A 71,433-nucleotide genomic window follows, 5' to 3' on the forward strand; every position below is an offset into this window, starting at 1 on the left:
TGCCTACCAGCCTCTGTAGTAATAAAAGGGGATAGAGCATAACTTGATGCCATGCATCTCTGAGCCAACTTTTCATCTAGAATTCACAAGCAAGCTTGAAAATGCTAAGTAAGCAGTACATATGCTTTCAGGCTATAATATGTTCTATTAAAGGAATAAAGGATTGTCGAGATAAAATGGCCTTTTTAAATTGGTCTCCAGTAGTTTTAGCTGTATCAAAATTTAAATCTGCCTTCTTAATTACATTGTATCAAATGATTCATTAGCATCATGTCAAGTTCCTGTCAGAATGAGCTCTGACTTTTTTCTATCTATTAGCACTTACATAGCATAGCAAAGGTTGCAAACATTAATAGATCCAGTATGATTATTAACAATAGACACATAATTGGCTAGATTACAGTTCTCATAATTTCAGTTCAATCAAAGGACAATAAAATGTTCCCATGGTGGGTGAAGTATGAATAACTTCACAATTCTGAACCTTTTCTCTTTCTCTCTCTTAAAGTCCAATGCATTGCTGCTTTTAATTTCCAAAGATAAGTTTGAGACACTACAGCTCTTGAGTACCAAATACCAGCAGCAAAGCTTTTGTCCAACTCCTCGTCTCAAACTGCAGAGGGGCTTTAGCCACACATCACCTCCATTATAGTGCTCAATTGTTCTAACGAGTCCTTTTCCCCCCAGAGGAGAAGGCTCTGAGGCAACAGCAAAATGAGTTTCAACTAGCAAAAATGAGTTCTATGTCCCAAGACACAGTGTGGATAAACTGCTAGACATTGAGTCCCTGGCTGGATCCAGGATAAAAACTCACAGAGGTCTGGGAAGACTATGTAGCAGGTTTGTTGAGAAACTGGAAATCTCCAACCGTAGTCTCCTTCCCTTCTCAGACTGCAGAACGATGACACCAGAGGGTCAGGAGCACAGCTTCAGCAGATGTCATTAGAATTCATTTGGGCGGTGGAGGCTCCAACAGTCACAGTATCATCAGGTCTGGCATTCTTCTGCTCTAAGCACCTCATCAGATGTTCTGAGAGCCATCAAGCCTCGTTTTCTTCCCGTGAGAAGATATAAACATGCCCTCAACCCAATATTAAAACAGGATAGGGTTCTTTCCATAATCTGGTGCAAGGGTCTTTCCATTAGGCATCCACATTCAGAAAATTTAAAATGAAGTGTACATCTCTTTTTTATTACTTTTAGTTTGAAATCTGTTTCTTAGCTTATTTGTTAGGTCCACTTGATTGGAAAATCTTTTCCCAACCCTTTACTCTGAGGTAATGTTTGTCTTAGTAGTTGAGGTGTGTTTCTTGTATAAAGCAGAAGGATGGATTTGTTTTCATATCCAATCTGATAGCCTGTGTTTTTGTAGGCAAATTGATATTAAGGAATATTAATGACCAGTGATTGCTAGTACCTGGTTTCTTCTTTTGTTTTGTTTTGTTTTTGTTGCTAGTGGTGGCATTGTGTGTGTGTGTTTCTCTTAGGGATTTGCTGGTGTGGGATTATCTATTGCTTGTATTTTTGTGGATGTAGCTAACTTCCTTGGGCTGGAGTTTTCCTTCTAGTATTTTCTGTAGGGCTGGATTTGTGGAAAGGTATTGTTTAAATCTGTTTGTTTTTTTTTTTTTTTTTTTTTCATGGAATATCTTGTTTTCTCCTTCTATGGTGATTGAAAGTTTACTGGGTATAGTAGTCTGGGCTGGCATCTGTGTCTCTTAGTGTCTGCATAATATCTGACTAGGACTTTCTGTCTTTCATTGTTTCCATTGAGAAGTTGGATGTAATTCTGATATGTTTGTCTTTATATGTTACTTGGCCTTTTTCCTTTTCCGCTCTTAATATTCTTTCTTTATTCTGTATGTTTAGTGTTTGATTATTATGTGGTAAGGGAACTTTGTCTTTTGGTCCAGATTATTCTAAGGGACTTGTTGATCTCTTCCAATTTTTTGTTTGTCTTTCCCTCCATTTCTTTAAGGGGACTTTTCATTCCTTCTTTGAGGGCCTCAATCATCTTCATAAAGTTATTTTTAATGTTGTTTTGTTCTGCTTCACCTGTGTTGGGATGCCCAGGTCTTGATGCTGTAGAGCCACTGGTTTCTGGCGGTGCTGTATTACTCTTTGTGTTGTTGAGTATATTCTTACCTTGCCTGCCCCTCTCTTCTTCCAAACGGTACAGGTGGTACCCATGCTTCCGGGGGTCCCTCTTCCTCCAGTTAGTGTAGTGGTTCTGTTGAATGCTCTTTCAGATGCTGGCAGGGCTGAGTCTTTAGTGATCATCCCTCCAGTTGTAGATGGGCCCAAGGCTCAGATGGCCACTCCTTCCACTGCAGATGGGTCCAGTGGTCACTCCTCCGGGTGTCGGCGGTGCCGTGTCTCCATCTCTCTTCTGTGTGCAGCTGGGGGTGAGGGTGAGGGTCCAGTTCTGGTGTTCCCTGGCATGGGTGGGTAGCTAGAGCCCATGGAGCAACTGGCTCCCACTGTCTCTCTCAGTTGGAGATTTTATTGAAGATAATTCAAAGCTTAAGGATAGGAGTTAAAAGAAAGAGGAATGCTCAGAACAAAGTTCAGCACACCCAAGGGGGGTTATGTGCTTCCCAAGTGAGGGTATGGAAAAGTAAGACACACCCAGATGTGAATACAGGTTCCTCAGGAGAGAACAAGCAATAGATTGTGCTGGCATCTGTCCTGTATACGTTTTAGCAATTCTGAAGTTACATTCCAAAACATAGCTAAGAACCATGCCCCCCCCCCCCGCCTTCCTCCCTCCTTCCCTCCCTCCCTCCTCCTGGTAAGAGAACTACAGGTGGCTCTGGAATGCTTTGGATGGACTTATAGTGAGTGAAGGCAGAACGAGAAGCCACTGGGGTTGCACAAGGTTTTAGCACATGTCTATCCAATAAATGAGGTTTCTAGGGAGACTTCTAAGGAAAGTGCTGATATGCAGCTGGGAAGGAAGTGGGAAGGAAGCCACCTTTCACACAGAACAGCCTCAGGACCATCCTTGGAGAGCTAAGAGTGAGGGGAGGCAAGAAACTGTCCCTCCCATCAAAACCTGTTGCTTTCTCAGTCTCAAAAGCAGGCCTCAGTTCCTTCCACCCCTACAGACATCAGCATTCACCTTGGACGAAGCAGAGACCCAACCCGATCTGAGCAGTGTTTTTATAAAGTCATGAAAAGAGGCTTTATTGGAAAGGGCTTAGGCGGGAGGCAGGCATGGAGCCTGCAACATGACTGGTGGTTTCCTGTGGGCTCCTGGCAAGCAGTGATCATTAGCAGATCCTGTTCTGAGTTGAGGGTTGGCTCCACAAGATGGAGTTTATGAAACTTATACACAGAACTCTCTTGCAAAGAACAGTATTATAGGCTGGATTACTTGGTTCTGTGTAGCAAGGGGGCTGGCTCCTTCTCTGACTTGGGGTTTGTTTTTGTTTTTGGAGTTTTCAGAGGCCCATGTAGGGCCTCTGGGACCTCACACCAGGACTTCTGATCCTTTTAAAAGCCTACTTTTGCAAAAAACAAAAAACAAAAACAAAATTAAAAATGCATCACTACGTGGACACTTTCTAAAAGCTCAGGATACAACACTGGTTATGTATAAAAGGATATTTAGAGAAACTGCATGTAGAGATCTGGTTATAGCTCAGTTGATGGAGTACTTGCCTAATATGCATCAAATCCTGGGTTCAAATCCCAACACCACATCGTAAACTGGGTGTAGGGGTATACACCCATAATTCCAACATTTGAGAGGTGGAAGCAGAAAGATTTGAAATTCAAGATCATCTTCAGCTACACAGTGAGTTGGAAGCCAGGCACACCCAGGCATGAGAGCACACGCGCACATGCACACACACACACACACACACACACACACACACACACACACACACACACGGGGTTGGAGGGGAGAAAGAGAGGGAAAGTGGAAATCATATACAGTGTTGTTATCAAGATATAGCCAAAGGGCTGGAGAGATGGCTCAGTGGTTAAGAATACCCACTTAGTGACTCCTAACCATCTGTAACTCCAGTTGTAACTCCAGTGATCTGATACCCTCTTCTGACATCCAAGGGCACCAGGCATGAACCTGGTGCACATACATACATGCAGGCAAAACATTCATGTACATAAAATGAATTAGATCTAAAAAGTAAAAAGAAAGAAGCAGGCAGAGTTACCATGCTGGTTAAGTCCTTTTGTCTTTCTCTGTGTGCGGGTAGGTGCATCCATGTGTGGTCATGGGCATGCATGTTCTCACATAGGAAAAGATAGAGGTAGACAAAGTTTCAGGGCAGGGAATGGAGACAAAATTGGAGGGGAAGGGGTGCTTTAACTCAAACCTCAGCCAAAATTCTACTTTTGTATCTTCTTCTCTTTGGCTCTGTAACCTCAGCTGACTTCCTCAGTCCCCCTCCCACTGATATAAGACAGGTCATAGACCCTACCTGCGGGGACTATTTCACTAGGCAAAGTTAAATGCAAAGTGTTTAATACGCTGCCTCTCACACAACTGGATAGCAGCTGAACAAATGGGAGTGTGTACTTCAGAGTTATTCCGTTACAAACACAGGGTACCACACTGACTGAATCCTGTGTCTTGTTACCTTAAATACTTATTTCTATAGATGTAGGGGAAATGGCCTTCTGTGATGGGTTGATGAGGGTCCCCATAGGCTGGTATGTCAGAGGCTTGAACCCCACTGTTGGGAGGTGATGAACCACCCAAAGGTGGAACGTAGAGGGAGGCACCTAGCTCACCTGGGGGCATGCCCTCAAACTGTGGGACTGTGATCTCTCCCGCCTGTTTCTGATGCTTCCTGGCTCAGGCAAGTAGCAAGTATGTTCTCCTGACATAGTGGTCTACCCTCTCCAGACCACTCCAAAGCCGAGAGTCAAAGTCAATTTTTCTCATTATAAGCTGAAGCGATGGCTCAGCCGTTAAAGGTTAGGCTCACACCAAATAATAATAATAATAATAATAATAATAATAATAATAATAATAATAACAATAAATTGCTTCAGTTATTTCAGGATAGCTATCAACAAGATCAACTAAAACAACTTCTATTCCCAATGAACTAAATTTCAAATGTAAAACTTCACAAATACTCTGATTTCTAGAAAGAAAGGGGTTCTCCTGTATCCTAAGCTGGCCTCAAAGGTGTCATACAGCCAGCCAAGGATGACCTTGAGCTCCTGATCTTTCTGCCTCTGCCTCCACAGTGCCACTGTGCCGGGTTTATGTAGTGTTGGGCATTGATTGGTACATGTTAGGCACACGGAGCCATATCCCCAGCCCTCGGTTATATTTTTAATGACATCAGTTGTCAACGCTATGTGCATGCATAGCTTTGACCAGTTCCTTCATGGCAACATGGCACCTCACAAGTCCAACAAGCAGATGATAGAGGCTACAACTCCTTGGCCTCCAGAAAACCTGCTCTTTACACCTGTGTCCTATCCACACTATTCAAACCTATATGACGTGGAGAAGTAACTTCTCTTCCCTGACCTCAGCTGCCTTGTCTGTTAAATGGAGACAAACCAGTACTACACACACACACACACACACACACACACACACACACACACACACGCCTCTGCAGGAGACTGCCATGGCCACTATACAAAGCAATGGATCCTGTAGATGGAAAGTTCTCAGGAAAAGGTAAAGTTAGTTACCAAGTTAGGGGCAGAATCTTTTCCCCCCATAGAATTTTCCTTACTCATTTACTTTTAAACAAGGTTTCACTTTGTAGCTCAAGCTAGTCTTGAACTTACAATCCTCCTTCTGCCAACCTCTGGAAAGTAATAGAACAAGTAGGGATGGAACCCAGAGCCTCATCTGTTAGGCAAGCACTCTGCCACACAGCTACACCTATCCCTAGTCTGAGACCTAAAGCTCTGTATATTTTTATGTTAATATTTTTTATCTAAATTTGAAACAAGCTTGTTTTATATATCAATCCCAGTTCCCTCTCCCTTCCCTCCTGCCCTGTCCACCCCTAGCCTCTATCCCATCCCCTTTCTGCTCCCCAGGGCGGGTGAGGCCTTCCATGGGGGATCTTCAAAGTCTGTCATATCATTTGGAGCAGGGCCTAGGCCCTCCCCCAAATGTCTAGGCTGAGAGAGTATTCATCTATGTGGAATGGGCTCCCAAAGTCCATTCATATACTAGGGATAAATACTGATCCATTACCAGAGGCCCCATAGAATGCCCAGTCCTCCTCACTAACACCCATGTTCAGGGGATCTGGGTTGGTTTCTGTGCTGGTTTCCCAGCTGTCAGACTGGAGTCCATGAGCTCCCCCTTGTTCAGGTCAGCAGTTTCTATGAGTTTCTCCAGCCTGGTCTTGACCCCTTTGCTCATCACTCCTCCCTCTCTGCAACTGGATCCCAGGAGTTTGGCTCAGTGTTTAGCTTTGGGTGTCTGCTTCTGCTTCCATCAGCTACTGGATGAATGCTCTAGGATGGCATATAAGGTAGTCATCAATCTCATTATCGGCAAAGGGCATTTAAGGTAGCCTCTCCACTATTGCTTAGATTGTTAGTTGGGTTCATCCTTGTAATCTCTGGACATTTCCCTAGTGCCAGATTTCTCTTTAAAACTTTGTATTTTAAATACATGCACTCTGGCCAGCATTATAGCTGACAGGATAAAGGAGCTTGCTGCCAAACTGGACGATCTGAGTTCAGTCCCCAGAACTGGCATGGTAAAGGAGAGAACCTACTCACACAAGTTGTCCTCTGACCTCCACGCATGCCATGACACACATGCTCACGAGCAGGCATGCACATGTTTGCACACACAAAAGCAGCAGAGTTTAAATACATATGTAAACATACATATACTCTTACATTGACCTGCTCTCTGATTTGTTTTTTGGTGTTTTGTTTTCTTTTGGCTGTTGTGTTTTGGTTTTAGTTTGTTGGTTGGTCGGTTTGGTGTGTGTGTGTGTGTGTGTGTGTAACTAATTAGTCTGATATAAAATAACACAGGAACAGAAGGGGTCAAACAGTCTTTACAAAGATGGAGTTGGAATAAACGGAGTCACAGCTGGTGACAGCATCTCTAAGCTTGGTACCCACCGGCAGCCAGCAAGTGGCCCAGTGCCAGGGAGGGTGTGCAAAGCCAGGAGCCTTCTGTGTGCACCCCAGAAGGCAGGGACAAAGCTTTGCCTGTGGCCTAAAAGCACTCTTAGTAAGTGCTGGTGACATAGAAGTCCCTAGTAAGACCAATTGTCAGGGGGCAACAAGCTAAGGCCTGGATCTCTAATAGACCCTGAGGATTTAACCCTATGTTGCCACTCACATGCCTGAGGCCATGGTGAAACTGTTGTGGATCTTAGTGTCCTCGTCCATTGGGAATAAATGACACATGACCTTTGAGAAATTAGAATGGCACATGGGTTACAACAGATGCTTTTGAAATGTCTCGGCTAGTTTGGGAAGTTTTAAGATTTCTTTTATCATTTTTAAATTTTGTTATATTTGATATTTATTTTTCGTGTGTGCCCATTGACACACACATGGGGGCCAGAGGGTACCTTTCGGGAGTTCGTTCTCTCCATCTACCCTGTGCGTCTCAGAGGTATTCAATTCAGGTCATCAGGCTCGGCGGAGCAGGCACCTTTTCCCACTGAGCAATCTTGCCAGCCTTATTTTATTCTTTCCCTTATTCTAAGGGGGTGGAGGGAGGAGAGAGAGACTGATAGACACAGAGAGAGAGAGTGTGTGTGTGTGAGAGAGAGAGAGAGAGAGAAAAATGAGAGAGGTGGGGAGAGGGAGGAGAGAGACAGAGAGAGCGAGAGCTGGAGTTACAGATACCCATGACCCCCCTGACCACCACCCCTCCCACCACCTCCCTGTCCCTGCCACATCTCCAGCCTTGACTCTGGCCTGTGTGTTCATCTGACCCTGCAGCAAGAACCCTGTCTGCCCCTGTGTCCGCTCCCACAGAACTAGCAAAAACCCTTCTCCATTGCCAGCCTGGGATCTGAGCAACAAAATGAAAGTCTCTGCCTGTGCTAAGACTGGAATGGGGTGCAGTATGTGACTGCATGGAAAATAACCCCTGAGGGTTAGGGGACCATGTGGGCTCAGAGGAGCCGGTCTACCTGCTTCTTACCATTCTAGTCCTAGCAACCAGGCCTGGCCAAAGAGAAAGGGGCCCTGCTGACAGATGGTCTGTATTAGAAGGGGAGGTGTTTTATAGGGGGTTGGAATAGTCTGGGCCTCTGCAGACTGCTTTCCTGTTATACGGAAGGACCCACTTGCCCCTCCCCACAGAGGTTTCCACCCATCCAAAGTTTGCAGCCCCTTCTGTTTCTTTTGGCTGGGCAAGCTGCCCGGGCTGGTTGCCTTATACAGCTCAGGGTGCCCCCCCCCAGGCTTCCATCCATTGGAGAGACCCTCCAGAGCACAAACCTTTAGGTAGAGTCTCCAACTTTTCAGCCTGGAACTCACTATGGAGCCCAGGCTGGCCTCAAACTTATGATCCTCCTGCCTCTGCCCAATAAGTTAGAGGTGTGTACTGTGTATCTGCTCTCTCTCTCTCTCTCTCTCTCTCTCTCTCTCTCTCTCTCTCTCTCTCTGTGTGTGTGTGTGTGTGTGTGTGTGTGTGTGCACTGAACATTTGAAATCCTGTCCTAGAGCTGGAGGACTGGGTCGGGTTGGGGGTGGGGCACTCAGTGGTAGAGCCCTTGCCCTGGTTTCCATTCCTAGTGCTGCAAGAAATAAAAGAGCTGGAAGTGGGTCAAGGGGCAGAATGGCACCATGATGGATACTGGTGTCGGCTTCTGTGGTTCTGCTGCACCGTCATCCGTCCCTTAGGAGGGTAGAGAACATCTCTAGGTCCCCATGCTGGTGCTCCAGCTGTCCCCCAGCAGCATGGAGCCAGCCATCCCCGGAACTGGGTGAAGTTTGAGGCATGCCTTTCTATATTGTGGCTCTGAAGGCCCATTTGCAATGGTAGCGAGGAGAGAAAAACTCTCAGCCTTCACTGCTTGGGACTGGGCAGAAAACAAAACAGGCTCGGTGGTCAAGAAGCCACTGGCTGCCTCGGAATGATTTAAAACTAGCTCAGGCAGTCCACTGTGTGTGGATGTGCTCGCTTGCACGTGCGTATGCTTGGGAGTGTGCATCCCAGTGCACACATATGCAGTGGCCTGAAAAGGACCATATTCCTCCCGTTGGCCTCGGCCTCACTCCCTTGAGATGTCTCTCACGGAATCCGGAGCTTGCTGTTTTTCAGCTAGGCTAGCTGGCGAGCTGGCAAGCCCCAAGGATCCACTCACCAGTCTCCCCTGCTCCCTTCCACCCCTACCCTGGAATTATCGGAGCACATTGCTACATCCAACTTTTTACATGGGTACTGGGGACCCAAGCTCAGGTCCTCATGTCTGCATGGCGTCTTGGGGTTTATTTTGCTGTGATGGAATAACACAACCAAAAGCAGCCTGGGTAGGAAAGGGCTTATTTTGTTTACACTTCTACATCGCAGGCCATCATCAAAGGAAGTCTGGGTGGGAACCTGGAGGCAGGAGTGGACACAGAGGCCCTGGGTGCGGGTGGAGAGGGTACTACTTGTTAGCTTGCTTTCCATGGCTTGCTTGGTCTACAATGAACTGGAGCCTCCCACAACAATTACCAATTAAGGAAGTGTGCTACAGGCTTGCCTACAGCCGGATCTTCTAGAGACAATTTGTCAATTAAGGTTCTCTCCTCTGGGATGACGCTAGCTTGTGTCAAGTTGATATAAAAACTAGCCAGCACATACAGCAAGTGTTCTTATTCACTGGAACATCTCCCCAGTCCCTAGATAGTCTACCTTTAACCTCAAGGCCAGCAACCTCTCTTCACTGTCTCTAATCACAAACCAGGGAAACTGGACGAAGCTCAGACACCAGGATCCAGCAGGCCCTACAGGAGGGCTGTTCCTTGTACCTCCCTAGCTGTGCCCAGCCCCAGCAGGGCTGACTCATGGAAAAGTTAGTTTTGTAGGCAGCCGCTCACCTCTCCCATCAAGCCCACAAAGGCTCCTTTCAGGTTGTCAGGAGGGGAGTGGATAAAAAAAAAGTGTGGGGCCCTCCGCCCAAGGCTCAGAGGTGAAATTTCAAGCTGTGATGTGGAGTTAGATTCTGCACCTCCTGCCCCAAGAAAACAGGATGGAAGGGTACCAAGAGAGAAAGACAGGGGGCAAAATATCCTACATCACAAACTTCTTATTGAAGCCAGGCCAGCCTAGGCTACTGTGCCAACATGGCCCTCTCTTCTTGGGAACTGGGGGATGAGGGGACTGAGACAGTGACAGCTCCCCTCTGGAAAGCTGGTGCTGGAGGAAGCCTGAGGGTCACAGGGACACCAGACCACAAAATCCATATCCTGAAAGTGAACCCCACTTCAGGCCAGCTTCTGGATCTGACATCCCCTTTTGGAATTGCCTGGAAGGGCGTTTGTTTTTGTCCCCCTCTGTCTCCAGCTCAGAATCAACGGGGTGAGATACTTGCATACGTTGGGCCTAACCTCCTCCACCTCCCTGGACCGTTCATGAAATTAAGGTGTGTATAGGACACTTGTGAAGGTCTACTGGGGTTCGCAATGTCTTTCCGCCTATCCCTTGCCCTCTGTCCCAAACACACACCTATGGGACATGGACGAAAGCCCCCCTGGTCACTCAGCTAGTGCAGCATCTGAACTGAATAGGATATAAGGCTGGACATCTGGATGTTAGTGACCTCTGCTATAAAACAGGGAGCAAAGGGGCTGTGATCTTTACAAGTCTTTAGCTTTACAAGGCTTGGGGTGTTGACATTACATGGAGAGAAAGGCCTAAGCCCAAAGAATTAGCCCCACCATGGTGCTGGAAATTGGAGTAGTTTGGAGGTGTAGTGTCCCGTATTGGCCACTAGGCGGCTCCAAGGATAATAGATGAGGGCAGAAGCTTTGCAGCCTGTTGGGGTCTCCCCAGACAGTCTTATACTTGGGGCCTCGCCAACTGCTGGGCACCAAGAGTCTGGTTCTCTGCTGCCGGGATGTCTTTCCTGTTGGAAGACGGGGAGACATGGTCATTGTGCTGGGATGGGATCTAATGAAGGCAATGGCCAACCCTTCCCGCAGGCCTTTAAAAAGAAGAATGGAGCCTGCAGGGAGTCTCTTCACTGAAGTCCTTGGCCAAGCTCGTCCTCCACCTCTCTCCTGCCTTCTTGCCAGAGTGGGGTGGGGTGGGAAGAGAAATTAGGTCTGGACTGAATCCCTCCCTCCTGCACTTCCTGGCTGGGTAACCTGGGAAAAGGGATGACAAAGTCCTCCAGGCGAGGTCAGCCTGAGGGTGGAATGTCAGAACAGACAGGCAGGCAGGAGAGTGGCTTCCTTTCGTCCCGTCCCTTTGGCTCCACCAGAAACTGGGAGTTCTCAGGCCCAGTGTCTCCCCAGAACCATAGTAGCTGGCAAATGAGGAGGAGCCCCCTCCCGTCCCCTCCTCCCCTCCCCAAATCAGCACTTCTCTAAAGGACTTGCTCACACCCTGGACGGCCGGCAGGGCGGGGAGTATAAAAGCAGTTGGTTCCCTGTGCAACCAGGGCCTGCTGGATCGGTCTTCAGTGCTGAGGCCCAGGACTCCCAGCCTGAACACGTCCAGGTCTGGAAAAGGCTGCCCCGGATTACAGGGCAGGCTCTCTGGCTGTCTCTCCTTCTCCCGCCCAAGGATGTGCAGAGGGGGCGGGCGGCAAGTCTCATCAGCGCTTTTAACTGGGCCTGCTCGTCATGACTCACCTCCTAGACTTCCCGCAACAGGCAACCCTAAATAGCTGGGACCCACCCTCCCAACAGGGAGACGTTCTTGCTAGGGGTGGGTAAGAGGTTACAAGGTGGGTACCCAACAAGGCAGCGGGGGCGGGGGGGCACTCATACAGCTGGGAGAACTGCGTTACTGCATGAACTGAACAGTGGCACAGGTTGAAGACGTGTTGTTTACAGGCTTTTCTTACTAAGGAAATTGCTGTCAGTCAAGGTAATTCTAGCCCAGATAAGCAATAAATATGCTCTCAGCTAATCTTATGGGGATTTTACTGGCACCTGGGATCAGAGGTTACTTTATCCTGCCTCCCTTTTCTCTCAAAGCAAAATCCTGCTCCCAGAGGTCCCCCTATCTCCACAAAGTGGAGGCTCCACGTTCGTACAACTTGGAATGTACACTCCACGAAGGAAAATGAGGACCAGGCAATGATGAAGCCTGACTTCCTGGCCCTACCTGGAGGCAGGGGGATGACCAAGTGACCTGAAATAAACCCTTTGCGACCCACTAGCATCAAGACGTGCGCGAGTTCCCCCTCGACTTGCCCCGCACTCGCTCAGGGGTGGTCACCTGGCCCGGCCTGAGAGGAATCTCTGATGGAGCTAGCCTGCTTGCCTGAGAAGGTTCCAGCGTGTTCGAATTCCAGGGGGAGCCCTCGGGGGACTAGGGCGGCAAGTCCCGGCTTGCAGAAATGAGAAGCCAGTCCCAGGAGAGTGCGAGTCGCAGCGCGACCGGGTGCGCGCCCAGGCGCGTGCCCCGCCACGGCGCAGGGGGAGGGGAAGTCGCTGCAGCCACTCAGAGGCATGGTAGTGAAGCCTCCCAACAACTTTAACTGTCAATCAGACTTAATGGGGTATTAAAAAAAAAAAGGGAGGGGGCGCCCTTTCGGTGGGTCCACGCCGCAGCTGCCCTGCGAACGAAGGAATACGGCGGTGCAGACGAGGGCGTCCTATCCACGCGTGCTCCTCAAGCCGGCCCCGTCCAAGTTGGAAAGGACAAAAAGAAGGCAATAAATGCTAAACAGGAGAGAAGGAGAGAGAGAGGAAGCCAGATCGAGCGGCAACTCCCAGCCCCGGCTGCAAGAGAAGGAGGCGGGAGCGGGAGAGAACGGGCGCGCGCGAGGGCGAGCCGTGCACGGGAAGAAACTGACACCCGGACCCCCCACTTCTCTTGCACGGTGCTGGCAATCAGATCGCGTTTAAGCAATTTCCTGAGCCCAAGAATAGCAATGAGTTGGGAGACTTTGGCGGACTGAAATTGGGAGCTGCAATCACTCCCCAGGTTTTGTGTGTGTGTGTGGTGTTTTTTATTTGTTTGTTTTTGTTTTGTTTTGATTTTTCCTTTTCTGGAGGGGGCGCTATAATTGGGAAACAGCTTTTTGTTTGTTTTTTTTTTTTTTAATCTTGCACTTTGAAACCGCGGACTGTAGTAGTGTGCGCTCTTGTGGTTGGTGCCCCCCCCCCAGCCTTGCTTAAACTCCTCTGTCGATCTGTAAACATTACCTGTGAGTCGCCCAGCCGAAACGGCTGTTGTGGCAAGAAACTTCTTGTTAGAACTTCCCAACCCGGCCTCCCCTCTATCCCTCTCACGGTCCCAATCTTCTGAGACGCTTCCACCCCCCTCCCCCGCCTCTGCCGGAGCAGTTTATACCACCACCACCACCCCCTTTTTCTCGCCCAGAGCTTTGCATCTGGAAAGAGAAGTTCAAGAGTGGCCAGGTGGGAAGCCTCTTTTTTTTCTCCTTATTTATTTATTATTATTTGCGAGTATTTTCTTTCTTTTTCTTTTTCTTTTTTTTTTTTTTTTTAATTCCTGTTTTGCTTAGTCCGGGGAGTTTCGTCCACAGCCTCCTACCTCCTCCCCCTGCGCCCGGCTCTGCCGCGCGGAGGATGGTGTGGAAATGGCTGGGAGCGCTGGTCGTGTTCCCCCTGCAAATAATCTATCTGGTGACCAAAGCAGCCGTGGGACTGGTGTTGCCCCCCAAGCTTCGGGACCTGTCCCGGGAGTCAGTCCTCATCACCGGCGGTGGGAGAGGCATCGGGCGCCACCTCGCTCGGGAGTTCGCAGAGCGTGGCGCCAGGAAGGTACGCGACGTGGGGGCGGGGTGGCACTGCGACACCTGGAAGTGGGCGCCGGGGTGAGGGGACTCTGGCGCGCGCGCGCGTGCCGGGGAGGGAGGGTATTGGGAGGGGAGGGTTCTCCCACCTGCTGCGGCTGCGGAAACCAGCGCCAACAAGCTGAGAGTCTCGGGCCATCCTTTGCTTCACCAGGGACTGCTAAACTAGCCGGTTTCAACCTTTGTAAATTTCCCGGGCACCGGAGTCTTTTGGGCAAGTCCTGGGATTGGCATCTGGCTGCATTTACCCCCCACCTACCCCTAGATTTAGGACACCCACCTACCCCTCCTCGTGACCTCATCTCTAAGGTGTTATGCCCCCACCCTCCCTCCTCTTAGCCGGCACCCCGCTGAGCGCGGGGTGTGCGCGCCCCTGGGTAGAGCTGGAAGCCCTGACTGCTAGGTTGCGCTTGGTATTTTGCTTGGCAACTCGCTGCCTAGTCCAAACCTGGGCGCCTGCAGCTCAGCAGGGACGTGAGAGGGGGTGCTCGGTTCGGGTTTGAAGAAGGAGTTGACTTGGATGGTCTAGCCCGGCAGAAAGACTGGGAGGCCCAGGTGTTTAAAATCCGGAAGGAGGAGTGCGGGGGCAACCAGCGCTGATAAAGAGCCCTTGTCCTCACCTTGACCCTTCGCCCACCTCAGCAAAGGGGACCCCCACCGGATTAGGGGGTGGCACTATGTCTCACTGTCCATTGCCTCTCGCTATGTGGGTGGCTGCAGCTCCCCTTGCTCCAGATTTTGGAGACGTGCAGGAGAGTATTGGCGAGCCAGCTGTCACCCAATTGAAACTGCAGACCAGGCTGACCCACCCAGCGGCAAGAGCAATGGAGAGGGATTTGAGACCGGCAGGCCGGGCTGTCTCCAGCCGGCCCGCGAAGACGAAGAACAAACTAGGGAATTAGTTTGAAATTTAAACTGTTGCTAAGGAGGGGGTAGGAGGACCGGGCAAGCCAGCTGATCTGACATGGAGCTGCATACCTTGGGGATTAGAGGAAATAAGCTCTGTGGAAAGCCAAACCGTCATGTAATTCCAGGTTGCTTTTGTTTTGTTAAATACTGCCCTGAGATTTACAATTCCTTCAGTGGCTGGGACTGAACTTTGGAGTCTGAACTATCAGCCAAAGCTGATTGCCCATTAACTCTTCCCTGGCCGGGCTGTCTTAGCACAGCTGGGGCAGGGGGCGCCCAGCTGTCCGGGGCTCCTGAATCTCCTTGGGTGGTTTGGACAGCTGCTTAACCTTGCCTTTAGAAGGGGGCGTTTTTTTAACCCCTGGACTCTCTGAAGTAAAAGTTGCTCTCAGCAGTTTCTCTTGGGGAGGGTGTGTCCTCATGGAAGGCAGAGAAGGGGACCCTTGTGGAAGGGATACTTGGTGACAGTTTCTTATGCTTGACACTAGTTGGCTGTCTGTGTCCCAGTCCATCTCAATCTCCCAGCTGGCCCTGGTCCTGCCGTTCTTTCCCGGTCCTTGTGCTTGACTGCAGTAGGTTTATGAGGAAGGCTTTGTTAATCTGGAAAAACTTGACTGACTGTAAACAATCCTAAAGTGAAGGAGAAGACACGGGATGGGGGTGGGGGTGTCTAACTGTGCAGAGTGGATCCGGCAGGTTCATACTCTGGAAGGCACAACCCCACCTGCCTTGGAAAGGACAAACTTTTCCAAGAAACAAGCCTAGGCTGGTGAGCAATAGGCCTTTAATTGGTGGCAGGGTCACCCGAAACGAAATCCAGGGAGGCCTGGGAAACTCCCGGTGCCATTCACTTGGCTGGCAGGATAACCCCCTCCCCCAGGGAACCCTGGAATGGTAACTATCTGAAGTTAGCAGGGCCACTGCACTTAGGAAGTTTTCTCCAGCTATCCCCGTGGGGACGTGGACTTCTACCCTCTTCCCTGAGTACATCTGGGGCCGGGTGCATGGACCTTGGGACAATCCCCAGAGCCAGGAGTATTTAAGGCCCAGTGGGCTTGACAACAAAAGAGCTGAGCCTCTGGGGGTTGGGAATTTGCAGTTGAGTTGTTTGGGGACAGCTGTGAACTGGGTACTGGGGTAGCCCAGGAGTATGGGAGAAGCTAGGGAAGGCCAATTTTGTACAGTGAGGTAGCCACCGCCACCAGCATCAGCATTGGTGAAAAGAGAGGCTGTCACTGAGAGCACTCCCTGCCTGAATCTCTGGAGAGATTCCCCCAGTGCAAAGGACAGGAGGCTCAGAGCCTTTTGCAAACAGCAAGCGTGTCCAGGAGGGGGCGGGGCAACCCAGTTTCCCATAATGACCTTGAGTTGAGTAGGACCTGCAATATTTGTAGACCTTGGGGAGCTTTAGTCTACAAAGCTGATCTAAGTAAAGTGCTTCCTTTTTAAAAAAGATTTAGTGTGTGTGTATTTGTGTGTGTGCTCATGCGAACACATACACACACAGGTGCCTGTAAAAGCCAGATCCTCTAGAGCTTGACGTGGGTGCTCAGTACTGAGCCCTGGACCTCTTCAAGATCACCAAATGCTCTTAACCACTGAGCCATCTCTCTAGCCACTAACTGTTTGTCTTCAAGGAACAGAGATGTCAAGAGTCAAAAGTTCTTTATCAGGAAGCAGCTCTCCCTACCTACAGGGAACCAAGATGAGCAGAGAAAGAAACAGTAACCACTGCGGAATCAGGGGCAAGTCCATTATTGGTTCTTCCCCTGAGCTAACCTATTCAAATTTTGTGCCCCTGTAATTGCTCCCCACAAAACAGTCAAAGCTCAGGCTCATCCTCAAGTTTGTTGGGGTTTTAGTTAACATGTGCTCTTGATGGAAGCAAGAAAAAGTTTGTGAGGGGATTGTATTTGGGCACCCCAGATATTTGGTTCCGTTAGAGGCAAATGTCCACACCATGAGTGGAGACGTACAGAGGCAGGGACACTGAGCCCAGTGTCCCCACTGAGGACCCATTTCAGGAAGGCAGTAAGAAGTAGGTTGGAGTTGCATCTGCCTCAGTATTTGTGTATTTACAGAGCATGTGGACATGAAGCAACTAGCCAGGGCCTGGCCCTTCAGGTCCATTCTGTTTCCACGCCCCTCTCCTCTCTGTACCATCCTCCCCAATCGCAGTGGCTGAGCTGGCCCAAGCGAACTTGATTACAGACCCAGTTCTAAGCTGGCCTACAGCATCAGGCCCGGCTCTGGGCTGGTAGCTGGGGTAGAGGCTAGGTAGACATATACCACAGATTCCTGAAGACTCCCCGTCACAGCTAAATATTACAGCAAAGGTGTGAATTAGTGGTGGTAGCTTCCAGTGGCCTTTGTCGCCAGGTAGCTTAATGGCAGGTGACTTGTTGACCTTGTCACTGACCCTCAGCCTTTCTTGCTAGTCATCGGGTCTCACTAGGTGAAGAAAGTTTGGGAAGAAACACTGTGCCCCCCACTTCTAGGACACTGCACACCCACCTCCAAACTCCTTCAACGGCCCCCAGCTTGCTGCTGACCATACGCTTTGAAAAAGCAGGCTCAGCTGTACTTAGAAGAAGGTGTCCTTCTACCTAGGAAAGGGGTCTGGTTGTCACAATCCCTGTAAGGCATTCCTAAAGCCATGTTGCTACCATCGAAAACCTGCACAGTTCTCCCTTACCATTGGGGATTGTCAGGCTAGACATGAGCCATGTCTCAGCAGTTAAGAGCACTGATTGCTCTTCCAAAGGCCCTGGGTTCAATTCCCAGCATCCACATGGCAGCTCACAACTGTCTGTAACTGCAGTTTCAGGGGTCTGATGCCCTCTTCTGGCGTCTGAGGGCACTGCTGCATTGATAAGCATACAGAGAAAACACCCACACACACATAAGCAAATCTCAAAGGGGGGGAGGCTTCTGCCAACTCAACACAGGAGAAGACAGTTCTCCCAGCATGCCCTCACCAGGACCTTGGGCAGTCATGGCTTGCCACTGTTCAGGTTTCTCATGGTAGTGTAGGGACTATAGCCAGGCGCCCTCACCATCTTTTCTCAACTCTAATCTTAAACTGTGAGTCTCTGAGTGCATGCTGACAACTGCTTTGGCTCCTGGCTCCTAGTGGTACTTGGAACTGTCAGCCTGGCTGTGGTCATCATCTGTGTTGACTGGTGACATGAATGACTGAAGTCACACGCATTATCATGGCCATAAGCGTGACCGTCACTGTGCACAACAGTCAGCTCACACAGGGCTGTAACACTGTAGGAGAGGGAAGCATTACATGTGGCCGTGGCAACATCTGTGACATGGTAACATACATGACCATGGGGCCTTTTTGTGTCATTGTTTGAGTGGCCTTGATGGTAGCTTGTGTACCAAATGAAGATGCGGTTGGGACCAGAGCCCTTTACTAGAAGCCAGCTTTGAACTCCCCGATTCCCAGTTTCACAACAGAGTTTCCATTTCTGGGCCAGCTAATCTCAGCCCCACCCAACTGTCTCCCTCGGGGTCATATAGGGGTCAGGCAAAAGTTGTTAAATCCTGGAGCCTGGTCTACAGAGGGCTGGGGGGGGGTGGGTGGCAGGGAAGGGTGTCTGGTGAGCACCGGTCAACAGGATGCAGGCAGGATGTGGATAAACCCACTTATTCAAAGAACCCTGTTGGGGTGTATTTAAATACAATGGGTGGGATGCTTGCCAAAGGGTCAGGCCAGAAGCCATCAGTTCATTTTAAGCCAGGCTTCGCGACCCATGCTTATTATTCCAGCACTTGCCTCTGCTACATAGCAGAGTCTTGTTTTGTTTTGTCTTGTTGGCTTTTAGGGTTTACTTATTTAGTGTGTGTGTGTTCCTGAATGTATGTAAGTGCACCTGCACCGTCTATGTGCTGGTACTCAGAGGCCAGAAGAGGAGGACATTGCATCCCCTGAAGCTGAAATCCCAAGTGTTTGAACTTTCCAGTGTGGGTGCTGGGAACAGAAACCCAGTGCTAGTGCTCTTAACTGCCGAGTCATCTCCCCAGACCCCATAGCAGGTTTGAGACCTTCCTTGGCTACCTGAAACTATTAACCCCCCCCCCAAGAAAAGGAATGGCCATCTGGTACAGTACCTCAGAGATGCTGTTAAAGGACTGCTACTGGGTTTTCAGCCTGGGTCCTGGCAGTCCTAGAAAGCCACAGTTGGTTATTCACCTTTTCTCAGTATGCCAATTAAATAAACAAGTTCTAGCAAGCCCATCTTTGGGGTACTGATATGGGGTTGACCTTTTAAGTAAAGGAGCAAGGATATACATAAGTAAGTCCTGGTCACAAAAAAGGGGGCATAAATACCACCTCTCTTTAGGTCACAAGATGAATCCTCACTTCCTCCTGCCAAATCTGAGGGCACTGAGTTAGAGTGTCATACCAAGAAAGGGCCTTTGAGCCCACAGGGTGGGGGGAAATCTTGGGACACTTCTGGAAGGAGGTGATTGCCAAAGAGAATGCAGTAAAGCCCCACCTCACCCTAGATGGTGCATTGTAGGGTTCTAGCAGAATCTTTGTGTCTAGGATAAACATTAGAATGAAACAGTTGTTTCCCCTGTATCTAGGGTAAACATCAGAATGAATAGTTGTTTTCTAGAAGTGCTTAGACCTTGGAGGAATCACTATGGAAAACACTGATTGTTTTCTGTCATCTATAGAGCTGTTTTTCTGAAGGAGCTTTATAGCCTTTGCATGGCTTTGGTCACAAGACTACCCTGGCACACTGGAACTCTTATATTATCGGGTTAGCATTGGAGACCCCCATGGAAGAAGCCACATCATGGACTCTGTTCCACTTTCTATGCAGGAGTGTCGCCCATGATCCACTTGCAACTGTGGGTGGAGGTGGGGCGGTGCAGGGGGAGTCCCAGGTGAGGACTCTGCTGCCCTCCCCTGATCCACCTGCTGGGGAATGTCATCGGCTTCCTTACTATTACCATAGACCTGGCTACCACTGTATTCTACTTTAGTTGCCACGGCTACTGGGCTAAGGTATTTCCCCCTCCAAGATGGAATCGTGTTATACACAGAGAAAAATACACCGCACAACAGGCACCCAGCCCAGGAGAGCATGACTGGCCATACCAGCCTCAAAGCCAAGGCCTGACCCAGGGGCAGGCAGGGTCACCTGTCAAGTCTCCTGAGTGTTGGTAGTGGCTCACTAGCCAGGGCACCCAGTGCTGAGCAGCCAGGGCTGCTGGGAATCAGTTCCCGATAATAGCGCTCTCGGTGGGGGACCTCCAAGGAACTTGCTGTGTGACCCCGGGCAAATAACCATATCTCTCTGGGCATTGGTTCCCTCATTAGAAAAATGAATGTGTAAAGATTCTATGAAAAACTCATATAAAGCTCTAGCTGCTTGTGAAAGCTTTTCCCAAAAGTAAGTGCCCATCCATGGGGGCAGTAGAAGCCAGGGAGGGGGAAGAGGACACTCACAGCCCCAGCCCTGAACTTTGTTCATACTGGAATACAGGTGGCACCAACCACAAGGGATATGATCTGCCTAAGCCTGGGCCTGAACTTTGGCCTGAGACTCCTCCAGGACAGGGCCACAGAAGCTATGGGCCAATCTTTACCTTTGACCTTGATCCTGGCCCATTTGGGCCATAAACCATGCTGTTGCCATGAGTGATGATAACAATAGCCAGTTCTTCCCGGGCAGGGTCTAGTCCAGTGTAGACCCTGTGGTGACTGAAGGCTAGTGGCCTGAACCCAGCTTCCCCTCCATTAGTCACTCACTCACTGATCAAGGCTGGACTGTGGTGAGCCCAGAGTCATGGGTTACCATGACAACTCGCTATACTGTGGCTGCTGCTTGACAAGTCTGTACATCTAAATCCTCCAGGAAGAAGGAGGCCTGGGCAGGCCCTGGCTTTCCTTGCTGGCCAGGTGTCCTTGGGTGACTTGGTGTCTGGCACAGTGCCTGGCACTCGGTGGCAATTCATAAATGACTGTTGTCTGAATGGACCAGGACCCACACACCTTTGCTACTGAAAACCAGTGTTTACTAAGGACTTACTATGTGCCAAGGACTTTTCTAGTCACTTCACACATAGCAAGGCCACTCCCCCCCCCCCCCCGTGCTAATCACTTTCCTTATCGTGGTGACAAATACCCTGCAAATGCAGGGTTTGCCTGGCTCACAGTTGAGACTGCACAGTCCATCATGGCCGGAAGGAGTGTGAGTAGCTGATCCCATTTCTGCAGTCAGGAAGCAGAGAGTGAATTCTGATGCTCAGTTCCACCTCTCCTTTTCATTCAGACCTATTGATTATCCTAGACCCCGCCTGCATGCAGGCTGGGCCTTCCTGCTCCAGTTAGCCTAACCTAGATAATGCCTTGAAGCATAGCCAGATACGAGTCTACTGGGTAATTCTAGATCCTCTCTAACTGACAGTGACTGTTAACCATAACCCCTTCCAGTGGGGCTACCGTTGCCATCCTCTCCCGGCAACCAAGAACCTGAGAACAGGCAACCTGAAGTCACCAGTTACGGGCCAGGGAGATGGGCCCATTGGCAAAGTACTTGCCACACAAGCATGAGTTAGCCCCAGCGCCCATGCAAAAAGATGAGTGCACAGACACACACACACACACACACACACACACACACACACACGCATGCGCCTCGCAATCCGGGCACTGAGAGACAAAGACTGAATTACGGAGACCTGCAATCCCTGGGGTTTGCTGCCCAGACAACCCAGCCTACTTGGTGAGTTCCAGGCCAGTGAGAGAATCTAAAAAGAAATTTAAAAAAAAAAAAAAAAAGAAGCTGCGATTGATTGGAGAAGACAACCACCATTAACCTCTGACCCCCACAAGCAGCTGCTCAGATGCACAATTCCCAGACACACGCATAGACCCAAACTCACAGCTCCTAAAAGATCCCAGTACGTCTGCTGCCTCTCAGTTAATTGTTGCATGGAAGAGACCCTGCTGACAGCCTCCTGGGAAGGTGCATTGTGTGTGTGTGTGTGTGTGTGTGTGTGTGTGTGTGTTCTGTGTCTGTGTCTAACAGCCAAGACAGTCTACCCTGGCCAGCAAACCTGGTGGAGTTCTGGAGGTGTCCTGCCTACACTGGGAGTCTGGGACCAGGAACATCACAGCCACACTCACATAGCAATCAATGCCTCGCTTGGTCACCTCACGTGGCTGCTTTACACACAGGCAGCCCTACCTTTAGGCAGACTTCTCTGCCATGAGGGTCCTCACACACTGCCCTTTAGTCATCTTCCGCAGAAACTGCCAGAGGACACATGCCTGCCAGTGTCAGCCTGTGTTCCCTCATTTAGCCCAGTAGGACGTTTATCTGGCCATTATGTGCAAAAAGGGTGGAAGGGACTCCTGTTGAGAAGAAAGCTCTCCATTTGCCAGTTAGTAGTTCAAGGGGACAAAGTAGACAGCCACCGAAGTGTGCCCAGTGGCCATCAAGGGAACCTCCTGTGCGAACTTTGTAGAAGATTTAAAGTCACTGAGATAGGTGAGTAGAGGAAAGGTTGTTCTTGTAGGTGTGAGAGATCCATTCCTCCTCCTGCAGCCTCAGGCCCTTGAGCAGGCAGCTCTGAGCACAGGCAGGCTCTCCCCAACCCCTGGTCTCTTGTAGCCCCTGCTGCCTATCACCCAGGGCCTATAGCCAGTTGCTTATCCTGCTGCATTGCAGGACACTGTGGGGGTGGGGTCAGTGTGAGCACAGAGGGCAGCTTCACCTTCACATGGGGAGATAGTGCTGGCAGACACACCACATGGCTTTGCCACCTCCCATGGCTTCAGCTAACAAATGTCTAGCAGTCTGCCCTGACCTGTTCCAGCCATTTCCGCTATGGACACACAGCGGAGTGGGCAGGAGCTTAGGGATGGCAAGGCACAGGTTATGCATGGGCTGGAGACTGTCCTTCTGGGGTTTGCACCTCCTTGGCTGGCACAACTATTGTCTTACATCATGGAAGGTGTGTGTGTGCGCGCACATGTGTGTGTGCATCCTCATCCACACAATTCTCAAGGAACAAATATAATGAACCAACTCAGTCTTGGAGCTCAGGGGTCAGGAGTAGCAAGGTTTAAAGGCTGACTCTTCTGTTTGCTTACTGAGTTGCCTTGGGCAGGTTGCTAAACCTCTCTGACATTCACTTTCCTTCTCTGCCAAATGGAATTAAGTAAGATAACTGTGTAAAGTTTAGAGCACAAGGTGAAGGATCAGTAAGTGTTGGCCACAATGGTGAGTGAGGCTTTGGGCCATAGTGTCTAAGGCAGAAACAGTTGACATGGGTTGCCATGCTGTTGATTTTGTTGGGGACCCGGGATTAGTGCTCTCCATCCGAGCTTCCATGGCCACACTAGTGGTACCCACAAACTCAGTGCCTTCACAGTAGTGCAGTGTCTCAAAAAGGGCTCCAGAAGTCAGAAGCCCAGATCTCAACTGGACTGAATGCAAGTGTCAGGGCTGCGTTCTTTCTGGAAGCTTCTTCCCGCCTCTCCAGGCTCCCCTAGGCTGTCCAGGCTCTTCCTCAATTCCAGAATCCTTGTACTATCCCTCTCTCACCCCTACCTTAGGCACATCAGGCTCTCCTGCCTCCCCCATCCATTCATCAGGGGCCAGAACCCAGAATCCCACACATTGTATGTATGTACATGCTGGGCAGGCACCCTGCCCACAGCTCTTCCTTTGCCTACTTTTGAATTTTATCTTCACTTTAATTATGTGTATGCAAAGAGGGTGTCAGATCCCCTGGAGCTGGAGTTGCAGGTGATTGTGAGCCCCCCCCGCCCCCGTGTGGGTGCTAAGGACTGAACTGGGCTCTGTATGGAGAGCAGTCTGAGCTCCTAACCACAACACAGTCTCTCCAGCCCTCCTTGCCTGCTCTTAAGGCACCCTGTGACTATGTGCGAGCTTAAACAATCCAGGACACTCCGTCCAAAAGCGAAAGGGTGAGCACACTCAGTTCCCCCGGGCTTCTTCAACCCTTTCCCATGTTTCATGTTCTGAGGTGACCCCTTGGGGGCCTGGCATCCTGTGAGTCACTCCCCGGTCCCTGTGCAAGTCTTGGCATTCTTATCTGTGAAATGGCCATGCTTGCTTGCCCCAGCCTCCCAGTGACTTTGGGAGAGCCGCCTAATGCTTGGGCTGTCTAACAGATCCCCTTGTCGGGACTCTGCACCTATTCCAGAAGCCACATAGAGTCTCTAGGGCCAGAAGAGTTCATAGTCCCGAGGGCAGCAGGACAGTGGCTGTGGACTCGCTGGAGAAGTGAGTGTTAACTGTGTGTGTCCTGCTTAGCCATGGAAGATTCTCCTAAGGGGCAGACTGGAGGGAAGGACATCTGGGACTCCCTGAGGGCGCTGGTGGGCATCACTCAAGTGTGGAAAGGGTCAAGCATCTTCCTGGGCTGCCTGTGTGACACCTTAGTGTGATGTCAACAACATAGTAGGATGGGCGCTCTGATGGGCAGGTGGTGCCGAGTCCTGAGCAGGGTCCAAGTGGGCCATAAGGAGGAGGCAGATGTAGCAGCGGAGGAAACGTGTCTAGGAACGAACAGATGGGAGAGGATGGCTGGCCAGAGCAGACTTGCCGCCGGACAGAGGTGAGGAAAAGGCAAGGGCTGAACCACTCACCTGGTAGCTACACGTGGGAGAGCCAGGGAGCCGGGGAAGGTTTCCTACAGAAATGCACAACAGCAGGGCTAAAGGGCGATAAAGGAAGTCTGATCTTCGGACCAGCATTCTCTGAAAGTGGAGGGATTGCAGTACCTTCTATGGGGGGGGGGCTACTAGTGTAGGGCTGGTCCCCACGAAAAGCCCTGCCCTTCCTGGTGCCCCACAGTGTGTCCCCACCATCCTGCTCCCTGCAGGATGCGCTGACCCAGCCACTTCCGGCTGCGCGGCACCACTTCCTGTTGCATTCCCCAGCCCTGCCCTGCTTGCCTAGGTCCCCACTCTGACAGCCCACCAGCAGAGGCCTGGAAGGTCAACTCCATGGCATGTGTCCTGTGTCCTCTCGGAGATTAAATGGGCTCCTAGCAAGCAACCTGTAGGGCTTGTCTAGGAAGTTGGTCAATAAACTGCTTAACGAGCTAAGTCTCCCTGGGAACCACCAGCCCTGGTGTGTTACCGGACATGTTTGGTGACCTCTGAATTACACCACACTGAGGAGAGGAGTGGCCATAGGGGAAGTTCATCTTTCCAAACTGCAGCTGTACCCTGCTGTGTCCCTGCCAGGGCCAGGGCAGCCCAGCCACTTCCTGGCTGGACTCTCGGTAGGCATACTTCTCGGGTCTTGGTGGCCTGAGTTCAATCCCCAGAACCTGCATAAAGGTAGGAAGAGAACCAGTTCCACAAAGCTGTCCTCTAATTTCCACACATGTACAGCACACATGCCCCGCCCCCCACACTATACACACATACACAATAATAATTTCTTTGAGAAATTAAGATGGAAGGCTCAGTGGTTTAGAATGTTTGCTGCTCTTGCAGAGGACCCAGGTTCAGCCCCCAGCACATAGAAGGATGCACACACGCGCGTGCGCACACACACACACACACACACACACACACAGAGATGAGAATCCTTATACACATAAAATAAAAATAAATCTAAAAGAATATTTTATGTGTATGTGTGCTCTTATTCTCTGAGCCATCCCCACCCCCACCCTCAGCCTTCATCTTGGATTTTGAATGGCAGATCTGTGTTTCCTGCTCCCCGGGGCCAGGCAGAAGGCTCACGGCTCAGCATATAGCACTGAGTGTTGATGCGTGTCCACTGTGAGGGCTAGGCTGGCTTCCTGGGTGTGGCAGGCAATCGCGCTCGGTCCTCCCCTTGGTTTCCCTCTCTGGGTCTCCATGGTTAAATTCTTCATGGTGGTTTGACCAAAGGTCTTCTCATTTTGTGGCTGCTCCTAGTGGTAATCCGCAGCTTTATCATTACAGACAAAAATGGCAACATGATGTCATTCGTCACTCACATGCTCACCAGGCGCCCTATGACCCAAAATGCCTGAATTCTTTGCAGGGGGTAGAGAAGGGGCCAGCACAGCCTAACTATGGTCATTCCACATAGTGACCAGGTGTTAGGAAGAAAATAAAGCTGGACAGTCAACCAGAAGAGAAGACTATGCCTTGCCCTGTTCCAGGGGTGATTGTTATCGGGGGTCATGGGACTGGGGGGTAGCTTGGTGCCAACATAAGGACTTTGAGTTCAGACACCGTGGATGCTGTGGGCACATGTACTGGGAAGAGGAGACAGATGGATCCCAGGATCCTGACGGCCAGCCTGCCTAGCCAGAACTGTGACCTCCATGTTCAGTGGCAAGACTGTCTCAAAAAATAAGGTGGAGAGTCACAGAATGCATTCCAGTGCCAACTTCTACCCCACCCCACCCCCACCTCCAGGGACCTGGGGTCACTTCAAGGCTCTGTGCCCTCCACACAAGACAGGTGTGAGTTCCATGGCCCACTGGGGAAGTCGGTGTAAGGCCTCCTGAGGCCCAAAGAACTGCTTATCTCTAAGGGGCCACTTCTTGTAAACTAGAAGCCAAGTTTGAGGCTCACCGGGTACAGCAAATGCCCTGGGCTGTGTGGCTGGCTCCAGGTTGTCTCCAGGCTATTTAGCAGCCTTCCTTCTCCAGAGAGCATTTCCTTGCACTTTTGACTTTCCCCAGTACAAGAAAGCTAGCTGGAAATGGTGGAGCCCAGAGACCCCGAGTGACTCATCCAGTCACAGAGCAAATCCACTCCTGAGAAGATTCCTGGGGGCCCTGACCAGACAGCTTCCCACCCAAAGGGCGGCATGGCTGAGGAGCTGCAGCCAGGGAGAACTCTGCTCTGGGCAGGCTGACTGGGGACAGCAGGCATCCCATTTGGCATATTGTTACACCTGGAGAGTACTACGCCTGTCTCCATGAACTTTGGTAAAGTCCAGAGCCACAGTAGACACTTCCCAAACCATTGGACAGAGACCAGAGTAGACCCAAGGCCCTGCCCCCGAGTTTGGAGGTCCCTTGAGGGAGGTGCAGGTCCAGGATTCCCCTGCAGTCCCTACAGAGGAAACTGATTTCAGATGGTGGAAGCTGCCAGCCCTGGAGATGCTCCCTAGGAGGCGAGCCCTCTAGCTGGGTGGGTGCCCGTGGCTGAGGTGGGTGGGTGGTGCATGGTTCACTCAGCGGCCAGCAGACTGGCTGAGTGTTGCAATGTCTGGTGGCTTTTGCAGCATCAGCTGGGCTGCCCTCGCTCAAGAGCAAGGAGCAAACATGTGGCTGGAGTCAGCCTGCGTGTCTCTCGAAGGCCATGTGGTCTGAGGCTACTTGGCACCTTGTGGTCCATGTGCAACTCTGGGTTCAGCTGCCAGTCAGCAGCACCCATGACATCTGTATGTTTGCTTACTGCCACTCAGGTCATGGAGGAAGAACCTGAGGTCTGAGGGGCCAAGGGCTATACCCCTTTCTAGCCCCTTGCCACCTGAGCCCAGCACTACCTTTCCTGTCTTCCCTTTCTTCCTGTATGTTCTTGAGACCACAATCCAGTCCCTCCTCACCCCGACCCCTCCTGTGTCTCCACTCAGGACCCCACCCCAACTTGAGCCCAAGACCCTAGCCCCAGCCCTCCCATTCACCCCTTGCTCTGTTCCCACAAGCTCCCAGGAGCCCAACACCAGCTCCCTACTCCTCACCCCTGCCCTTGTCTTCAGCCAGAAGCCCCCGCCCCACCTCTAGCTGCACTTTGGACTCAAACCCCAGGCTTCTGCTAACCCATTGTATCCCTGCCCCTCCTCTCCCTACCCAGCCTGGGACCCTAATCCCTCTCCCACCAAACATTCCCTACCCACTGCAGTCCAGGCCCCCACCCTGCACCTGCCCCTCACCAACACCAACACCTTACCCCACCCCTGCTCACAGAAAAACTTCCTGGAGCCTCCTGTCAGACTGTGAGTGCACCTGGCCACTGCCTCTGTCATGTGAGCCTGCAGGCCAGCCTTGCTCCATCTACACGGAGCACACAGAGGCATGGCGGCAGTCTAGTCATTGCCAGGCACCAGGGACAGGGGCCATTCTGTTCTTTGAATCTGTATTTCCAACCTAGATGGGTAGCTGGCCTGGCGCACACACACACACACACACACACACACACACACACAAACACACACACACACACCCCCCGTGTTTCACCAGTGCTTGGTTTTCAGAAACCGAAGAAGCCTGGGAACTTACTTGATCAAGATCTTTCTCTTCCCAGATACCCAGACTTAGCACAGCCCACGTTCCCTAGTGCAGGAGGCCTGGGACTGTGTGGCAGCTTTCTTTTTGTACCTTCTCCTCTGACAGCCTACAGCCAACCCTAAGCCTCCTAGAGTCCTCTTCTCCATCACTCCTTCCCAAGCACCCCCAATGTACCACACCTCCCGACTAGTTTAATTTAGGACCCCACCTGAGTCCCAAAGTCCCCTTCCAAACTCATTCTAGTATCCAAACCGGCGGCTGTCACGTCACTGTTCACGGTACGACCACCACCGAATCCCACGCTGTCGCACTCAAAGTAGAATTCCACACCCTCTGTGGCTGGCATCTGCCGTTCAGTTCTGGCACACTGGTCATCACACCCAGCCCCTTCCTGCTTGGGCCTGTGCGAGCAGTAGCTGGTCTGTTTGCCCACCCCTCCCCCACCCCGTACAGCTGCGCGGCTCCCTGCTTCCCATCCAGCAGGTCTCCGCCTAAATGTTACCTTATTCCAGCAGCCTGCCCTCTTCAATGCCACTCCTACCCACCATCTTTCTCCATCCTGGGAAGCTCTATGTTTCTCTTGGGACACTCTCAGCCACCCCTACTTTGCTCGGTCATCTGGAGCTTTTGTTTTGTTGAGAGGGTTGTGGTATGGTATACATGCTTGAGTGTTGGTGTGTTCAAATGTGTGAGCGTGTGCCTGTGTGTGTATGGAGGCCCTAGGTTGAAGTTGGTCCTCCATCACTCTCCTGCTTATGTGGTGAAGCGGGGGATTGCTGTTTGGGCTAGTCAACTTCCGAGACTCAAGTCTCTGCCTCCTGTGCTGGGATGAGAGGGGTGGCCACCACGTGATTCTGGGAATCCAAAATCTGGTCTTCATTCTTACCTGGCAAGCACTTTTAAGACACACTGGCCTTCTGTTCCACAAGGTCCAACTGGAGGAGCTGGGACACAGGTCATAGGACTTCAGCCAGGAACTGTAGCCTGTGTCCTGCCCTTTGTGGCTTGCCCTTTGCTGTCTGTGGCTGCAACTGATACTTATGGAAAGAAGCAAGGGCCCTGTTCTGCTAGCTAGAGAGAGCTACTGACTCAGCACCAGTGTAAGAATCACACCAGGATTGGGGTGGGGGTGGGGAGACCCCAGTCTGGCCTCACTTAATTTTGAGCAAGGCTAAACACTGCCTCTTGGCAGGGAGTAGTTTTGGGGTCTCAAGAGAGATCCATTGTGGGTAGGTGTGTCCGTCTCAAAGAGAAGACAAGAGATGGCTAATAAGGCAGGGATAGGGTGTTAGAGAAAGTGTCAATCGGTACTGACTTCCTGAAGGTCTCTTGAGTATACACTGGAGCAGTCATAAGGAGAGAGGATGTCCTTTGAGGACAGATCATGGAAAAGCCACATTGAGGTAGGCAAAAGGGGGTGGGATGTTTGCTCAAGTGGAGGCCAATATGCCCTGAGAGGGTTGGCAAATAGCAAACATGGCCATTGCTGAATTTTACTTAATGAGCTATGGAATCCAGTGGCAAAGCCCTGCTTCTGTTCTAGAAGGATCTCTAGCTGTTGTGTCACATCTTACCTGAAGCAGGGGCAAAGTGGGAGAGGATCGGTTGGGGCCATGGCCACAGTCTGCTTGATGGGAGGGGGAGGCTGGACCTAGAGGGGCTGGATTCAGAGCGTGGATGAAAGCAGGGATAATGAGTTCACTAGACCCAAGATAAATCATAAGTGGCTGTTATGTTGGGGGAACAACTTACACAGATGATAATAAAGAACCACCACAGCATTTCTACTCCAGAAGATGCAGTCTCTGCCAGCCCAAGAGAGCAAGAGTGAGTGATGCTTCCCTAGCTTCTGGTCCATTAGCACCTGAAGCCACGCCCAAAGGGGTGTGGCCACTAACACAAATCTGTCACACATGGATGACAAGAACACTGATGGGCTGGGTGCAGAGTTAGAGAAAAGAACCTATATGGCACCGGGAGGTTTTTTTGCTAGGACAGAGGAGGCATCTGCAAACAGCAGTGTGGTGGAGTGGTCTGGAAACTGAGACCACAGGCTCCATGGCCTTCTGGCCTCGATGTCACACAGGGTCTCTGGGGCTTGCCTGTTGAATGGGGATAACAGGACCCACCTGTGGTGGCACAAGCTGAGGCAGGTGAATTGCCAAGTTTTAAGGCCAGCCTGAGCTTGTAGCTTGAGACCTTGTCTCAAGGGAAAATAAATAAAACAGCCCCCCAAAAAAATATAGAGATATTCTGTCATAGTTCTGGGCCCTACTCCCCCAACAGATTTCTCTGTTCAGCCCTTTCGTCTCTAATAAGGACTTAGGATCCACCCTAATTCATAGTAGTCTCTCCTTGGGGGCCTTGACTGGGCTGTATCTGCAAATGAGGCCACAGTTTACAAGCATCGGCCGTCAGGACTTGGACACGAGTCCGTGAGGTCACATATCCTCCCACTCATCCAGTCCCTGAGGATTTCATCTAAGGTCCCTAAGATAGGGACATGCACAAAGCAAGATCCCAGGAAGCAATGGCCGTGCCGTCCCTCCCACTCATGTGAGGATTACAGATGGCCCTGGCCCGTGCCTTTCTTCTTCCCACTTGCTTTTCTATGCTGCCACCAGTAGGAGCACAGGACTTGCTGGCCCTTTTCGTCCAGCCTGCAGGGCCTGGGTGTCTTCACAGCAGGTGAGGATTGTCACTCTTGCCCACTCAATAGTCACCTGGCCAGCGGGAGCAGGAGCCACACAAATACAAGTCTTTCCCTGGGAGGCCATCCAGACAGGCATGTGGGTTCCGTAATACCCGGATACGTTGCTTAGTGATAGCCGTGCAGTAGTAAGCAGGCATAAGGGTCCCTTTGTTCTCCAAGGCAGTCAGTGGCCAAGGACACAGGTTTGAGAATCAGGTCGCATATGAGTAAATTGTGTGAGCCTTACCCTCTGTGCCTCAGCATCCTCTTGTGGCAATGTCTGTGGACCCTTTCCTTGAGTTAGCAGAGCCACAGGACACATGTCAGGGCTCCTGGTCATTATGGTTGACTCCTTGAAGGGCCCAGCTCCAGCTAATGGCCCTTGATCTGGAGGAAGTGCAGTTTGCAGTCAGGCCAGGGACTTGTAGGTAGGCTTTGTTACCTCTGACCTGCGGTTGGCCATAGCATCCCTAATAAACCTGAGGCCATTAGTATTGTCAAATAAATACTGATATTATTGTCACAAACATAGCAGCAAAAGCAGATGCCCCTTCTCATAAAAGACCCTACCACCTAGGAGATGGCTCCATCAGCAAAGGGCTGACTGTATTCCCATAAGGTTTTGAATTCAAATCCCTGGCACCCATGTAAAAGGCTGGGCCCAGCATCACAGATCTGGGGACATAGAGACGATATGACCTCTGGGGTTTGCTGGCCAGGTAGTCTTGCTGAATCAATGAGGTGCAGGCTCTGTGAGAGCCCTTTGTTTCAGGGTGGAGGGCAATGGAGGAAGATATCCACCATCACTCTCTGACCTCCACACAAGTGAACACACGCGCATGCGCGCACACGCGCACGCACACACACACACACACACACACACACACACACACACGTGTCCAGCAAAACCAGAGCTGTCCATGGTGGTGCTGAGACTCTGTGCCTTGTCTTCCCTGGTCACAGTGTGCTGAACGCAGTAGCTACTCCTCCAGGACTGTCCTCTGTGAGTGGACTGGAGCATGTAGCCTTGGTGAATGATGGGGGGGGGGGGTAGGGAGGGTTGGCAGCTCAGCAGGTGCGTGGTCATCACTTTGAATGGTTGTATTTGGAAAGAAGTCATAAACAGGGTGGCAGGACAGGGACAGCGCTGGAAATAGATGAGGAATGGGACACACACCTAGGGCTTGTCGCTAGGAAAGGGGCCTCCTGACAGAGCCAGTTGGGGGCTGGAGCGTCAAGCTCCAGTTTGAGCCAGTCTTTGTAGAGACAACAGTTCGGGGAGCTGAATTGAAGTGACAGACACTACTGTGGATACCTGGGGCAGGCAGAGAGGGGCTCCTAGAACATGTCTTCCAAGCCTCCTCCCTCTTTTAACAGCCCTAGAGGCTCCTCCCTAGAACTTCCAGGAACTCCCAGAGTCCAGCTTAAAAACCTAACCTCCTAGGGAAATCTGCCCACCACGGTCCTGCAGCTGACCCTGCACATGGACAGTCTGGACCCTGGTCTCTGCCTGCCTGCCTGGATGTAGCTGAAGGATTTCTTTCAAAAGTTAGGGGAAATGAGACAGAGACTACTATGGTTCTGGGGTTCTGACCCGGGCAAGGCTGTGTCTAAGGGAAGCAAACCAGAGTGTTCCAGGTGGAGGCTGGGCCACCATCATGCTCAACACCTTCAGTTTTGTAGGCCTGGTAAATCTTTTATAAAAAGGGGGCTCTGTGGCTGCTGTGTTGTTGTTAATAATCCCAGCCCCTGATGCTCCTGTCCCCTTCCAAGCAGACACTACACTTCAACTCATGGAGATTCCTAGGTTCCCCAAGCGCACAGAGACAGATCAGAGGGCTTAACTCAGACTGGCTCCAGAGCCAGGTTCCACTGTATTCAAGAGATGGGTTTCCTCTCTTTAGAAATACCATAGGGTTGAGTTTGGGGTGTAGTTCAGTTGGTTGAGTGTGTGCCTAGCCTGCATGAAGCCCTGGGTTTGATTCCCCAGCACCACATAAAACCAGCATGCCGATACATGCCTGTAATCCTGGCACAAGGGTAATAGAAGCAGGAGCATCAGAAGTTCAAGGTCACCCTCAGTTCTATATTGGATTTGAGGCCTGGATGGGCTATATGAAGCCCTGTCTCAAAAACAAAATGCAACAAAAATCAAACAAACAAACAAAAAAACAAAGTAGGTAGCCAGATGTGGTGACACACACATGTAATCTCAGAACCTGGGAGGTAGAGACAGAAAGATCTGGAGTTCAAGATCACCCTCAACCACCTAGAGTTCAAGGAAAGCCTAGGCTTTATAAGACCCAATCAGAAAAAAGGAAGGAAGGAAGGAAGGAAAAAAAAGGAAGAAAGAAAGAAAGAACGAAAGAAAGAAAGGAAAATGAAAATACACAGGAGTGTAAAAGGTTTTAAGCAGGCAGCCATGAACTCATGATCCTTCTGCCTCAGCCTCCCATTGCTCACATTGTAGACGTCTCTAGCTTTGAGAGTGTGCTCTGTTTCCAGGCCTGTAACACAAGCTACCTGGAAGTCTGATATAGAAGAGTCACATGGTCAAGGCCTGCCTGGACTATAGAGTCAACTCAAGGCCAGCCTGGCCAACATTTGACCCTGTCTCAAAATAATTTTTTTTTAAAGAGGTGGGGCTTGGAGGATTATAGCTCACTGGTAAAATGCTTACCTAGCATGAGCAGAGTCTAGAGTTCAATCCATGGTACTGCAAAAAGTAAATAAATAAAAAGTACTGTGTCCCTGTCTCAGGGCTGTGCCCATCTCCTTCTATTCAGGACCGCCCTAGCTCTAACTGTAGGACTGACTGAAACTCCTGTGCTCACGCTCACCCAGCCATTAGCATGGTTCTTAGTGAGCGTCCTCCTATTGCCTATCTGCTCTGCTGGGAGTGGAGACAAGCCACACCCGTTCCGAACCTCCCTCACTGAGTCTGCTGCCCTGCCTGCCATGCTCAGAATCTCTGCTGGGCATTTTCCTTCTGTCTGCATGGCCAACATTACCAGTCTGACTCTAAACCACGGGGCCCATGAGCTCTGAACTCACTGACCAAAGGTCTGCCCAAGGACTTGGACCTGAGACTACCTGCTCACACCACCGATGGGATGACCCATCCAACCCCCACACTGCTACCAAACACACAGCCGATCTCCAGGACTTCCCCACCCCAGGTAGGGAAGGCAAGGCTGAGTAGGAAGGGTTACCAGTGTCCTGGGATCAGCAGACTTCTAGATAGGCCAGTGCCATGTGACTGGGTCAGCTGAGCCTGGCTGGTGCTGTGAATAAGAGTCCCTGAGGGACTGAGCCAAGGCAAAGGGCTTCCACGTGGTCAACATACTCTTCTGTCTGTCAGTGGAAACATAAAACAAGGGCTAGCCTTAGCAGGGAGGGGCAGGGGTTCTGAGTCATGGGGCTGCATAGATAGGAGAGGTGTGACCCTGGGCAAGTCGCTTTATCTGTCCAAGACTCAACGTATTGTGGGGCATAACATACCCACCCACAAGGCATGAGGGCAGAAGAAGACATATTCACGTACTTGGCACAGGGCTTGGCCTGTGGCAAGGGCTCTGTTAATACTAGCCATTGGCCAGTGCTGTAGGAAGGGTGAAAGGGACAGCCAGAGAGGCTTTGGAACTAAGGGGGACATTCAGGCAGTGCTCTGCAGGGTGAATAGGAGTTTGCAAAGAGCCTTACTGTTTTAAAGAAAAATAATGGAGAGAGACGAAAAAGAGCAGTTTTGCCGTGAGTTGAAGCCCTGGACGGGCATTGGTGGGGCTGAGGCTAGACAGGGGTTACCAATGCTGAGTTGCCGTGGGGGAGTTTGGGTTACACATTCTGTTTTGCTTCTGTTCTTATTGTTGCCTGTCTTGCTTGAAGAAAGGGTCCTGCTGTGTAGCCCAGGTTGGCCTTGAACTGGCTATCCTCCTACCTCAGCCATGATACTGGGATTACAGGTGTGTACCATCACACATCTGGGGTCCCCCGAAGCCGCTTGCTCCTTGACTTCAGAGTGTGTCAAGGGTGATGTGTGATTTGTCTGCCCTCCCCAGTGAAATTCCAGCAGAGCGAGCCTACAGGACACTCAGTGGGCACCAACTCTGTACCGAACCCTCTCAGGGCCTTGGGAGGGGACATACACAGCGTTTTTCATTTGAGTATTACTGAACTTAGGAGAGAGAATAGCAGTTGTCACTGGCTGCCTGATAATACTGATGCTCAATTGTGAGCTCTGTCACTCAGTGTGTGGCCTCAGACAAGGTGCTCAGGCTCTCCAGGCTACAGTTTCCTTCTCTATGGATAGTCACAGTATGGCTAGCTCCTGGATTCCTCTAGGTACCTTTGTTTATTGTTTACTCTCTTACCCTCAGTTGTGACCTGTGCTTCCTCAATCCCTCAACCTTCCTTACGGGGATGGGCTACTGAGGTTGGAACTGTGTCTTTCCTTCTCTTAGGTCCCAGCACTGGGCTCAGCCCTGGCAGGTGGGTGGATGAGGTTGTGGTCCAGACATCAAGCTAGGAGAATTTTTGAGCAGGAATGGACTCTGGCAATGGGTAGATTAGGAGTTGGGTCTTCAAAACTTAACCTATGCCACCACACCTCGAGGCTGTACCTGCGGAGAGTAGATTCTGGGTTCAGATCCCTCCTCCATCTCCCACCAGGTGTAGCTTTGGACATCTAGCAGAATTCATTGAGCCTCACTTTCCAAGTACAGAAAGTGGCATATGTAAGTCTCTAACCAAGAGATGAGAAGGGCTTCCGCTGCTGAGACTAGCCAGTAAGGGAAAACAAGGCAGGTGCTCACTGTCAGTCCATACCCAGGGCCAAGGCCCTTCCTCTCTCCTCCTGCTCACCCGGAAGGGGAAGGGGACAGAACCACTGTCTCACCTCACAGAAGACTGGAGGCCAAGAGGTGTAGAGAACCCAATCGTGACTTCATAAGCTTAGGTTAGCCTGGCCCTGCCAGCTGGTCAGCCAGGGAATTAAGAGGAGGCTGAACCACTTTCCTCAAACCTCACCTCTCCCTGCAACCTTCGTCTCCCATCTGGTCTTGGCCAGGGCCTGTCAACACTTGCGGTTACCCAGAGGGCAGTGGCAGAGCCACTTGGGGCACAGATTCCCCGAGAGCCAGACAGGACTCCAAGAGGAGCCTGCTCCACCCAGATAGTCGTGTGCCTTCAAACTTTCTCCCATACCATATTGGAGCTCCATCACCACAGAGATGCAGGCTGGTTCGTAAGGACAGATGGACATAGGGTGTCCTAACCAAAGACCTATGTGCATCCACCAGAGGACCTGGGGACACATTCACAGAAGCATGCCCTTGTTCAGATGCAAGACTCAGACCTATTCACAGATGCCGGCTTATAGACACACAGGCCCACAGATACATAAACCCAGAGCATGTTCACTGACACACAGACATCCACAGGTATGACCTCATAGATACACATACATTCACAGACACACAAATGCATGCTTGCACTTATAGACATGCAGGTGCTCTTGGAGGTACTATGACTCACAGACACAGACACACAAACACCTGACAGAAAGATGCACCTGCCCCCAGCAGCTCACCTTTGCCCAGCACCATGGCTAGCTCCTTGTCTGCACACTCCAGTCCCAGCAAACCTCCCCTCAGCTCAGCCTTCCCCGGTGGTGTACTCTGGGAAACCCACTGACTTCTGATCCACACAGATTCATTTATGGAATGTTCTAGAGCTGCGGTTAGTTTGGCCACAGAGAAGATGGGTAATCTTTCGGTCTCGAGAGGTAGTTTAACACCCACCCACACTGTCCCAATTTTAGCCCTTAACATGTATTCATTCATCCAACAGACAACATGTGCTTTGGCAGGAAATAAGATCTTAAAATAAATAGAACAGAATTAGGTCCCAGGGGCTCCAGGTTCACAGAAACACTTAGCCATGGCACCAGGGACAGAGCTAGAGCCCCTCTGCCAGTACACAAGGAGTGGCCTCAGGAGGACCAGGGTTCTGATTGCGCAGGAGACAGTGCGCACAGGCCTTCATTCCACCTGCCAGACCACCGCTATCTGCCTCTCCGGGGCCGTCTCCCAGCCCAGTGGACAGGGACGCTCTCCCCAGTTCCCGATTGCAAATGTTCTGAGCAGAACATGGCAGGCCTTAGACCCTGACCATCTCAGGAGAGCCGAGAACCAGCAAGAGAGCATGGATCACCCAGGCTCCTTTTGATGGAACTCTGTACACCTATTTGTGCCTTAAAGAGAAAAGAAATGTAGATCTGTGGCTGGAGAGATGGCTCAGCAGTTAAGAGAATTGGCTGCCGAGGAGCCGGGTTCAGTTTCCCAGCACCTGTGTGAAGCTTTACAATCACCTGTAACCAGTTCCAGACTACACAGGCACTGGCTTGCGTGTGGTGCACATACATACTTCAGACACAAAGTAAAATAAATAAATAAATATTTTAAAAAGAAAGGAACGCAGACCATTGCTGGAGCCCAGCCTCTCTTGTGCTGATTTTCCTGGATGCTGTGGTCCCCTTGTTCTGCCTCTATACTATAAAGCTGTATGTCAGGGCAGCTAGCTCCGCAGGCACCCAAACTTGGGCTCTTGGGTTTGGGGAGATGTATTGTCTTCCTTCAGGTCAAGGCTAAGGACCAGCCAGGCTTCAATTGCCAGCATCCTGTGGACCAGCCATGCACATGCCCAACCTCTCTAAGCACCCACTTAGGTCCTGTCAAGACCACTGGGTCATCCTATGTATTACCTGTTGGGTAAGGAAGCCCTTGCTTCTCAGCAGGAGTCTCACTGTCTCTCCCCCGTCCCTCCTTGCATCCTTCCTTCCCAGTGTGACCACAGTAGCCCTCAAGGCCTTGGAGAAGAAGAGTGTGACCCCACCTTTCCTAGTGGCTGGTGGGAATAATCCCAGCTCTAAACATAATTGGTGAGAAGGCCAGCTGGTTCCTAACAGAAAACATTCTAGAATAGTGTCCGGAAAGCTTTTCCGTTGCTTCTAAGAATCAAGGAAAAGGTTATCACTAGGCTGGCAGGAGGTGTCCTGCTAGGAAGAATATATCAGAAAACATGAACTAACATACCAGCTGACTGGCCATAAGTATGCTCCGAAACCACTGGCTCACTTAAGAGTAGGTAATGTCCCTTTTATAATCTTGTTGGAGTCCAGAGATGGCTCAATGGTTAAGAGCACTTGCTGCTCTTCCAGAAGACCCGAGTTCTGTTCCCAGCACCCATATCGGGCAATCTATGACTCTAGATCCAGGGGATCTGGTGCCCTCTCCTGGCCTCTGTTGAATCTTGCACCCATGTACACATACCCACACAGAGGCATGTAGTGCCTGCGCTATGATCTGTTCCACTAATCAGGTGAAGGCCTAGAAATTGAAATAAAAGACAAGACAGTGGGTCATTCGTGCAGCCTGAATGCTGAATGCCGTTTATTGAGGGGATAGAGCGGGCTTATACTGACTTATAGCACAGTGGCAAACAATCAAGGGTCAAGCGTGCAAGTTCTCGGGTTTAGTTCCTCCCCAGTAGATGCGTGTTAGCCAATCAGGAAGAGTACCAAGAACTACTCTGGTGAAAGATGTTCCAGCCAACAGCTTCAGGCTTGCTCAAGGTGCCTCAGGTCCATGCAGGGCCCTACACGGGCACACACAAACAAAGTAAAAGCACAAGTTAAAAAACAAAACAAACAAACAAAAAAATTCCCTTCATTGTTGGCCACTGGTCATGCTAATTTTATGTCTACTTGACACATGCTAGGTCATCTAAGAAGGGAAAACCCCAATTGAGAAAATGACTTTATAAACTTGGTCTGTAGGCAAGCCTGTAGGGCATTTTCTTAATTAGTGCTTGGTAGGGGAGTGCCAACCCCATTATGGGTTATGCCACCCCTGGTGCTTGGTGGTTCGGAGTTCTGTAAGAAAGCAGGCTGAGCAAGCATGAGAACAAGCGGGTAAGCAGCATCCCTCTGTGGCCTGTGCATCAGCTCCTGCCTCCAGGTTCCTGCCCTGAGTAAGTTCCTGTCCTGACTTCCTTCAGTAATAGACTGTTAGTTAACTGCAAGTGTAAGCTGAATAAATCCTTTAAATTGCTTTGGTCACGGTGTTTCATTACAGCTTTAGAAACCCTAACTAAAATAGCAAGATGGCTTAGCAGGTAAACACAAGTCCTAACAACCTAAGTTTGATCGCCAAACCCACAGCAGAAAGAGCAAACTGACCCTTAAAATCGCCCTCTAATCTCCACCCATACACAGGCATGCACCCACACACAAAATAATAATATTTTATTTATAGCTCACAGTTAATTTGTCTTGGGTACTTTATTTTGGGATGGAATCAAGGAAGCCAGCATTTGAAAGGCTACTAAAATTCCCTGTAGCAGTCATTATATCAATACAGCCTATTTCAAAGTCACCTATTCCATGCTCTTTTTCTTTCCTTCCAGATTGTTCTCTGGGGCCGGACTGAGAAATGCCTGAAAGAGACAACAGAGGAGATTCGGCAGATGGGCACAGAGTGCCACTACTTCATCTGTGATGTGGGCAACCGGGAAGAGGTATACCAGATGGCCAAAGCTGTCCGTGAAAAGGTCAGTAGCCCAGGAATGTCTGGCCTCAGCATACTGAATTCATGCGGCCTGGGAGGGAATATTGCTATGGCAGGCTGGCTTTGTACAGGGCACCTTTGGGAACTCTCCCCAAAGCTTGTCCAAGTTATTTGGATGGAGACTGGGGTTGATAACACAATAAGAGTAGACCTCTATGGTTCCTTGGACATTTAGACCCTACGAGTTTCTCTCTAAGTCAAATGTCCCATTGCCTTCTGGGAAAAGTCCTTTCCCTAATCCAAGACATTTGGGCTGGGTAGACCAATGAGCACCAAGGGAGAAAAGAAGTCACCCTGTTACATATCCCACGCATGGTAACATTAACCATTTTTTATGTGCCCATAACCTCATTTATTATAAATATGCTACATTCTGGGTATAGTATGTACCATAAATTATTTCTAATCCTCAGACACAGCTGGTATGGCACAAGTGCCATTTATAAACAAGACTGATGCTCAGAAAGGCCATGTGGCTGGTGGTTGCGGAGCCTGGTCTGTGCCCCTACAGGTACAGCCCACAGGGACTGGCTGCCCTCACGGCTCCACAGCCCCCTCTTGCCCGCAGGTGGGTGACATCACCATCCTGGTGAACAATGCTGCCGTGGTCCATGGAAAGAGCTTGATGGACAGTGATGATGATGCCCTCCTCAAGTCCCAGCATGTCAACACCCTGGGCCAATTCTGGGTAAGGGCTTTCCTGGCCCAGAGCCAGCCATAGGTATGACAGGAAGCCTGGGTGGGATTGAGGGGAAAGAGAGGTGCACTGGGACCAGGTCTCACGCTAGCAGGGATGTTCCGTGGCAAAGTGGCTAGATAAAAGGAATGACTGACTGGCAGGGCATCATAGGAACTTCTGACTGGCTAGTACAATCCTCTGCAGCACGGAGGCCTCAATTCCTCCGTGTGGAAGGCTAAGTCACTAGGGTAGCTATGCATCTAGAGCAGGCTGTCCTCCTCAGTGCAGGGGTGCAGGGCCTGGCAGAAGCGGTGCTGCTTTACACTGACCTCTGTTACCCACCCTCAGACCACCAAGGCCTTCTTGCCGCGCATGCTGGAGCTGCAGAACGGCCATATCGTGTGCCTCAATTCCGTGCTTGCGCTGTCAGCCATCCCTGGCGCCATCGACTACTGCACATCGAAAGCATCGGCCTTCGCCTTCATGGAGAGCCTGACCTTGGGGCTGCTGGACTGTCCAGGTGTCGGCGCCACCACTGTGCTGCCCTTTCACACCAGCACCGAGATGTTCCAGGGCATGCGAGTCAGGTCAGTGGGTGAGACCAGCCAACTCTCCTGAGCCAACCCAGCCAGCGGTGTTCACGGGAAGAGCCCCGGAATCCCTTGGCCTTGGTCACAGTCCCAGGCCTCATTTTCCACTCACAAGGCAACAGGATAAAGTCTGCACTGTATCAGTTACTTCTCCAGCTTCTAAGAAGGCAAGGCTTCTTGAGGGTCACAGTAAGAGGGTAGAGTCTGTCCTGGTAGGAAGCCACAGTGGCGGGAGCCTGAGGCAGCTGGCCTCCTCATATCCACTGTCAGAAAGCAGAGAGAGGCGAAGCTGGTGCCCAGCTCACTCTGCATTTTGCTTGGTCCAAGACCAACTGCCCACACTTGGGACCCTGCTCCTCGCTGCAGGAGCTCACTCAAAACACCAGTGCTGGATGTGCACAGTGGAATGCTACCTTATCAACAAAAAAGGAAATGAGTCATGTATCACCCCCATAATGAGGCTCACGTCCACGGTGCCGAGCGAAAGAAGCCACACTAGCACATTCCGCATGGCCCCGTGGACCTGACATTCAGAACCAGGCAAAAGTATCGTGCTGGAAACAGGATCGGTGGTATAGAGCCTAGGAGGGAGCCCAAGGAAACTTCATAGTGGTGGTGGCTAAACAAATGAAAGCTTTCTGAAGGTGTGAGCCTTTTATAGAGCCACGACCGATGAAGTGGCCCAGGGGTAAAGGCCTTTGCTACCAAGCCTGACAATCTGAGTTTGATCCCTGGAGCCCTGCCCTCTGACTGCCAAATGCATTCGGTGACACACATGCTCCCATACACACACACAGTGTGCACACATCACACATATGGGCACACATACACCAATAATTTTTTTAATTAATAAATACAAATTATAGCCCCATGTGGAGAAACCCCAAAGCCCACTACTCAAGCTACTTGCAGAGCCGTCTTATGTAGGGGAATGTGACCTCAGGCTCAGTGTTCATACTTGAACCTGGGGTGACATCATGCTATAGTTTCCATGGGCTGCATGTTGCTAGACTTCATTGCAGTTTATAAAACAGCGTGATGACTGACATTGCAAGCAATAAATGGTATCGATATGGGACGTCGTATCACTACACATCACATTCCCCATTTAAGGGAAGATTTGTTTACTTCTCAGAGCTGTGCCTTGCTCATCCATAAAATGCTAAGACTAGTATTTACCTGATAGATTGCTAGTAAAATGAGAAATAATAATGAATATAGCATACCTGGCATGGACCCTAGGGCACACATATTGCTCATAAAAGAGACGCTTCCACTGTTGTTTTATTGAAGGCTCATGTCCTTCAATTCATGGTGATCTCTTCTTGCCTCAGCCCCTTGAGTGCTTGGCATTTTAACAATGTACCACTACTCCCGGCTGTTATTTTTACCAAGAATAAACATAGTCTTAGACGAGTTTTAATAGTTTTCCTAGAAGACAGTCTCTTTAGAGTTTATCCAGAAGTAGGTATTTCTATCTGACTTGCTAAAAAATTATCATACATTCTCAACTTCAAAGAGGTTATACTCATAACTATCCTGATGTCCTGGGATCGAACCCTAGTTCTGTGTAACCTCCAGCAGGTGACTCGACTCTTCTGTGCCTTAGTTTCCCTGTTTATATATATATTAAAGCGATTGCTAATAGCACCTCCTACTTCACAAGTTGGGGGAGAGCCTGTGTGGGAATTGACTGGCTATGACTGCTTTATGAGCACTAAGTGGATGCTAGCTGTGCAGGTGAGAGCCAAGGGCTCAGCCAGAACAGCTATACTTAACCAACTCCTATTTATTGAAAGAAAAAGGAAGACAGAAAAGCCTTGGTTTTGCTCTATAGCCATCCTAGCAATTTCCCAGGGGTAGTGACCGCGTTAGGACCAAACAGGTGAACATCCAGCGAGATCGGCGGTATCCGAGGGTGCCACCGTTCTCATTTCCTGAATATTCTATTTCCAGCCACTCTAGACACTTCCCTTTCCACTACACAGTTGTTGCATTTGGCCCTTCCAGTAGCCGTGCAAATGAGCTATAAACCCATTTCACAGATAGAGGAACTGAAGTCATCTGTATGAGACAACACGGCTGGAATTGGGCCACCTGAGCAGGCTTCTCTTATCACTTCCCAGTGTCCTTTGTTGTCCTCCTACCCACTGTGGAGAGAAAGGGGGAAATCTTAACAGGTTTGAGGCATCTCCATCAGGTCCTTCTGGAAGGGTCTTACCTGGAAGGGTCCCCTACACTTGGGTCTTCCTGACCTGTCTCCTCCCCCTAGAGACAGTGATGGACACAGGTGAAGGCTGGAGATTATAGATATACCACCACATCACTGGAGTTGCAGTCAGTGAGATACCTCAGCATGTGTCTCTTTGAAAAAAACCCAAGGCCAGCCTTTCTAGGCTATAGGTTCTATCTTGGTGTGGAAAGAAAGCCTAGTCAGCAAAGTTTGATCTCCAGAACCCATGTTTATAAAAATCCAGGCAAAGGTAGCATGCACTTGTCATCCCAGCACTATAGAGGCAGAGGCAGACAAATCCCTAGGGATTTGCTGGCCAGTCAAGCTAGCCAAGTCGTCATCGAGCTCTCAGCCAATGGGAGACCCTGTTGGAAAAAGCTGAAGTGGATGACTCCTGATGATACTGAAGGTTGACCTCCGTCCTCCACATACATAGACACTCGTGACCAAACACACATTTGCACGCACACACACACACAAACAAACCAAAGCTACACTTGTCAAGTTACTGGGGAGGGCAGCAGTCTGTGAGCTCCAAGGCTGCCCCTGGCTCAGGAATGGCATGACGACCGATGACTCATCACTCTTACTCTTATTGGTACCACAGTGACTCATAAGGCGTTTGAGAGACAGCGGTCAGGCCAGGCTGGGAAAGGCAGGAAGAGCAAAGACAGAGTCACTGGAGTAGTGCTAAGGGCTCGCTGATTTGCCCCCTGCTCCGTAAATTAGAGAGGATGTTTGTGCATGGGCCTGATACTTAGGGAACACAATGGGTGCACAGGTCTGGGGTCAGATGCCTCTGAACAGTCATGGGAAACCCCTGTTTGACTGCTTGTTCATCTGGCAGTCCCATGGAAAGCCACTTTGTGTTTGACTGGCAGGCTAGAGAGCCAGCAGGCTGAGGACTTCCCAATCAGAAAGGCCCAGCAGAAAAGCGGGGCAAAATGATAATGGTATTTATTAGGTACCTACTGTGTACCAAGTCCTACTAGATGCTGAGGACTCAGGAGGGAATGAGAGTCACTGGGCCTCTGTCCCCAGGGAACTCAACCTGATGGAGGAGACGGGCCCTTGTCAAGGAACAACCTGACAAGCAAGATCATTCTAGATGAGGTTGTGGTTGTGGTTAAGGAAGGAAGGGGTAAGATCAGAGGCCACCCAGCGGTATGGGAGGCAGAGTGATCTCTCGGGAGAAATGAGCAGGCTGTGGGAATGGCTGATGAAGAAAGATGGCAGCTGAGGGCTGCCCGTGCTTTAGAATGTGGAGGGAGTCCAATGTGAGTGTCAGGCAGGAGCCTTAGGGGACTTCGGGGAGTGGTGGGGCAGGATGGAGCAGTATCGAGGGACTCTAACAGGCATGGACTGGGAGAGAACCCCACAGCCTCCAGTCCTCACACAGAAGAGTCAAAGTGATGCCCTCAGAAACACTAGCCACTTACCAAGATGCCCAGCAGAAAGGTCAACTTCTCCAGGAGAAACCAGTGTTTTCCTGCCTCCAGGTTTCCCAACCTCTTCCCGCCGCTGAAGCCAGAGACAGTAGCCCGGAGGACAGTGGAAGCTGTACAGCAAAACCAGGCTCTCCTCCTACTCCCATGGACCATGAATATCCTCGTCATCTTGAAAAGGTATGGGATGGTTAGAGAGAGTTCTTCACCAAGTTCAAGTCCAACTTTTTCCCATCACTCCAATGGGCCTTACTGGACAAAGGCAGCAGGCAGGACAAAGTGGATGTATAATCGATTAGTCATGTCTGCACAGGGCAGGAGGTTGAAAAGTAACACCTCTCTCTGGCTGTACTGCCCACTAAGGCATACTTATTGGTCTAAGGCTCTCTGTGAGGTTTGGGTTTTTTTTCCCCTTATTTTTGAGGCAGAGCCCACTGTAACTCAGGCTTATCAGGAGCACACTATAAAGCCTAGGTTGGCCTTGAACTTGCAATTCTCCTGTCTCTTTAGTACTGGGATTATAAGTATGCACTATGGTGCCTGGTTTAGAAATTATTGAGGGATGCAAACAGCTCTTGCTTGTGAGAGTTTTATCTATCACTAGTTACTGAGTTAAAACTGAGAGGGGAAGTTCCATTTATGAACTGGTTTCTATTTACAACATTTTTCATCTAAAAAGGGCAGCAACAGAACTATTAAGTAATCATAACTGTTTTGTTTGTTTCCTTGCCTTTTTAGTTTTTGGTTTTTTGTTTTGTTTTGTTGTTGTTGTTTAGAGTTTTATCTATCACTAGTTACTGAGTTAAAACTGAGAGGGGAAGTTCCATTTATGAATTGGTTTCTATTTACAACATTTTTCATCTAAAAAGGACAGCAACAGAACTATTAAGTAATCATAACTGTTTTGTTTGTTTCCTTGCCTTTTTAGTTTTTGGTTTTTTGTTTTGTTTTGTTGTTGTTGTTTTAGACAGGATCTCACTAGGTATCCCAATCTAGCCTCATCTCGTAAATGTGTTTTTGTGATAAGCAATTACACTTTCTAAAACAACACAGACAAATAGTCGGGAGAGATGCTGGGTTATGTTCTTGAAGATCTCTCCATTGTCTGGTTTAATCTGAAACAACTAGATTCTCACATCTGCTTCTTATTTCAGTCAGTTGGGGTAGTCCCCTGTAGCAAAACCCCTGGGAAACTCTACCGCATGTGTAGAGAAAATAAAAGGGTAAAAGATGAACAATGGGCTAAGGATGAGGCTCCATAGGCAGAGAGCCTGCCTGGCATGCGTGAAGCCCTGGGATTGGTCCTCAGTACTGCATGGACCAGGGGTGGTGGCTCCCACCTATATAATCCCAGCATGTGGGAGGTAGAAGCAGGAGGATGAGAAGTATAAGGTTGTCCTATATAGTCACTTTGAGGCTAGCCTGGATTTTTTCTTTTTTTTTTTAAGACTGCCAAGAAAGAGAGTAAGGGAAAAAAAAAAAGGAGGGAAGGAGAAAGACAAATTATACTGCAGTGTTACTATAAGTATCCTAGAGATATCCAGGCACCCCCGAGAGTCCCTGAACCACATTCTTAAGAGCCGCTGCTGTGCAGACTCTCGGGCATAGACCCAGCTCCCGGGTAGCCCAGTCTAATGGCAACAGAATCTGGAGCTATGCCATAGCTCCAGTGGGGTAGGGTTTACCAGGGAAGCCCACCTTGGAAGGTGGGCTTCCTAATGGAGCTACTTTCTCCTCTAGAGTTTTCCCAGCACTGAATTCAACTAGAACTGTCCAGACTTGGTACAGCAAGACCTTGCACCTGGGCCCCATGCTGAAGGGGCTGTCAGTGCATGTGGCTATGTGCCCTCCATACAGGGAGACCTGTGTCCCTGCAGCCATGACTGTGGCTCCTGCTTGTCACAAAGTGCAGCCCCTAGTTCTAGGCTGTTGTTATCATCAAATGTTGACTCCCAGGGAAACCACACCCTTGGATGTGTGACTAAGGGAGGAGTGGCAACCAGCCCTTTGTCTTCCACTCCGATGGCCTTCTGGTAAGCAGAGGGTGGAGAGTGCAGAGCTGACTGTCCCAGCATACCCTGACCTTCAGTCCAAAATGCTCTGTGACTGCCAGAGGGTTCCTCTAGAGGAGCAGGCACCAAGCTGGAAACTGAACTCTGGGGAATGGCTCAGATGGTAAAGCCTTTGCTGTATAAGCCTGAGAATGTGAACTTGATCCCCGGCACCCATATCTGACCTTCCTGTGTGCACTGCAGCAGGTGAATGTATACAACCCCCCCCTCTCTCTCTCTCACACACACACACACACACACACACAGAGAGAGAGAGAGAGAGAGAGAGAGAGAGAGAGAGAGAGAGAGATTGGTTTTTTTTAAAAGAGGCCTGGAGAGATGTCAAGAGGTTAAAAAACACTGGCTATTCTTGCAGAAGACCAGAGTTCTGTTCCCAGCACCCACATCTGGCTGCTCACAACCTCCTGTTAACTCCAGCTTTCAAGGGTTCTAATGCCCTCTTCTGGTCTCAGTGAGCAACTGCGCTCAAGTGCACAAGCAGGCACACATACATCCACATCATTAAAAATAAAACAAGACAAAACACACACACATGGAAGTGCATGTATCTTGGGGTTCTAGAGGCTGGGACACCCAAGAATATGCCATAGCATCTGGCAAGGGCCTTCCTGCTGCATCGTGACATGACAGAGAGTTAGTTCCCAATACAGGACAGAGCAAGTATGCCCAGAGAGCTGGCTTCAATAATAGAGTCACTCTGCCCATTAATCCATGACTGGGCGGATCCCCTCATGACCCAGCCACCTCTGTCTCACCACAAAGACAGTCAAGTTTCAGCTTGCATCTTGGAAGGGCCGGAACACATCGAAAGCATGCTGGAGCTCACAGCCTGGCTGTTGTTCTGTGCTTGGCTCTTTACCTAGTGAAAGTGTTAATTCTCGGAGGTCAGGTGTTGTTTTTCAGAAGGGGAACTTGGGTGTGGGTTGCAGAGGATCCAAGAGAGCTTGGGAAACCATTGTCTATACCCTGCTTGGCATTGCCATCACTGAAACCCACCACTGTTGGCCACCCTGCTAACCATGTGTCTTTCTCCCCGCAGTGTACTTCCACAGGCTGCACTAGAGGAGATCCACAGGTTCTCAGGGACGTACACCTGCATGAACACCTTTAAGGGAAGGACATAGAGAAAGACACACCTGAGGAGCCGAGCCCGAGAGGAGCCACAGTACCCAGGCACACACTCGTGCGTCTCTGCATTGGCATGTCTGCTGGGTGAGCAGGACTGTTCCTGTCCCCAGGGAAGATTTCGAGGCTCCCGGGTCAACTCCAGGACCTTTGTGCAAGACTGATGTGTGTAACTCTGACCCCCATGGGGAGGCGAGACGCCATTCAGCGGCCACCTGACGACTTTGTACATTTCTCACTCTGTAGGGTCTATTGTTAAATTGCTTCTCCAGTCTAACCCGCCTGAGCAGTGTGCATCTACGATTTCCAGGAGAGTCTGCGTCCCAGACATTCTGCCTTCCCCTCCAACCCCTCTGACCCTCAGCTCATGCAAACTGGTTAAAGGGCAATAAAAGCAAATAAAGAGGTGGCTTTCGCAGCTCCCTTGTTTGCATCCTTGGGAGGGAGGCAGCTGGGAAGGAGCCTGCCCAACCACAAAGAAATAAGGGGTCATCTCAGAGTCTACAGAGAGCAGGAGAGAGACAGCAGCCCAGCCCCAGCAGAGAGGGTCAGGGATGCTCCTCCAGACACATGGCTTCCCTGGTAGGATCCCTGAGAGCTAGTCCGCAGAAGAGCTCACCACAGCTAGAGGCCTGTCTGTCCTTCCTTGACCCCACTGGGCCACCAACTTAAAAGTAATGTCAGGGTTTATTGAGCACCTGCTCTCTGCCCCGCATGAAGAAGCCAAGAAGACGCCATTCATCTGGAGAGGAAAGAATTGTGAGTCGACAGTGACCATTCATCACTTATGCCAGCACTGTGGGCTGCTATAGACCCCACAGCACATGTAATTGTAGGAGAGGGGGAAGCCCAGAGAATGGAAGGAGCTGGCGTGGTCTCTGACAAGGGAAGAGGTGCCGGTGGTTCTCTGGTGTGACTCTCACGCTGAGAAAACTAAGTCAATGACACTGTGGTCAGTGTGGAGCAAGGAACAACGTGACCTGCTAGGAATAGCATCCATCTATATGTAGGTGAGTGACAGGAAGCAGACAGGAATGGGTGAGGGCGGTCCCAAGCCTCTGACTTAGTGGGGATCTTCCTTGAAAGTTTCACAAAGGCCAAATAGACCTGAGCACCTCAGGCTGGACCCTCATGCTCAGAGTAAAGAGGATGAGATGACCCAAGTGAAAGCAGGCTGGTCTGCAAGAGAAACGCCAGGTGTCTGGTGTCTATGGAGCATTGACGGCATGGCCAGCCTAAGGCACGGTGTTTGCACTGTGTCAGTTACCAGCTCTCCCTGTAGCTACTGAAGGCAAAAAACAAACAAACAAAAAATGCTCAGAGTGTCCCTTTGAACAATCTAACCTCTTGGTGGTGGGTGTCAGCCAGATGTGATCCCCCAGATCACCTTGGCTTCCAACGGGGAAGGTGTCTGCCCTACGATCTCAATTTATGCATGAAACCATCTCAGGTCTGGGCAACCAAGATGAGGTGTCCTAGGAAGTAAATTACGTTGGTCCACCATCATGCCCTCTTCAAGTTCTGCCCAGAAATGGTGTATATTGCTTCCACTCTCATTTCATGGGCCAGATCAGGTCATGTGATCATACCTGCCAGAGATCCTGGGAAGCTGAGTACATTGACCACATGGCCTTTCAAGCCCTGGAAGAAGACTTCATGAGGAAAAGTTAGAAGTGAAGCCCAGTATGGAGAGAAGCCAACTTACAGACATAGCAGCCCAGGAGCCCGTCTGGTGCTCGGCAATCCCTGCAAAGGCAAACGCCTGAGTGTCTTTCCAAGCACTTCCAATGGGAGAATTTGCAACCCTGTCCCAAGATGAATTCAGAGCAGGATGTGGGCTTGGCCAGGTCCACAATTAAACACAGCTCTGACTCCTGGTTTTCCATGGCACCAGACAGTAGCAAGCAACAAGGAGTTGTCAGGACCATTCATCATCTTTTTGGTCCTTGAGGAGAGGTGTCTCCACTGTGAGGGATGTTACTACCCACATCAGCCCCCTGTGGTGTCCAGACAATCTCCCAAGGCAGGTGCCTATGGCTGATTCTTCCAGGCTTGGAGTTGGGGGGAGCTGGGCGTCCAACTTTGTGGACAGAGAGAAGAGGGTAGGGCAATGTGTGAGTCCAGATTGTTGAGCCCCAACTGTCCTGACAGTCTCTGAACAGCTGGTGTGTTTCTGTATCCCTTTAGGAGACACCTTGATCATTGGGGTTTCCATTGGCCTTTAAACCAGAAATGCAGTAAGAATCCCAGGGAAATTTGGTGGGATGCTGAGATCAGCCACTCCCAGACAGCCCTCCCCAGGATCCACCAAGCATGAACACTACCTTGGTTACAGGGGAATCTCTGTGTTTCCCAGAATGCAAATGGTTTCTCTTGGTGGTAGGATGGAGCCTCATCCCCCCAACAACACATACACACACACCAGCACCCCACTTTTGGTCTTTCTTTCTTTCTTTTGGATCAATTCCCAGAGGAACCAGGGAAAAGGCCTTGGGCATATTCCCAGGAAGCTTCTCTGGTCACTCACTGGAATGGTTTGACTGCCTGGAGAGCTTCAAGAGTGAGAGTGGAGAGCTAATTCTGTCCCTTTGCTTGTCCAAGTGAAGGAGAGTGACAAGCGCCAACCCCCTGAGGGGCATAACAGGCTGTGCCAACCTTGCAAAGAAGCCTTGGGCCCTGGGAAATGACCCAGTTGCCAGGCTGGAGGTTCCTCCCCAGCCCCAAAGAGAAGCATATCAGGGGTGGGTGCCAAGCCCAGGGAGGCAGCAGACCTCAGCCCTGACTGGCTCTGGTCCAGGAGCGCAGGCTGTCTGGCTGGACCAGTGGTCAAGAATTCAGTCCTGTGGACACCAGTAGCTCCTGGGGACCCAAAACTTTGAGAAACTGACTCTCCCAGGAACAAGCTGATGTCTGAAGGGACCAGGTGACACAAAGCTCCAGAGCTGACTCCAGGAGTCACTACTAAGCTCCTACCCCTCCTACCTGAGAGTCCCACCCCAAAGGCGGCAGCTTTCACCTTTGAGATGTTCCTATCTGTCAGAAGACAACAAAAAGAAGCCAGGCCACAAGGCACAGGAGTTGAGGTCCTCAAAGAGCAGCTCTGGGTGACTGGGAAAAGACAGAGGAGACCATGCCCATGTGGGACCCTCCCCTGAGGAGCATTTTTCTGATTCTCAGGGTTTGGGACAGAATTAAGAGGCCAGAGGACTTCTACACACACACACACACACACACACACACACACACACACACACACACACACACACACCCTCGCCAGAGGACTTCTCTACACACACACACACACACACACACACACACACACACACACACACACACACACACCCTCGCTTCGGGCAAAGCCAAAAGGCGACAGATATCTGCTGACGCAGAAGGAAGGGCTGGAACTGTTCCCAGAAACATCTTACTAAGTTCCCAAACATTCCTTGGGTCTCGGAGTGCGGTTCAGTTGGTGGAATCTTGTCTAGCCCTGGGCTTGATCCCCAATACCACAAAAACCAGGCTTGGTACATACTTTTATTTCTAGCACTTGAGAGACGGGAGCAAGAGAATCAAGAGTTCAAGGCTGTCCGTAGCCACATAAAAAGCTTAAAGCCAGCCTGGGATACAGGAGCACCGGTACCAAAACCACAATCAAAAACAACAAGAACAAAAAAATTGATTAGGGGCCAGAGAGACAGCTCAGCAACTGGGACACTTACTGTCGAGCCTGATGATGAGTTAGATCCCTCGTCTCAGAGAAGCCCTTTGACACTCACAGCTCCACATGGCTTGGGAAGAGAAGAAACTGTGATGACCCCTCAGAAGGCAGAGCTGGGAATGGCAGCTATCACCCTGCTGGGATGCTGCTCTCCAGATGGGAATGCCCAGGGTGGGCAGAAAGCAGTGCTCATACAGAGACATCATACCAAAGTAACCGGCAGCAAAAGCTCTGTTTGTTAGTCAGGATTCTCTAGAGGAACAGAACTGACGGGGAGAGAGAGAGAGATTCCTTCTTCCATGTCCTTTATATAGACTGCCAACAGAAGGTGTGGCCCAGATTAAAGGTGAAACTTCCTTTCTCAAAAACTCCAGATTAAAAGTGAGTCTTTCCACTTCAAATGATTTAATTAGGAAAAGTTCCTTACAGGGGTACCCATACACTGGGGTTTTAGTTAATCCTCCATGAAGTCAAGTTGACAACCGAGAATAGCCACCACATGGCATTGGTGGCTTCTCCTGACCCGGAAGCTGTCTGGTCAGTGCACATCTTGCAGCTTTATTGAGATAAAAGTCAAACTTGTTAAACTGTGTGATCTAGTTGTGTGTAATATATTTTTTATATATGAACTCACATACACACGCCCACAAATGTACATAGACACATTAATTAAAAAATAAAAATGGACTATTTTTTTTTCAAAAAGAAAAACCAGTGTGTACACAAAATCAAGATGAAAATTACACAACCTTCTCAACAGATGCTGACAAGGTCTGATAAAATTCAATATCCCTTCACAATAAAAGTCAAAAGAGACTAGGGATAGATAGCAGGAGACCCTTTCAGAACAATGTCTACATCTAGCAAAGCTCTCATTAACATTATAGTAATGCAGAACTAAGAGCATTCACCCCAGTGAGCAAGACAAGAGGGCCTCTTTCCACGTTCTCAGCCAGTTAATAAGTTAATAAGGCAAGTAAGAGAATGGAATCCATTTATGTGCACACAGATGCAAATAGGAAAGGGAGATGTCAAACAACTCCCCTTCCTGATGATGACCCAAAAAAAAAAAAATCCCTTTCTATGAACAGACGACAATCTATCTGTCCATCACAGCTGATGGATGTTGGAGGACAATATCTGCTTGCTCTGTACTCACCTCCTCAAGACCAGACTCTTTGTGAGGCAGAGCATCTGGCACAACCTGGCTGTCCTTTGCCAATAAGGAAGCCCAACCGTCTTCCTGCTTCCCCTTCTGTGTCCAAATGGAGGCCCCTGAGCAAGAAAAGCCACGGTGTATTGCTAAATGTTCAAGACTTCATCCCAGCATTCCTGGCAATGTGGACAGGGTCATTGGCAGTGCTGTCCGGGGTTCTACGGCAGTCTTCACCCCTGTCTTCGCCCATTAGCTGACTTTCCCAGTTGTAATAATCGAAAACAGCCCCTGGACTTTATGGAATGTCTTCTAAGGAGCTGAGTCACCCTGTTGGGAGCATTTGATCTTTAGGTCACTTGTTGCAACAACTCAGGGCTGTGGGAATGTGGTGGCTTGAATGCGAGTAGCCCCCAAAGGCTCACGTTTGAATGCTTGGTTCCCCAGTTTAGTGGAACTGTTAGAGAAGGATTAGGAGGTATGTCCTTGCTAGGGGTAGGGGGTGACACTGAGAGCAGCCTTTGAGGTTTCAAAAGCCCACACCTGCTGAGTGTGGTGGCACACACCTTTAATCTCACACCTTTAATCTCAGCACTCAGGAGGCAGAAGCAGGCAGATCTCTGTAAAATCCAGGCCAGCCTGATCTAGTAAGTCCCGGAACAACCAGAGCTGTAGAGTGAGGCCCTATCTCAAAATTTAAAATAATAATAACAACAACAACAATGGACAGGGAGTCAGCATCGATTGTTGCACATAGCTGTGGAAACTGAGGTCCAGGAAGCTTTAATGGCATGTCCCCCAGGAAGCCAGCAAATCCAGAAGCATGAGCCTCTCTCTGTTCCAGACTGGGATCCATAATCCCCCAAAAGGTCTCTCTACTCAGGCCTCCACGTCTCTCTCCTGGTGAGTTACCCAGTATCTGCAGAATTTTCTATCGACCACCCCTCAACCCCAAATCCTTATAATTCATTTTTCAAGGCTCACAGACAAAGGAAATAAGCAGTTGAAGAAGACACAATCTGTGCTCTATCCCGGGCTGTTGCCGGGATGTAATTGGATCCTGCCTGGAAAGGTGACTTGGGTCTGGGCAAAACCCCAGACTGGCAGAGGCTGGAAGACCAGGGTCTGGGCTTGTGAGCTGCTCCACTCTGGAACAAGTGTGAGATGAGATCCCACATCCCAGGTACCACGCTGGCTTTTTGCTGGGGCGGGCAGGCGAGGGTCTAGCCAGCCCACCATTCTTTCTACACCTTACTGCCCTGCTTGTTGTCTGCTGTGCGGGATGCCGAATGAAGAGAAACCAGCTTGACTGTTCATTCAGATCAGGCAAGAACCTGGCTAGGAGGAGTCTGGAGTTCAAAACCATCCACACCTGGCTGAGACTGTTGGTTCTGTGGGAACTTTGAGCCTCACATTAATCTGAACATCACCTTCCTAACCTTAGTTTCCTCATCCAAAGGACGGAGCCAGTGGCCCTGTCCACCACAGTCATCAAGGGAAAATCAAAAGAGAAATACAGATAATGAACCAGATAATGAACCATCCTTCTCTGCACCAGTGAAAATCCATTAATAACTGTGTATCATATTTACTTTGTAATAACAGCAATGAGTCACCATGTGCCTGGTGGGACAGACCCAGGGTTACACATTTAGCAAGGAGAGGATCCTGAGCCATGGTAGAGTTGGGATTTGAACCCCAGAGTCTAATTACAACATCCGGCTTTTAATCCCCAGCTTTGTGTCTTTGTGAAGAAGCCATTTGTGTAAAGATCATCATTAGTCATCAATCTCATTATAGAGGAAGGGCTACCTTAAATGCCATCCTAGAGCCTAGCCTTCACCCAGTAGCTGATGGAAGCAGAAGCAGACACCCACAGCTAAACAATGAACTGAACTCCTGGAATCCAGTTGTAGAGAGGGAGGAGTGATGAGCAGAGGGGTCAAGACCGTGCTGGGGAAACCCACAGAAACAGCTGATCTGAATGAGAGCACACAGACCCCAGTCTGCCAGCTGGAGAACCAGCACAGGATCAAACCAGGCCCGCTGAATACAGGTGTCAGCTGGAAGGCCAGGGCAATCTATGGAGCCACTGGCAGAAGAACCAGTATTTATCCCTGGTGTACAAATGGACTTTGGGAGCCCATTTCCCATGGAGGGATACTCTCTCAGCCTAGATATATGGGGGAGGGCCTAGGCCTTACCCTAAATGATGTGCCAGACTTTGATGACCCCCCATGGGAGGCCTCACTCTCCCTGGGAAGTGGGAGGGGAATGGGATAGAGGGTCCATGGGGGCATGGGAGGATAGGAAGAAGAGGGAGTTTGGATTAGTACATAAAACAGGATTGATTTTAATTTAAATTAAAAAGATCTTCTGTACTCGCCCTTACTAGTCAACACCTTTATCTGGCTCAGTTGGGACATTTCCTACCGCGCTCAGCCATGTCTCACTGCTAGAACCTGAACAACTTTCTGCCCAGTCACAGCAGGGAGGACAAGCAGTAGGACTTTCAATGAGCTTCTGGAACTTTCTATGATTAGAGTGTGCTGGCCTCAGCCCTGCCTGTCCACTATGAGAAGTTGTAGAGTATACTTCTTCCATTCTCTCTCTCTTCTTCTTCTTCTTCTTCTTCTTCTTCTTCTTCTTCTTCTTCTTCTTCTTCTTCTTCTTCTTCTTCTTCTTCTTCCTCATTTTTCTATCCTTCTCTGCTTCCCACCTCAAGAGCCAGGGACAAAGCTGGTACCTAAGGACTAGAACTAGGGAGATGACTCACTGACAGCACTTACTGTGCAAAGCCTGAGGACCCAACTTCAAATCTCCAGCACCCATGTAATGTCCCGAGTGGATGAGGGCCTGTAATCCTGGCAACCATGGGCAGGTGCGGGTAGGATGAGAGACACAGGAGGCTTTTGTGGGCATGATGGCTACAAAGCTTGCTCAGTGCTCAACACGATAGCACAAGGGCATAAAGCAGAATGGTAGAGCTGAATGAACAGCCAAGCTTCTTCTCACTCAGCATCCCACAGAGAGCAACAACAGGGCAGTAAGGTGTAGCATAGTAAAGAAGGGTGGGCTAGGCTAGACCCTTGCTTGCTCACCCCCAGCAAAAAAAAACCAAGGCACTTGGACTCCAGCGTGCACTTGGGATGTGTGGTCTCATCTCACACATGCACACACATCAATAAATAAAATTGTTAAATACCTTATACAGATTGGTCCGGTCACTAAATCCCCAAATCCCCTTACAGTGTGCCCAGGACTCTGCCCAGCTCCTGCATGGGGTGGCAAGCATGAGGCAGTGGCACTTGAGGAATGCATGTCAAGCTTGTAGACAGTGGTGACCAGGTAGGAGTCTGCCAACCTCACTCACTCAAGGCAGTGGCTCCATGTCTTTCCCCCATCCACAGCAATAGACAGCAATGACATCTCAGCTTCTGGGAGGGATGTGAGGAGTTCAAAATAAGGTTGGAGAGCTTGGCGGACATTGCAGCTGCTGTCACCTTGAGTCCCAATACTTCCAGGTGCCACCAAGCCACAGAGAGGGACCCAATTTCAATTCTCTGCCTCTGAGCCAAAGCAAGGCAGCATATAGCTTGTACCCACACACCAGCCACCACAGCCAGGGGAAGCAAGTCCAGAGAGGCTTGCCTAACTCTTTCAGGCAGAAATTCAAGAGCTGGTGCCCTGGCCAGCAGGTAGCACCTCCTCCACTGACATTGGAAAATCCCCTGTGGTTGCTGGCATGATTGACAGCCATTCCTGCTTCGAAAAAGGCAGGGTTTATTGGTTCACAGGCCCAGAAAACCCAATGGTAACTTGTTTAAGGAACGGCTGAACCCAGGACCAGACACACACCAGCATCTTTGTCTCCTTCATTTCCATACCTCTGGACTGGCCTCCATCTCACCTGCATGATGGCAAGAAGGCTGCTTCAGATCCAGCTTCATACACACTCTCCCAGGTTCAAGGACAGTAGGAAGCGCAAGATGCTAGTCACCCAGGTCAGTTCTCATTGGTTACCGCAGGCTTGGGTTGAGTCCCTTGGCTACATATAAACCAATGATAGCAGTCAGCAGATGCCCGAATAGACAAAGCCTGAGCCCTGTGTTCTGTCCCTTTCAGCCAACAAGCAAATCAGTCCTGGAGCTCACAGACTAAGAGTCGGAGATGATGAGTTCCTTGCCAAGGAATGGGTGACAGGATGCTAGGTAGCATGAACACTCGCTGTCATCAGGACGACCAGTGGTGAGACCCCTGACTTGCCCCTGGGGCCTGGGAATGACAGTTGGCTGAGGTCCTGACATGCAGTCTAGAGTTCCCAGGACTTGGTCTGACTGGCAGTTGGCTAGCGAGGCGACAGGCAGTTGGCAGGCTCCTAAAGACGGGCAGTCCAGTTAGCATCCTGGTGGGCAGTTGGCAGTGTGGTGCTTGGCAGCCGACCCGGCCTGTCTGTCAGCCTATCACCACTGCCCTGAGGAAGAGAGGGACAGGGACTCCCTCACTACCCACCCCCAACTGCCATGTGGCCTCTAGTCCACTGTGGCACTGGGAACAACTTTCCCTACAGCTACAGAGGCTCTGATGCATTTTGCCCTCGTTGGTAGCAGGTGGCTCTTGCCTAGCAGGGTAAGAGGCTCTTCGGGGCCCGCAGTGTCTGCTGGGTGTCCGCAGACCCTGAGTGGAAGGATTCGGGAAACTCTGGGAAGGGCAGATCTATCTTCCTCATTTTGTGTAGGTGACTTGGGCTCAGCCATCTTTTCTGAGACCCCCCCCCCAGAGGCAGAGGCCAGCCTTGAAAATGGCCCTGTGTTAGGATGGGGATAGGGGAGACCTAAGTTTGGGGGAGCAGGCAGAGGGACGGGGGTGCTGGGGCAGAGCAGCTCTGTGGAAGAAGGAAAAGGTCAAACCAGAACAGCTGGGAAGAGGGCCAGGACCACAGGTGGAGACCAACTGACTGGATGCAGTGGACCTTCGGGGGATTTGGAACCACCTGCCACGTCCTGGAGAAAGAGATAGGAAGGGGAAGGGCTATGACCAAAACTGTTCCTTAGAGAAGGCCCTCTGGATTACAAAACTGTGAGGAAACTCCAAAACTAGTAGAGGGAGGTGACCTGAGGCAGGCCTGGGTGATAGCTAAAAGCAGGGACTACATGAGACCGCTCTACACCAGCATCGTGGATGTGGTTCCACTCGTGTGCTCTAGGAACAAGGCCGAGGGTGGAAAAGGACCCCACAGCTGGGTGGCTAGATAGAGGCAGCAGCCCAGGGCTGGGGAAGATGATCAGGGTGGGCTGGTTCATGCCTGTTGTGGAAATGCAGCCTGTCAGAGGTGCTTCAGGCCCTGCTTCTGGGCAGGAAAGAGTGGAGCCATCCTCCCCCCCCCCCCAACCCCGTGCCTTTGTGTGCTGCATGGGCCCTTCCCACGGGGTCCCTTTCCTACCTCTTCTTGCGGTAGCCTGGAGACAGACCTCTGTCTGACAGACAGAACTCAGGATTCAGGGAGTGGCCATACGGCAGACCCCCACCCCACAGGACAAGGAAATTAGTGTTTGTCCCTGTAGACTGGAGCCTCTGAGGCTGCCTTCCCTTTGATACCATGTGGCTCTTGAGATGGGACCACCCTGCTATGCCTAAAGTGAGGTGGGAACTTGTCACCTAAGCTGTGCCCTTGGCGGATCTCTCACAAAGTCCCTCAGCTTTTCCCCACTTCGCCCAGCCCTCCCCACAGCTGAGTCCTCTGCCTCACCTGGGACGACAAGCATTTCAGCAATTCTTTCCAGAATACATATGCAAATACACTGCTCCCTGCTTAGAACCCTCCATGACTCACCATTACCCATAGGACAGGCCCTTTCTGACTCGATCCACCACACAACGAATGCTCCATAAATTTTGCTAAATGATCTTCCAGAATGAAAAAAAAAAAAAGTCTCTGAGACAAGTGTATAAAGAAACCTTTATTCTTGTCAGCAAATGGACATGTGGGGTCCCTAGACACAAAAGCTGTGGCACACACCGGTTTGCAGAAAGATAGTTGTTGCAACATTGTGTATGTGTATTTCCATCTATTGTAGTATAGACAGGCTCTAGATAAGATCCCCGTGGTAGAGTATTACACAGCACTGAAAACAAATGGGTTCCTGCCCTGTACTTCAATATGGAGAAACGAGAGATGAGAGACTTCTCTTGGCATGATTCAATTCACAGGAAGTTCGAAACAGGTCTGGTGAGTAATCATCTTTGGGATTGATATAGCTAGAGTGGAGAAGGGAAGAAGTCTTTGAGGGCTGGGACTATTTGTCAGGATAACCTGAATGGCAGTCACCCAGTGACCCCGACTGAGCCCTTTGCTTAGGACTTACCATGTGACCTACCTCATAGCAAAGTAAACAAGAAGAAATCCCAATTCACCCAGGTTAGGAATCCCAATTCACCCAGGTTAGGAATATCATGCAGCCATTAAAAATGACTGGCTAGGTATGAGAATACATGCCTTTAGTTCCCACGGAAAAACTGTATGTTCAAAGCCATCCTTGTCTCAAGAACCATTTGGGGAGATTGAGGAGATGGCTCCATTGGTAAAATGTTTGCCCATGAGCATGAAGACCTCTGAGCAAGAGTGGACCTCATCCTCGGGCCAGCCAGCCTAGCCAAATCAGTACATTCCAGGTTAGGTGAGAGACCCTACCTTAAAAAAATAAGGTGGAAAGTGATTGAGAGTCACACCTGTGGTGGCTTAAATGAAAATGGCCCCCATTAGGTCCAAAGGGAGTGCACTATTAGGAGGTGTGGCCTTGTTGAAGGAAGTGTGTCACTGGGGTCGGCTTTGAGGCTTCCAGAAGCCCAAGCCAGGCCCAGTGTGGCACTCTCTTCCTGCTTCCTGCCAATCCAGATGTGGAACTCTAAGCTACCTCTCCAGCACCATGTCTGCCTGCCTGCATGCTGCCATGCTCCCCAACATGATGACAAATGGACCAAACTCTGAAATTGTAAGCCACCCCCAATTAAATGTTTTCCTTATAAGACTTGCCATGGTCATGGTGTCTCTTCACAGCAATAGAAACCCTAAGACACCACCCAGTGTTGACCTCTGGCCTCCACACATGCATACACACATATAGACACAAACACATATGTACCATACATATGCACAACAAAACATTCTTTATATCACTTGTTGGCTACACAGGGATGTGTATCACATGCCCATGAGGTCCTACGTACTACCATAACAAGCTATGCTCTGATCACGTGGACCTGTGCCCCCCAAAGTCAGAGCCGAGCATCCAGGAAAGGCCTCTGAGGTCCGGAGGTGACAGGGACAGGACAATTTGTTCTTTACGTATCTTTTTTCTATGGCTTGCTGGGAACATGGGACTGACCGAGCTGCCAGACAGCTCACAATGGGACTATGAAAGCGAGGCTGGAACAAGTCCTAGTTTGCTCATTACTGTGAGAAGCGCTGCGACCAAAATCAATGTGAGGAAGAAAAGGTCCATTTGGTCACAGTCCATCGCTGAGGGAATCAGGGCAGGGGCTCGAGCAGGAACTGAAGCAGTGGCCACAGAGGAACATTGCTCCCTGGCTCATGTTTCCCTTCCAGGCCCCGCTGCCTGGGGGATGGCACTGCCCACAGTGGTCTGGACCCCTCTCACATTTTCACGGTCAGGAAAATAGCAGAGGCCAATCTGATGGAGGCTTTCTCTTCCCAGCTGTCGAGCTGGCAGCCAAGATGAGCTGTCATAGAAAGTAAGTAACGGGCCGACCACACTGGCTGCAGGGGCAGAGTGATCTGGGCTGCTCTGTAAATGACGAGGACACCTAAGTGCTGTCTTGGCTCCCCAGCCTGTCCCCTGGTCACAGTCTGGATGGAGGAGGGTCATTACCGCCTGGACCCCACTGCCCCTCCTTTCATGTGGTTAAGAGAGCAAGGGCTGGACCAGCAGGGTGATTTAGGGTAAACCGTGTGTTATCGAAGCTGACCACCTGAGTTCAATCCCCAGATCTCACATGACAGAAAGAAAACCGACCCCCACGAGTTGTCCTCTGACCTGTACACATGTGCTGTCGCATACACACACTCACAACACACTGTAAATGAATAGGACACAAACATTTCTATAAGTAGGATATAAAGTGGGGACGTGGAAAGGGAGAGAGAGTAGGAGATACTGGGGTGAAGTTGAGTCTACAGGGCCTGCTCTGAGCCACAAGGAAAGACGGAAGTCACAGACGCTATCCCAGGCCGGCCTGACACCAGGCCCATGTGTCCAGCTGCAGCCCTGGGCCAGGATGACAGATGGCCCTGAAGGAAAGGTCACATCTCCAGTGCCATTGTGTATTGGATAAAGACAACGGGTGGGATACTTTGTATGGCGTGGTGGATGTCTGGCCTTGGGGCCCCAGACCTTGTGGCAACTGGACTTTATTTCGGTCCCTAAAGATGGGGAGAAGACCTCAGCCATAAATAACTCCTGGTCGGGCAGCAGGCCTCTCCCCCAGGCAGCCTGCGGGGCCCCAGGCTGCTTCAAGGCCAGTGTGTCCCTGCCTGGCCACAGGCAGACTGAGGGTTAGTGGCGGCCCAGGAGCCCAGTGGGGAGGGGGGGGGAGAGCCGAGGGGTCTCGGGCCTGGGTTCAGAGTGAGGTTAGCCAAATAGTGGATAAATTAAGAAAAGGAAACAGACAGCTCCCCTCACAGCGAACTTTTCACCCAGCTAACCTGCTCCTCACCCACTCTCAGGTGGCGGTGGCGGCTCCCTCCTCGGGGCTGTCACCTCTCCTGGGGGGATTGTCACCTGCCTCTTTCCCCAGTCCCCACCCCCACAGGCCCAGGTGAGAGCCTGAAAATGAAGGCCCCAGGAGGGAGCAGCTGCCTCATTTCAGTAATCAGAGGGCTTTCCTCCCTACCCAAGTTCATGGTGGGCAGGATGGCCTTGGCCTCTGCTCTTGCCAAGAAAGGGCCAAATGAGACAGGTAGGCTGTCTCATTTGATGTGCGGCATCCTCCAAGCTCAAAGCCCGGCCCTTGTCTGCTTCCAGCTGCACACCCTCTGAGGCCACCCACTTTCTCCCTGAGCAAGGGAAGGGCCCGCCCTAAGGCAAAGTACAGTCCTCCTAGACCTGGGATCCTGACACAAATGGCTTGTCCTCAGACAGTAAGTCCCCCTGCACCAGGTCCTATGGGCAGAAATGGCCTGTCAGGCCACCAAGCCACAGAGACTGTGCCAGAGAGGGCATATGTGTCAGGGCAACCCTGGCATTATAGGGTCTTCCTGGGAAGGAAGGAGGGGGCATGCTAATTAACCATCATTGTCAATTTTCCTGGATGTAGAATCACCATGGAAACACACCTTTGGGTGTGTCTCTGAGGATGTGTCTAGAAAGGTTTAACGGAATGAGGAAGACCCATCCTGAAGGTGATCAGGGTAACCCCAGGACTGAAGGAAAAAGAGAAAGCGAGCTGAACACCAGCACCCATAGCTCTCTGCTTCCTGACTTCGGATGTGATGTGGCCCAGCCACCTCATACTCCTGCCACCGTGCCTTCCCTCCCTCGACAGACCGTGCACTGGAACTGGGAGCTGAAAGAAACCCTTCCTTCCTTGAGTTGCTTCGGGTGTCTCTGTCACGGGAACAAGAGGGTCCGCAGAAGAGCCGAAGGAGGCCCTGTGCCCAGCCACCAGGTCTCCACTGTCCCCTCCCTCTGTATCACCACCAGCAGCTGCCCAGTCTAGATTCTTGAAGGCCCTTGGAGGATATGCATGACTCCAAGGCACAAGTGAGCTGGGCTGCTGTGAAGGGTGTGCACACCCGGGCACCGGACATAGCATATTGAGTACTGTGCCCAGAGAGAACCAGTCAGAAGTGCACTGCACACTCAGTGAGGGGAAAATAAGCATGGGGCAAGGTGAACGCACGGCTGTGGGGGGGGGGGTCAACAGCAGGGCACGAGCCAGGTCATTCACAGGGCCTTGGTGGGTTGGTTCATCAGCCAGGTGGTGGGGACCACGGCTATGTGACTACAGTCCTGATGACAAGGCCGTGTGAAGAGCGTGGCCTGGTCTAAGTGAAGAGCTGGCCAGGCCTGCTTACCCAGGGGTCAGGGGCAAGGGCTGAGGCCAGGGCCACAGGCTTGGCTTTACCCTTGGGCTTCTCCACATAATGTCCTCCTGTCTGCCTCACATCTCTCTGACAGGGCTCTATCTCATCTTCCAACCACAGACAAGACCTTGAGTGGGTAGTTGTCAGGATGAGTCACCCAGCTCTGCCACTGGAATCGTGTGACACAGACACTTCTACCCCTGAGCTCAGTTTAGTCTCCTGTGGAACGGGCACGCAGCCCCGGTCTTCCTGGGCTGGGAAGAAAGACGACTTACAATTCCCTGAGAAGTCCTGGTCCCCGGAATAGGTGGAAGAGGAGGGCTGAAGACCCAGCTTGAGGCTGGGAAGAAAGAGCAAGTGTCTGGCTCCATCTTCACAGTGACAGATGTTCAAAAGCAGCCAGAACACCTGGAGTTGATGATAGCCTGAAATCTATGGTCTCAGTCATGGTCTGGAACTTTCTTCCCTCCCTAGGGATGCTCCTCGGTGCTGGCAGGCCTGAGATCTTCATAGGAAGGGAAGTCCTACCCATCCCTCATCCCTCCTCCCAGCTGTGTCCCTGTTTCTTTGATGGAAGCCACCTGTGCCTCTGAGGGGCTCATAGGCATCTGTCCCACCTCTTCAGTCAGGGTTGAAATGACATTAAAGGGCATGGCCACTCCGGTTGTGTTCCTGAGTTGGGCGGGATAGCAGATCAGCCCTCTTATCTCTCTGATCCTTGAAGTTCAGAATCCTGAAGGCCTTGGGACAGGGCCTGCTGGGAGAGGCTCTGCTTGTCACCTGACATTCACAGGTCATTGCCGGGGAGCTGGGGTTGCAGGTGGCCTTTGGACAGAGAGTGCTGGCTTCTGGATTTCTTCTTGGGATTTCATAAGCCACCATTTAGTTTCTCACATGAGCAGAGCATTTCTGACAATACTCAGTGCTGGTGACCAGCCCGAGGCTTCTCACACACTAGGCAGGTGGGCGGCCTGCAACTGAGCTCCACTCCAACAATGCTCATTAGCGTTAAAAATGAGTGTTGAGGGCTAAGCATGCAGCTCGATAGGTAGAGTGTTTGCCAGCATGCCGGAGGCCCTGGATTCAAATCCCCAGCACTGCATAAACTGGGTGTGGTAGTACCTGCCTGAGGCAGGAGAGTCAGAAGTTAAGGTCATCCTCAGCTGCATGAGAACAGTCACAAAATGAAGATTGAAATGATTTGAGTTTTGACTAAGCTTTCATAGTGTTCAAGAGGCTCTTCCTAGCCCACCTAGTTACAGATATGTCTGTTCAGAAAGTTCTCTGTTCAGATGTCAGGTGAACAAAGGAAAGGAGGGAGGAGGGGTAGGGAGGAGGGAGCTGAGAAGAGGGAGGGAAGGCAGAAGAAGGGACCTCACATTAAACTTGGGTGACCCTTTGGAACATGCTACTTTAAGAAAAAAAAAAAAAATGAACCATGTGAGCTGGGCAGATGGCTCACTGGGTAAAGCAATTCTTGGGCAACCTAAGCTCAAACCCCCAGAGCCCACCGCAAAACTGGATGCAGCAGCCAGCATCTGTAACCCAGTGCTCATAGGTGACATGGGAGCAGTGACAGGAGCCCCTCGGAGGCTCAGGGTCCAGCTAGCCTGGCACACACCGCAGAAAAGGAACTGGAGATGGCAGCTGTCTCAAGCAAGGTGGAAGCCAAGAGCCGACACCCAAGCTTCTCCCGCACAGACCCCGTGCTCACACACGTGAACCCATGAACACACACACACACAAAGATTTTTCTTTTAGTGGGCTGTGTGGCCAGCGAGGAGAGGCATGTCTTCTGAAGCTGGACCCATCATCAAACTGTGGGATTTCCCCCATAGACCATGACCTTTCTGTTTCCTGTGTTTCCCACAGTTCCCGGGCCAGGGGCTTCCCAGAGTGGATGACCCATCCATGGGCTCATTGTCTTAAGATATTTGCCCAGAATTATTAAAATGATGCTGTGGCAGGAAAGAAGGGGAAAATGAAAGCAGACATTAGGTACTCCCTAGTTCTCAGAGAGCTAGCATCTGCAGTGTCCTGTCTGCAGATGGCCCTCACCTCGCTGACAGCAGGCAAATCTGGATGGTCATGGCTGTAATCTTCTTTTAGGTTTCCAACTTATTATGCTGCTGCTACAGTGTGTGTGTGTGTGTGTGTGTGTGTGTGTGTGTGTGTGTGTGTGTGTACATGGAGGCCAGAGACAGTCTTCGGTGTTATCCTCAGGAACACTGCCCACTGCCTTTGGGCAGATCTCTTATTGGCCTAGAGCTTCACCAATCCAGCTTGATTAGCTGGCTCGGGAGCCCAAGACTGCCCGGTGCTGGGACTATAAGTGTGCACTCCCTTGTCTGGCTTTCTTTGGTGGGGGGTGCGGTGAGGGGGAGTGGTCAAAACAAGGTTTCTCTGTGTAGCCCTGGCTGGCCTTGAACTCAGAGATCTGCCTCCGGAGTGCATGCACCATCATTGCCCAGTCCTGGCCTGGATTTTTACATGGGCCTCAGGGCTTAAACTCAGGTCCTCTTGCAAGACAAGTGATCTACCAACTGAGCCACAGGCCCAGTCCATCATGAATGGATTTTTGATTTGTTTTATAGGCAGCTTGCAATTTCTGTCAGCATATTGGACAGAAAATTCACACGTACACACGTAGATACTGAACTTTTTTTCACACAATATATTCTGATCAGTTTCCCCTCTCCCAGTTCCTCCCAGATATCCAACCTCCCCATCCACCCAACTTTGCATCCTTTCTTTCTCTCTTTCTTTCTAAAACAGGCAAACAAACACAAGGAATAAGAAACATAGGAAAATCCACAAGAATAACACACACACAGAGACACATATTCAAAAACAAAACCTACAAAAACACAAAATCGAAAACTGTACTATACAAGCAAAAGACCAACAAGACAAAAAATAAAATGCTCAAACTAAACAATATGTGACAAAGAAATTTACAAAAATATCATTGATTTTCTTTGCTGTTGGCTGTCTATTGCTGGGCATAGAGGGCCTACCCGTAAGTGTGGCTTGTGTACCCAGTGAGACTCCATTGGAGAAAACTCATTTTTCCTTTGTGAGAAGCTGCCAGTTGGAGATAACTTCTTGGTTAGAAATGAGAGCTCCTGTGCACTGTCCCTCTGGGCCAGGACCCTGGCTGGCTGGACCTGTGCAGGCCTTGCACATGCCATCACAATCTTTGTGAGTTCTCATGTGCAACAGTCCTTCTGTATCTGAAAAACACTATTTCCTAGTTGGCCATTCATCCCCTCTGGCTTTTAGAATCTTTCCCCCTCCTCTTCCGCTTAGCTCTTTATATATTGTAGCCATTCTTCTTTTGTATCCTGCTCTGTAACATTTGTATACAATACTGGGAAGTTTATCTTTTAATGTCTGTTCCAACGCCCCCCCCCCAGATATCATAAATTATGTTAGAAACACACACACACACACACACACACCCCTATCCATTGATTAAATATCCAATAAAAGCCTATTCGGTTTTGGGATTACAGCGCTGAATAAAACACATTGGTCCCTGGATACTCCCTGGTGAAGTTGTCCGGTGTGCATCCGGCAAACATCAGATATCTGCCTGGCTGTCTGCTGGGACTTCAGGCAAGCAGAGACAGCTCTGCCTGCCTGGCTTGTTGCAGCCTGATGTTTACCATGTGGCATCCTCTTGGGCAGGCCCTATGAATCCCCCTCCCCCAGAGTCTGACCCAGGACGGAGCTCTGTCTTGGGGTGGGGGCTCTCTGGGAGAGGGGTCAGTGAGGGAAGGCTTTCCGGGAGGTGACATGTTAAAAGGGCACTGGAAGTTCATCTGGAGCTGACCAGCAGGAAGAAAAGACTCTGGAAAAGAAGTTCTAAGGCCACTCCAGGCCAGACTTGGAGCTGGGCACCAGGCCTCTGGGGCTTAACTAAAGGCCCAAAGACTGCTCTTACTCATCTGTTGGCTAAGAGTTTGAGACTTAACTCACCCCCTGAGGTCTCATCTGGCCTGCCTTTTTCAGGTAAGTCATCTTTTGTTCAATGGGGAAGGCATCAATGCCTGAGTTGGAGGGCCTGAGCCAAGGAACAGAAGGACCACGTGGAGTCAGACCCACTATGGCCGTGCTGCTTTGTCTGACCTCGGCTGGGACCTGGCCTCCTGCCCTTTGGGAGTTCACAGGGAGGTGATGTCTCATCCAAGTGGAGATTGGTTCCTTCCCACTCGAGGGAGGCCTGGGTGTATAGATGAAACTCCAAGGAACCAAACAGCTGGGACTCCCGTGACTGTCTTGTTCTTGGTACAGGGCCCTAGGGAACCTGAAGCAGAAGACATACCATGGCAATACCTCTAAGGTGGAGGGGGGTTATTTCCTTCTGTGGCAAGTGCTTCCTGTGAGGTCCAGGGAATAGCCAAGAATTCAAGTTCACTTGATGACAGCAGCAGAGCCATGAGAAAGGCTGGCATCTTGACTACTCCAGGTGGCCCAGAAAATCTACAAACCATGCTCTGGCTCTTCACCTCTGGGGGCACCTGGAGCTGTCCCATTTTCCCCAGAGGGAGATTCCAGCCATTCACTCAGGGCCTTGGGAGCAGCTTCACGAAAATCGCTCTTCCTCTGCTCTGCATCACACTGGGCAGATGGACATCTCTGAGCCTCAGTTTTGCCATGTGTAAAGTGGACGGCACTCCTAAGTTGTAGGATGGGGTACCAGTGGAAGGCATGGGTCAACTCTCAGAAAGTCAGTCAAAGGGTTTGCCAGCAAGATGGCTCAGAAGGTGACAGTGTCGGTTGCCACAGCTGACAACCTAAATTTGGTTCCCTGGAACCCATATAGTAGAAGGAGCAAAGTGACTCCTGAAGGTTGTCCTCTGAGATCCACATGCATGCCATAGCATGTATGTGAGCACAGAGACACACAGAGACACAGACATACACACACACAGAGACACAAAGACACAAACACACACAGACACATAGATACAAACATAGATACAGAGACACACATACACAGACACACAACACAGAGACACACAGATATACACACAGACACACACACAGAGACAGAGACACACAGACACACACACAGACACAGATACACAGACACACCACACACACACACACACACACACACACATACAGTGACATGCACACACACAGACACACAGACACAGATACACACACATACCACACACACACACAGGGACACACAGACACAGATACACACACATACCACACACACACACAGACACACACACAGGGACACACAGACACAGATACACACACATACCCCCCCACACACACACACAATAAACAAATCTAATAAACAAAGTCAACAGAGCTGTGGGTGCTAGGAGAATGGTTGCTGCCAGCCAGGTAAACTGAGGCCTGCCTTTAGGAGCCTGTGTTCTGTCTGACTGCAGGATTTGCTGGCAGTCCTCATTTTCATTCTCATAAGAAGCCAAAGAGGGAGAGACTAAAGATAAGCCAAAGTTCAGCAAGGTTGACACACTCACTCACAGCTGCACAGCAAATGGAAGGTCTGGCTGGACTCCCCCCTGAGTGGGCTCAGAGACGATGGGATGCATGGGGAGGGGGCACTGGCAAAGAAAAGCGCTCTGTCTCAGACCCTGAAGCTTGGAACCCAAACAAGGAAGTATTTAATGGTCAGCCAAGCTTGCAACCTCAGAAGGTCCCCACCCAGGCATTGCCTCCAGGACCCCAGAATGGTTCCAGAGTGTATCAGGCTCCAGGCCCCAGACCTGTCTCTAGAAGCTTGGCGCTAGTGTTCAGGAGGCAGGAGGAAGGCCAAGACCCTGGAGCTGCCCAAGGAGGGGAGCAGCTCGGCCAGCGGGCCGGTGGGGCCAGGCTCTTTTGTTGCACACTGACAGGGAGGTGCAGCCACCACACACTTCAGCTGCCAGCTCACTGTGGTCACTCAATCCATCACCCAGGGTGGGGGCAGCAGGCCCCCAGGCTCCTGGCGGCTAGGCCTGCAGTGTTGTTTTAGTCTGACTCGGGCTGTGAGATAAACGGAGCATGAACTGGCCCCTTGGCAGGGGGTCAGCCCCTTCTGCCCTCATTAAAGTGCCAATCAAAAAGAGGAATGGAAAAAGCTGGTGAGCTCAATCTCTCCCCAAGGGGCAGGATCCGGGCTCCCTGAGAGAGAGCCAGCAGTGCATTCCACCAGGCCAGCCAGGCCAGAAGCATGCATCTGGTTGCAACATTGCAGAGCTGAGGCGGGTCTGTTCTGCATGGGGGTGGGGTTTGGGGCCAGTCCTTCAAAGAAGGGAACACCCTGCCCTGGCCTAGTCTGAGGCTTATGGCTGGGTGTCTGCTGCCACTCGATAGCCACACTGGTGACATGGGCCATCTGATTTCCTCTTCTGAATCCCCTGCTCCTTTTGCTAGCTGCTGGAAAGGCCGTTGCCTTATGGGTAGGGAGCTAGGGGTATGGAATGGCCGTGGGGCTCAAGCACATACTTAGTGCTTTTGTGGCAGCACTGGAAGGCTGGGTTCACTCGTGTACTGGAGAGGCTGGGCCTATCTCTCCTCTCCACATTGTCTGGTAGCCTCATCTGTTTTGAGTCCTGTCCCCAGGGTAACCTGACAATAGCCAGTACCTTCAGCTTCCAAAACATAAAAGCGAAAGGCGCTGAGGCTAATGAAGGCAGCATTACCTCCATGCTGTCTACAGAGAGTCCAGTGACAGCCCACATGCAGTGTCCCTGAGTGCCACGCTTCAAATGTGTGTGTGTGTGTGTGTGTGTGTGTGTGTGGTGGTGGGCAGGGTGTGTGTGGCACTCAATACCTGGAGGTCACACTGGCAGAAGCCTTCTGGGGTGGGGGCTAGAGGTGAGAGCGCTGTATTGCTTCTGTATATCCATCGCTGTTCTCCAACTAAAGCCCATAATAATCTACATATGGAGGGGGAAACAAAAAAGAAAGGAAGAAAGGGAAGGAGGGAGGGAGGAGAGGGAATGAGTGAGGGAGAGAGGGAGGGAGGGAGGGAGGGAATGGAGGGAGGGAGGAAGGAAGGAAGGAAGGAAGGAAGGAAGGAAGGAAGGAAGGAAGAAAGGGGTAGTAGCTCAGCAGCTTACTATACCAGCAAGACAACAAGATCAGATTCTCAGATCCCACTTAAATGCCAGGTGGTCATGGAGAGTCTGCCTGTAACTACAGACTCGAAAGAAAGACACAGGGGTCAACCTAGATGTCCCTCAACTGAAGAATAGATAAAGATGTGGTACATTCTCACAATTACTATTCAATGGAAAAAACAAACAAACAAAAAACAAAACAAAACAAAACAAAAACAAAAAACAATGGAATCTTGAAATTTGCAGGCAAATGGATGAAACTTGAAGAAACCATCCTGAGTGAGGTCTGAAGCAAATCCTACCTGATTTAAGTCTCCCAGTCACAAAAAGAGGACCATGGTATGTACTCACTCATATATGGATTTTAGACCTAGAGCAAAGGATCACCAGCCTATAATTCACACCACTAGAGGAACTAGGATACAAGGAGGATTCTAAGAGATTCATACAAGGTCCCTCACAGAAGGGGGAAGGAACAAGATCTCTTGAGCATATTGGGAGTGGGGGGAGCAGTGAGTGGAGAGGGAGCTAGGAGAAAGAGAAGGGGAGGAGAGGAAAGCACATAGGACTAGGAAGATTGAGTCAGGGGACAAATAGATGAGAGCAAAGAGAGAGAGAGAAAGAGATGATTTGAAGAGAAAACTGACTCTAGATAAATGTCCAGAGACCTACAAGGATGACCCCAACTCACAGTCTGAGTAATAGTGGAGAGGCTACCTTAAATGTCCTTCCCTGATAATGAGATTGATGACTAACTTATATGCCGTCACAGAGCTCTCATATAGTAGCCGATGGAAACAGAAACAAACACCCACAGCTAAACACTGAATCCTATTGCAGAGAGGGAGGAGTGATAAGAAAAGGGGTCAAGACCAGGCTACAGAAACCCACAGAGACAGCTGACCTGAACAAGGAGGAGCCAATGGGCCCCCAGACTGATAGCTGGGAAACCAGCATTGAACCAACTCAGACCCCCTAAATATGGGTCTCAGTGAGGAGACCTGGGCAGTCTAAGGGACCTCTGACAGTGGAACCAGGATGTATCCCTGGTGCACTTTGGGAGCACATTCCCCATGGAGGAATACTCCCTTAACCTAGAGGCAGGAGGGAGGGCCTAGACCCTACTCCAAATGACTTGACAGATTTTGATGATCCCTCCTGGAAGGCATCACTCTCCCTGTGGGGTGGATGAGGAATGGGATAGGAGAGGGGGAGTCGGGGGGCATAGGAGGGAGGGAAAGGGATCGATATGTAAAATAAGAAAAATAATAAATTAAAAAAAGACACAGGGGATCCTGGGAGCTAGGTGATTAGGGAGTCAGCCATATCTGCAAGTTCTGGGTTCGACTGAGAGACCCTTCCTCAAAGAATATGGGATAAAGCAATCTAGAAAGATTCCCAGCGTCAACCTCAGAACTCCCCCCATGTTGCTGCACACACATGCACTTCTCCCATACACACCCCCACCTACTCACCCCACCCTGACACACACACGCATGCAAGCCACACTTACACATGGGACAACAATGGCATCATTTTATTTCCTTTCAAATGCTTAGCAATGATAATAATGACTGCCACTGCTTGCGAGTTTATGAGGGTTTCCAACATTGTCTGAAGCGAGTCCTACCTGATTTAAGTCTCCCAATAACCCTGTGGCGATGACACTGGTGTCACCCTGTTCTATGGATATGCAGTAAGTAAACACACACACACGTAGTAACTCCAACGTGTGACTGTGGTTTCCAACTCTCCTGCTTCGAGGGCAGCCCTCCTCCAGTCAGTGTGGCCCAGGCCCAGGCTCTGGCCGTCTTGTGACTCTGCTTCTCCTTACCTTTC

At 50.4% G+C, this 71,433-nt stretch overlaps 1 protein-coding gene across 1 annotated transcript; it reads left to right on the forward strand.

Moving 5' to 3' along the window:
* The first annotated feature begins 13,586 nt into the window (after nt 1-13,586).
* Nucleotides 13,587-47,948, forward strand: Dhrs3 (dehydrogenase/reductase 3). Its single transcript, XM_051173762.1, has 6 exons — nt 13,587-13,881; nt 39,226-39,369; nt 39,955-40,074; nt 40,414-40,652; nt 44,388-44,513; nt 47,445-47,948. The coding sequence occupies exons 1-6, from the start codon at nt 13,687-13,689 to the stop codon at nt 47,527-47,529; spliced, it is 909 nt and encodes a 302-aa protein (XP_051029719.1). The 5' UTR covers nt 13,587-13,686; the 3' UTR covers nt 47,530-47,948.
* The last annotated feature ends 23,485 nt before the right edge of the window (nt 47,949-71,433 follow it).

The sequence above is a fragment of the Phodopus roborovskii genome, unplaced genomic scaffold, assembly GCF_943737965.1.
Source record: "Phodopus roborovskii unplaced genomic scaffold, PHOROB, whole genome shotgun sequence".
Taxonomy (NCBI): domain Eukaryota; kingdom Metazoa; phylum Chordata; class Mammalia; order Rodentia; family Cricetidae; genus Phodopus; species Phodopus roborovskii.

Coding starts and splice junctions, on each gene's coding strand:
- Dhrs3 (XM_051173762.1), top strand. CDS start 13,687: ATGGTGTGGAAATGGCTGGGAGCGCTGGTCGTGTTCCCCCTGCAAATA. Junction 13,882..39,225: donor CAGAGCGTGGCGCCAGGAAG/GTACGCGACGTG, acceptor CTTTCCTTCCAG/ATTGTTCTCTGGGGCCGGAC. Junction 40,653..44,387: donor TTCCAGGGCATGCGAGTCAG/GTCAGTGGGTGA, acceptor TCCTGCCTCCAG/GTTTCCCAACCTCTTCCCGC.